General features: G+C 39.4%; 1 protein-coding gene across 1 annotated transcript; it reads right to left on the bottom strand.

Moving 5' to 3' along the window:
* Positions 1–9320: 9320 nt before the first annotated feature.
* LOC140231265 (protein Wnt-7b-like) lies at positions 9321–42704 on the bottom strand. The gene is made up of 3 exons (XM_072311410.1): positions 42434–42704; positions 12608–12876; positions 9321–9782 (listed from the first exon to the last, which is right to left on the bottom strand). The coding sequence occupies exons 1-3, from the start codon at positions 42702–42704 to the stop codon at positions 9321–9323; spliced, it is 1002 nt and encodes a 333-aa protein (XP_072167511.1).
* Between the last annotated feature and the right edge of the window lie 29385 nt (positions 42705–72089).

Raw genomic sequence — 72089 nt, forward strand, 5'->3', positions numbered from 1 at the left:
TATCACACACAAACCTGTAGTACATGAAGTATGCATAGTATGTTTCTCACGCTACTATGTTCACTCGTCTCTGCTTGCTCAGTTTTAAATTGCAGAACAGTTTCTCCAGCTGTGCTTATTTGCCCAACATCCGTGAGATAGTAGCAATTAAAAACGTCACCTAGTAGTGTAGCGACCGAAACGTGAAGCTCAGGTGATCAGTTGGCTGTCACGGGATGCTTTCAGGTGAACATGAGTACAGTGGAAACTCAGTATAACGAGATCCTTGGGACCAAGACAATTTGTTCTTTAGGTCAGATATTTTGTTATATCAGTAGGCCTAGTCATTAAACAATACAAAGCAAAGAGAATGAATTAATTTGGGACAGGAGAAATGAGTTTGTCATATCGGGTATTTTGTTATAGAAGATCTCTGTATATCGAGCTTCCACTGTATAATAGTTCGAGAAACATGCAGACGAAACTCTGTATCCCCCTATTGCGACCGGGGCGGAAAACTCGTGAAATAGCGTGACCAGGGGATACATTGATTGAGATATCTGTCATCGGCACAACACGTGCTGTCTCAATTTCCTCCTCAGCTTCAATTTTTGGATGAATCTCCATGTCAATATCGACGTTGAATTTGGGGGTTGGGGACAATCACTCCTCGGAATGACGGGAAAAATACGGTTTATTTGGTATATAGTCGCTATAGTAATGGCATGGATACGCAGATTGAAAAGACGTTTATTACGTGTTAATCTTGCATCGTATCGTTCTAATGTGTTTATGTGATGCATCTTTGCTTTACAACCTATTATATTACGAGTATACTATTTTTGACATATTTAGAATACGTATTTTTTTTTATTCGCATGATATGTTTGGTGTAATATATTGATGAAAATGAAAATGAATAAAATAATGAAAGTTATAAAAAGCCATAGTTACAGCTTGCGATATCTATACGAGCTATAGGACTTGTTCTTGTTTCAAGAGAACCTCATAATCATGACCCATTGTGGTTAAAATCAATATACGAGAAATAATGATAAAAGGAGGGGGATCAGTCTGAGGACTAGATTTAAAAAAAAATGGCACCCGTAGATGTGGAAATTTTAATAGGTTACTAGTATAACTATTATCTCTTTTCATGATCAGGAGTTCGATGTGTTGCAATTACTTGATTAAATGAAGCGCAAATACATGTTTACTTTCCATGTTGACCTGTGTATTTACTAGTGCACCCCCACTCCTTTATTTTGCTCACAATTGTTCTTGAATACAGTATTAAACATGATAAAGTGATACAGGGGTTGGGGACAAAATGGCAATGGCAGTCATCATACGCGTGTATAGAAATAATTTAATCATCGTTGCTGTTGATGGTCATCAATTAAGAAACTTTAGCTTTCCTATGTCCGTCATCTGTCATCGAAACCGTTGTCATGGAGACGGGCGGAAACTGGCGAGAAACACGCGGAGAAGGAGATGCGGTTGACGGAATGCATGTCGTTGTTATGATAGGATATATCTTCCCAGACGATGAATAATCCTGACAGATGAAATCAAATACACTGGACTGTATCGCTACAAACGGATGCATGAAATCATACCGTCGAAATCCGACGAATCATCATACGCGTGAAACGATTGCCACTATATTTTAAGGGTTTGGTATGGGTGTATTTCTACGCTATAACAGTGTTTCATAATCTGTGGCATGGTTGGTACACCATCACTGAGTTTGCGTGCATGTATGTGTGTGTGAGGGGGGGGGGGAGGGGGAATGGTGGCATATTTCACATTATGTGATGGCGCTTTTTTCCGTTTGTGCCCCCATTTCTGGACCAACTTCCTTACTCATATTCAGTACTCTACCTCCATTGACAATTTCAAAAAGAAACTCAAGACCCAGTTATTTGAAGAACAATATCGATGATTACGTAATTTGTGAATTATTTGTACTTGTAGTCTATTGTATCATTTTTGTTTGTCTTGACGATTTTAAAATGCTTAAAAACATTTTGGACATGGACGTTATATAAATTTTTATATCATCATAATATTATTATCGTTATTATGTTATTCTGACGACTATTTCATATCTACACAATCTTCATGGCTATTCATCTTATTCTTTTTTAAATCGACTTCACACGCGTACAGAAAGCAAACAAACATGAACGTTAACACACCAAGTATTATTTTGACTCACACATCAATACACACCCGAGCATTCACACGCGCCTAAGCAATGTTCCCTAGTTATTATTATTATCATTATTATTAATTAATTAATGAATTAATTTATTTATTTATTTATTTATTCATTTATTTATTTATTTATTTATTTGGCATTTCAGCACAGAACATAAACAGAAAATTACATTATAATTTAATAATATTATTATAAATTATAATATAATTTTATAACATCATAATATCATAATATCATTATAAATTATAATATAATTAAATTTTTTGCGACTTTAGCGATTTTCATTGTGTGATAAGCCAAGTAGTTAATCAATACGTAAATGATCACATATACAAAAGAAAATTACGACTCTATAAGTTTGTTGTCGTTTTTATTGTTTAAAATAATCTTTGTAAAGTGTTATTATCAAGAAATATGGTAACACATAACCCAGTAATGGACCTTTTGGTGTGAAGAAACGTCTTTGACTACTACATGTTACCGTCGATATCCAAAGATGGCGTTTCTTTGACATACAAAATATAATGAACATCGACACATACGTCATTAAAGATCAATATTTAATATGCGTTCTTCAATATTTCATTTCTTAGGAAGACAGACAGCATCGACATAAATTTAGCCCCAAACATTCAGGAGCAATGTTTCAGAAGAAAGATCGAAGAATCATGTGCATCTTCAATAATTCCGTTACGTACTCAAAGTTTTGTTTCTGGTTTTTTTTTTCTGTGTTAGAATTACGCTTCATTTCAAATCAGATCAAAAGAGTCAAAACATTTTGTTGAACACATAATCGAGGCATAATATTCTATAATAAAGTATATAACATACTTTGCGTAGTTTCGTTTTGATACGATCGACAAATAATAGGCTCATAATCATATTATATCCCTGTTAACTACAAAAGAAACATCTCTGGGACATTATTGACACAGAATTCAAAACGTTTGTCAAACCCGCAAATGCGACACAAAAAACAATGCAGAGAAGAAAAAAAATATGATTAGGGAAATAATATGACCATGGACCCTACTTAATAGGGTCCATGATATGACGAAGGATACAAAAATGGCAGAGTTGAATTGTCAGCGTTGTATATTGTGATCTTTGGTCCTTCTTTCTAATATTGGCTACATAACTCATGATGAATGGAAACTTAAACTCTAGTTTCCTCAATAATGATGCCTATTCGCAAAAATAGCAAACAGCAATTGAGTTTGTTTGACAGGAGGGAGTGTGTGTGTGTGTGGGTGTGAGTGTGTGTATGTTGTGTGAGTGAGACAGAGGGATGTAAAAAAAAATGTGAAAAAGATAAAGTTAGAGGTTTAAACAGGAAATTGAACCCTATTCTTCATTCGATATTTCTCGGAAGTTTGAGATATGATTTGAAAATTAAGAACCCCAGTATAAACATCAGCCAAATTAGATTAAAAGTATTAGTTAAGCAAAAAACAAAAACAAAAACATAAAACAACAAAAACAAACAAACAAACAAAAAACATTAATTACTCTAAACAGCTCTGGTAAGAGTCCTGAATGATCTTCTGCTTGCTCTGGATAAGGGTCAGGAAGCTGTCCTCATTATTTTAGACTACTCCGCTGCGTTTGATACACTAGATCATCACAGTCTCCTTCATCGTCTAGAGTCTGATTATGGTATCAAAGGAACTGTTCTCCATTGGATAGAATCTTATCTGGAGGGACGCAATCAGGAGATTCTTGTTAATGGCACTCGCTCCAGACCCTTTTCCCTTCCTTATGGGGTCCCTCAAGGATCAGTTGTAGGACCCCTGATGTATATCCTGTACACCGGTCCTTTGGGAAGACTTATCAACTCTCATCATGGAATGCAACATGCAACCTACGCTGATGACACTCAAATATACCTCATCATGAGCTCATCAGATCATGAGGGGGCGATGCTCAGACTCTCCGCCTGCATCAATGATGTGAAGAGATGGTCATTTGAGCATAAGCTGAAGCTTAATGAGCTCAAAACTGAAATGCTTCATCTGTCATCCAAGTTCCGTAATACAGACCGCCTGCCATCTCTTAATTTTGAATCTGGAAGCATTTCTTCGTCAGAGCGTATTCGAGACCTCGGGGTTATTCTTGACAAGAACCTGACTCTTAATCACCAAATTAAAAGTATATGTCGATCCGCCTCATGGGGTGTATGCAAAATCGGAAAGATAAGGCGATATCTCGATAAGTCATCCACGGAACGATTAGTCCATGCCTTCATCTCATCACATTTGGATTACTGCAATGGTCTCCTTGCTGGTCTCCCGTACTCCAACATTGCACCCCTTCAACGAATACAAAACACTGCAGCCAGACTTGTCACTCGAACTAAAAAATCAGATCATATCAGCCCCATCTTACAGTCCCTTCACTGGCTACAGATCCAAGACAGAATCATCTTCAAAGTTCTCCTTCTCATTTTCAAAATCAACCACAACCTCGCACCACCCTACCTTCAAGATCTTGTTTCTCTCCGCTCTGCATCCACATCCTCCACAACTAGACGTCTTCGTTCCGCCACCACTGCCAATCTTCAGTTATCCTCTGGACCTCGTACCAACACACGTTATGGTGATCGTGCCTTTTCCTCTCTTGCTCCTAAACTATGGAACAATCTTCCCGTCAGCATCCGACAAGCCAATACACTAGATTCATTTAAGTCAAACCTCAAAACATATCTCTTTAGGAAGTGTTATCTGTGTCGGTAGTGTACTAGTATTTGTAATTGTTGTCATATATATGATTGTTGCTGTACTTATATGTGGATTGCTTATTGTTTTCTTCTTCACTCGTTCTCTATCTTTGTTTTTCCCCAGCGCTTAGAAATATGATATTAAGCGCTTTATAAATGTTATGTATTATTATTATTATTATTTAAAGGTATACATGTAAGTTCGTCATCATTCATCATTTCGACCATAATGTTGTTCGATGGTTGCAATGACATTTTCTTACAAATTTTGTAATAACATCTTTTTGTGGGGGGATTCAGTTATTGATTATAATTTTGATAGATATGGCAGTAGCATAATCATAGCTAAATTGCAAAGTTGAGCGCATGCTGGTCTACTTTAGTAATTTTGGTTTCAGTTCGTCATGGGTCATAATGGAACACCAAAGATTCATGACAGGTAGGTTTCACTTTAAAGTTACCCACAGTAGAAGACTCATCACATTGTTTTTATGAGATCATTATTTCCTTATTATTCTTTTCATCTACACTAAACTTCAAATTATCGAGATACCACGAAGGACTTGTCTCGATTTTGAATTTCACGTAAATAGCAACCACTTTTTAAAACTAAACTAAGAAAAAAAAAAACCCAACAACAATAAGTCATCTCAGCGGCAACTGAGTGGAAAAAGGAAGTTTACCTCTATTTTCAAACCTGTTTATTCAGTAAATTTACTTCCTTTTTTTTAAACCTGTTTATTCAGTAAACATTGAGACAGCAATAAGAACTTTATGTCAAGTATCTGAATTGTTACTTCTGTTTATTCAGATCAGGATATGACGAATTGATGAAGAAGGGATGAAATATAATCAAATTTACAAGCTGGTAGAGTAAAAGCAATAAAGTTTGATGAATTACGAAAACTTGCAATCTATTGAACATGATTAATCTCTTTTTTTAATTATTTCAATTATCTATATCGTCCTATTCACTTGCAGCTGTGAATACAGGATTGAATAGAGTACCGAAATGATGATGTCACAGACTTTTGTTCGAGCATCGTCAGCAACTTTTGTGTTCACAGGTGTTGGGGCTATACATGAGGCTAGAACCAATTTCCTTGGCAATGAATGGCTATAACGCCACACTGCAGTGCTCTACAGGGCGTGATTATCGGGTAATTTAAATTTTCATGAAGAGACATACTTCCCACGAAATGAATCACTGGTTTAATTGTTTTGTGATCTCTGGGTTTATAATACCCGTGGTAACTTATGAAGTATGTCGTAAAAATCTGTAAATAGGCACCGAACGATCAACATCTTTGATCAACGTTTGAAAAGAGACAATATGCGTTCTATCGTTTGGGTACACATTGAGGACCTATAAAAAATGTCATTCTTTTACACTGTAGATAGTGTTTGGCTAGATGTCATGACCTGTTAAAATAGATAAAGTACATTGTATAATGTCATACCTGAATGGAATGTACGAACAATACTAGTAACTCTAAATTTGGACTGAAATGAACACTTGTAGCTGAGCATAGTTTGGTAGATTCACTTCATCCCATATTAACAAAATTACAAGATTCCATTGTATTGCATTCCCACCCCCCCCCAAAAAAAAAATCTTATAGCCACTATTTCAGCATGAAACAATATTAATGTCCATGATATAGCTCTGTGTGTGCTGTGCATACGACTCAAGTTTTAAATCGCTGAAGTATCTATCTTTTGGGGGTTTTTTTGACAGCGCCAGTATTTGATTTGTCTGATCCACGCAGAAATGATAATGATGCACATAACTACTCTTTAGCAAAGATAATTTTTGTTAATCTTCATTTCGTTTCAGCCGTTGTCATGATTATATTGACGCATGTCGTTATTCCATGAAAGGGACACGCTGTCGCAGATAATTTCCACTCACGAACAATTCTCTTCCATAGTGTAGAACCGTTGTGAGATGAATTCTAGCTCACATTTCACAGATTTCAGGCACAATGATTGGTCTTTGAATAGTCAAACATTATAAATAAGTACAAATGAATTACCGTGAAATACAACAACAACAAAACTTCCCCAGGTATTTGCATTTTCAGAATGAATTAGACCTGGATAAGACATCAAAAGGATTCAAGAAAGCCTGGCTTTTAATCGGTGTGATCAACAACTGAAAATATTAATTGGAAAGCATCTCCAAATTCTTAAAATGGTTCTTTTTTTTTACTTGCGTGGGTAATTTAAAACGTCAAAGCGAAATTCAAAATTTTATTGTCACCTCGGGAAATGTTTCCTGCAATCTTGCATGGAACCATTTCGTTGATGAGACTGACAAACATAATAATAGAAAGTGATCAAATGAATAAAAGCCATTGTTCCAGTAATAAAACCTACATTGCCACAAAAATAACATAACATTTCGCTCACATGTGATGTGTAGACAGTTGTTCAAATGAATCTATACCGCTACTTTTACTTTTTATACTGCTATAAGTAATCCTGTGAGGAACCCCTTATACTCTAACATGATTATGGAGTAACACTTTTATCATTTTAATATACCTAATTATAGGGTAATATAAAGAGATAGTTGAAAGAAAGCAGTGCTAAGAGATTAGGCAGCGCAAATAGTGTCACAGTATGAACTTCATTAGTTTTTATCCGTGGACCAGTTATTACTAAAGATATTATTATTATGCTTCCAATTCTCACATTTCTAAAAACTTGCAGCGGGCACATACCTACTCAGAGTGTATTTTTCGCTCGGTATTTTTGACTACTTTTGTTCAAAACAATTTCCCTTTCATTTGACGTGTATATCAGCTTACTGGACGCCATCGTCACGAGTGTTTGCATGTGTGTGTGTGTGGGGGGGGGGGGGGAGGTAGGATATGTCCCATCCCGGATCGGAAAGTACGAAAAACAAACAAACAAACAAACAAACAAACAAACAAACAAACAAACAAACAAACAAACATGCATACACACATAAAAACAAACGAGGAACCGAACAGAGTTCGAAATGCTGTCTGGTCCGCTACAGAATATTGTAACATACTAGTATTATTCGTCTTTCGGGATGAACATCGGATCTTGTACACACAAAATAATGTTACCATCGTCATATCAACCACCTTGATGAATTTGATTCTGATTAACTTCTTATTCTAATTTCCATAATTGGACGGAATATCGGCCTCACACTCCCTAAGTAGTTTTTGTGTGATCTGTGCGTGTGCGCGTGTGAATGGGTATATATTGTGTTAATGATGGTTTGAGTGAGTGAATTATGTGCATGTGTTGAGGACTGTGTGCTTGTGCGTACTGTTGTGTCAACTTATATTCTATTTCCATTAACTCTGGTGTGATGTAATGGTTACAGTTCGTTATTCCGAAGGTTCGTTCACGCGAAAACGAAGTAAGGTTCGTAATGCCGAGGGTTCAGTAATGCGCTGTTCATTTTCGGAGTAACGAACCTTTCGGAATGACGCATTATAGTTTCATTTTCGGACTAGCGAATTTTTCGGAACAACGCCTCAAATGTTCCTATAAACCAACCTTATTTCATTTTCGGACAAACAAACACCTGGTTATACAAAATTTGTGTGTTTCGGAAGAACCACTCAAATGCAAGTTCTGTCTTTCTCTCTCTCTCTCTCTCTCTCTCTCTCTCTCTCTCTCGCTTTTAAAGAAGACCGTTGATAGCGTTCAAATGATCTGGAAAATGAGAACTTTATCTTGCAGGTGGAGAGGCAAGCTTGACTGTTCTCTAGATTGTTGTTTTTGTACCAACTGACATTCATAAACCATTCACATGTACGTGACGTGACGTGACGTGGTCTTATCTTGTTCATCCTATCAAAGGATTAATAAATGCTATTAAAAACGCAGATTCTGCGCATATGAGTTTGTTTACATATCATTATTCAGTATCTTCTCCATGAGCGTAACTTGTGCAAGACTCATGCGTTACTGTGCTCTTTCACATTAATATGTTGGGTTTAGACTACAGTAGATAGCAAACACTCGCTTCGTCCTACAAGCACGTGACAACGAAGAGACATAAGGAAAAAAAATGTGCTACCTTTATACGAGAAATAATTATGTACTTAGACCATGACTGTTTAGCTAAAATCATACTGTAAAAACATGTTAGACATTCCCAAAGGCACCGCTTAGAATAAGGCCACATCTTTCAGCATTAAAGGAAGACTGTGAAGCTGTTTAACAGCAAAAGGTGTTGGAATAGGAAGACTTCGTGTGACGTCATAAGTTTGTAAGTTCAAGTCACGTCTGCATTCAGAATTGTGTCGTCCCAACGATCAGGCGGAATGAAGCGTTGAAACAACGAGTTTCTGACGCCATAAGCCAACAATAAATCCATTGTTCCAATTGGCTGAAGCTGGTGCTGTCTCTTCAGTTACATACATGAAGTTCCTCTTTCCGTTCACACGTTTCACATTCCACCTCGCAGCACCACTGAAATCTACATCGACAACTCTCCGTCACGTGCCGAAGCATAGTTTGGTAGCCACGCCCACAACACATGAGCGGACACCCATTCACACCTATACTTGTCTTGTTGCACCTCCTCCCGTGTGTGCCAAGCGAGCCGTGCCTCTTATTGGGCTCGCAGTAGTCCGGCGACAGAGTGAGGTATACCATGTCCGACTTGGACGGGTTTGTATTTCGCTCCTGAATGGGGCGCAGTTTCATGCTCCGCTTTGAGTACATCATATGGAACGCGTGCAAGTAGGATTTCTTCAGAGTGGAGCTAACCTGTCGGAGTTTCGGCATAGAGTTCCAACACACTTTCGAAGTGCAAGATCCAGATACTCCGTGGCATTTGCATTTGATGAACATGTTCCTTTCTATGGCCTGTGTGAGAAGAAGAAAAGAAAAGTGAAAATCACATTATATCGCAAAAATCCAGAGGAACAACCGAACTACACTAAACTTATAGAAGAGTAAATGATATAGACACTAGGGCCCGAATTCATGAAGGTGGTACAAATGAAACCATGGTTTAAACCATGGACAAAAACTATGGAGCGCAAAGTGTCGCATGGAATATTTCGTTACGAAATCAGTCATTTCGCCGATGAAATGATTATTTTGTAATGAAATGAAAACATTTTGTCACTAAATGAACATTTCGTCCACGATATGATAATTTCGTTAACGAAACGATCATTTTGTCGACGAAATGACCAATTTCGTAAAGAAATATTCCGTGCGACACTTGGCGCTCCATGGTTTTTGTCCATGGTTTAAACCATGGTTTCATATGTATCACCTTCGTGAATTCGGGCCTAGGTGTTATCAGTGAGATGGCTAGCAACTTTTTCACTGCTTTTTAACGAGAACCTATGTCACTTTGAAATGAGGGAAATCAAACTTTGTATTGACTTTTATGATGTCATTCAATAGCATACAACATCGTTCCCATTATGCACGACCGGACTGAACTAATGTAGTTCGACAATGTAGGCAAAATGTAATTAACTTAACACAGAAATACTATAAAATTGCAAGCAACGTAGGAGAAAACGACAAAATATCATGAAAACGAAGTTTCATTAAACAAGCTCCCTCTTCCTGGACTGCTATGCTCCTAGAACGCACGGCACTTATCGCAAGTTGAGATCTACTGGAGACGACTTCGAAAGCAAGAGAGAGAGAGAGAGAGAGAGAGAGAGAGAGAGAGAGAGAGAGGAGCGGTTGCTAGGCAGCAAACAACCCAGCTGCCGAACGATGATCCAGAAGGGAGCCATAAAAAATCTGCGCCTGGAAGAGAGAACTCCCGCCAGAGAGCCCTTTCCGTAAATCTCTTCCTATCTGAGAAGGAGCCATCGTCTATACGCGCGAGAATGCGAGCCCGAAGACGGGCAAGCTGGGAACAAGGTCACGAACTTGTAGCACATAAGAAATCGATGTCAATGCGTTTAGCACGCCCAGGGTGACAGAATGACTGCGATGTTGAACTGAAAAGGTATTTGGAGCGTCTTCTTAGCTTAAGGGTTCCCCTTGATTCTGTAATTTCTATGAAGCAAGCAATGGTGAGAACTGTTGGGCAGTTAAGGAAGTATATTGGTATTCGTATGTTGAAAGCAAGCTCATATTCGGAAGTGCACTGCGCGTCTCAGTGCGAATCGTTTATTGAGATGTACTCGCAGTTTACGAGAGTTGGGGGTGCCGTGGAAAAGAAGTCCAACAAAGGTATGATGAATTGCTCATCAACTGTTTGTGAGAAATAAAAAATGAATCTATTCGAGGAGGGAGGTGAAGTTACCCGCGCATTTTTTTTTTTCTTCTTCTGAGCTTGGGCATAATTAGTGGCAAAAATTTTCCCTAGGTGTGTAATCGAATCCCGAGTTTGACGATCTGTGGGATTACAATGTTGTCACGTTCGATTCCCTTCTGTAAATGCACAGTGACCTCACTTGTGCAGCGCGCAGTATATCAACTCTCCTCATGTGCGAATGTGCTACCGACAACGGAAATGTGATTCATGTTCTGTGTATCATAGTTGCGATTGAGACTTGAAAACAAAATGATGTGACAAGAATGTATGGGGTAAGTTGTTCAAATGTGATATTCATACATACTGCATACCGTCTCTCAACGCTATATATAGAACGACATCTTACTTTTGAAAGCAAACTTCGCTTTCGCATCTCGCTCCCCCCATCCCCACCCCTCCCCCTAAAAAAAAGTGAATGGAAAAAATGGAAGTTCTCAGGCCTATAAGCCGTGTGGCCCCGTCTTTATCTTTCCTCCCACTAGTTGCTTTCTTATTTTAGTTTTACTACCACCATCCATCACGTTGTCCGATTTGGAGTCGTTTGAAACGCATTATTGGCGTCATAATATCGTCGTTTAACTTCCCGCGATATCTGTCTTGCGAAAATCTCGTTATTCTCGTGTATATCAAGCTGACGGTCCCTTCATAGGAATGTGGCTTGTTACGGTTGAAAAACTACTGTTGATATTTGGTCGCTTTGCTGAAGGGCTACATATTAAAACAAGTCGTTTATCGTCGGTAACTGACTTAAGCAAAGTCGGATAAGGGCTTCAAACAATGTGGACATTTGTATTTTGAGTAACTCTCCATATCGTGGCATCCTGGGGACATCCTAGCAACGTGATCACGATGCAACGTGATCACGATACAATCTTATCTGTCCGACTTGCTTTTATTGTTTATTGGGCCACTGCCTTTATCATGTGATTCTGGTGAAGACAACCTTGGCCTTAGGAAGCTAAAGATTATTCTTCATCGTCCGAAGAGTCTCGGAACGTCACAAAACGGTCTACTACATTAGAATGGCTTTTACATTGCCTTCAAATACCGTGCTTAATGCAAGTAACGACAACATTTTAAATCTATTCTTGATTATTCATTCGTCTATCTCTTTGTTTCCACGTCCCCCTCTCCCTTCTCATTCTCCGTTTCCTCTCATGTCTACTTCTCTTACGGACGGTTACATGTTCATGTTCTTTTCTTCTTCGTCTTTGCTGACGGTGTCTTCAATTCCTTCTACGTATGCTTCTATTTGTCATCCGATGACATCTATACCTTTTATAAAGTGGTCCTGTGTCCTCCATCTGTATAACTAACATCTTACAAAACAAGAGACAGGAAGACATGTCGTTTTTCTGATCATGCCACCACACCATACATGCCCCTATTCGATACCGACCTTTCGACCGGCTTCATAGTTGTGTAGCGACATCATGTCCGCTGCCGTCTTCTTCTTCTTCGACTCGTCGATGAACATCCTCGTGAAGTGCGTGCCGTAGCGGACGTTATCCGAACACCCGCCCCACTTCCACTCGACGTCGGGGTTGTCCTCGCCGAAGTGCCGGTCGCAGCCGCACTCGAGGATGGTCCCCGTGCCGCAGGCCTTGGTGATCTCGTACATGATGCCGGCGGACACCATCGACTGCAGGAAAGCCATCTCAACGTTTCCTGGAAGAAAAAAAAAAGAAAACGAAGACGGAGAAGAGATTAGAATTATCACCATGAAAATCATTCAGGACTGTCATCGTCGCCGTGCAATAGTCGTAATCATTCACGGTCAGTAGAAGATCACGTCGCGTCGTCGCCAAGAGGTATCCGAAGTGTGGCTGAAAAGCTATACACTAGAATACATTATAGGATCTGTGTGTGTATGTGCATGTATGAGTGCGTGTATATTGCATTATGTGTGTGTGTGTGTGCGAGAGTGAGAGGGACATAAAGACGAGGGGGGGGGGGTGAATGACACAGGTAGGCATACAAACATTGTACAAGTTTGTTTGTTGTTGGGGTTTTTTCTCCCCACAATGCGTAATTGCGGTGTACTATCTGAATTCCGGCGTATGTTATTGGCGTATAGAGTGCTTTAAAGCCGTATCCTGTGGCGCCAACTTGAGCTGACTTCCAATTTTGATACTAGAGCTTGCTGACTTCTTGGGTGAGGCTGTCATGTAGGGCCTGCGTGACGGGAAAGCGGAACATTCTCCCCGGCTGAGATTCGGGTGTCAATACCATCAGGACAAGATTGATTTCCGATCATCTAAAACGATAATCCCCAACTTCACTCAACTCCTATTCCCACAAACAATCTACAAAAAAAAAAACCCAACAACAACAACAACAACAACAACAACAACAACAACAACAACAACAACAACAACAACAACAACAACAACAAAACCCATTGACGAACAGATACAGTGATACACAGGTAGACAAGACAATAACTTTGTATTAGACAGGCGCACTCATTTCAAATATTAGATGGTGCAATTATTGAATGGGGGCACATTTAATACTTTCTTAAGCACCAAAATCTCTAGCATGTCCAAGGTGATTACTGCTCTCTTCATAGGAAAATTCTGAGGTTTTCATTTAATGAGTAAATCGTACTTAATCATCGACTGAAAGGGCAGGCAACAAGTATGCATTTTGCTCTCAGTTGGCTAAAATTATTCAAAATATCGCAAGGATGACTTTTTGCAACAGACGCTAATTGTTTTGAAGCAAACATGAAAGGACCCTTGGCGACACGGTCATCGGTTAGACCAAGGAGGTATGAGAGAACTACTCATACCTCCTTGGTTAGACGATTTCACCTCCCTTTTAATATTTTTGAATAATGAAAAATAAGAAAAGGGGATGTCCATGTAATCAGCAAGGGGGCTCTGCGGAGTGTCGAATCTCAGAGCGTAGCCAGCGGGCGCGGGGGCTAGATGTCAGTGCGGTCGTTTGCCAAACAACTGCGGACAGCCTAGCTCATAAAGCGTGAATTTACGAGCTTCGGGCGGGGTCACGGATGCTGTAGCGAACTTCGAGGAGACATCCATCATACACGCGCGCGCAACAAGTTACAGTTGCTAGCCACATTAAAGGATCGATCGATCTGTAATAGCGTGCGACAACTATCCGCTCTTGATTAGGGTATAAACCTCATTATCAAATGTTGCCTTTTAGAGTATTCGGCGTATAACCAGTATGACAATAAGCTATTGATGCTTAGTCTGATGTTTGTTACCCTTTGCTGCAATCGCAGAACGTGTGTGAGGAGAGAAAAGTCTCGAGAAGTTGATTGGAGGGAAAAAAGGCACAACTTTCGATAACGAAAGAACTCATCTCTTCATTACTTTACAAAAGCAAACTCATCTTTCCAACTGCGACTCTAGTTTCCGACTGGTGACAGTCTAAAGTAAACTACGCATAGGGCCTACGTGACGAAATCTTGGTAAAAGTGATGAAAGTGTCAGTTGTGCGCTTACCATTCGTATGTTTAATGAGCAGTTCTCTGGAATGAACACAGTCATCGTCATTTGACAGCCCCAATAATCGATAATAATGGAAATGTCATATCATCACCTCATGGCCAGCACGCTCAAAATGACATTGACGATGAATGTATATCATCATAGTTATGCCGATGATACTGCAGAATTCAAGGTGGTTATTGTTGTTGTTGTTGTTGTTCTTGTAAAAGTGTCTACAGACCCTATAAAATGGATGAAGATACCAAAGATCAGGAGGGAGCGTGTCTGATCAATACCATACAGGACGATGAAGTATCATTAACCCTCTTTTATTTCTTTCTCTCTATCTTTACGTCTGTCTATACGGTCTCAACAATCTTTCTATCTCTAAACTTTCGGAGCTTCCCCTCTTCCCAAATCGCCCATCCTGCCCTACGTTACTTTATCATCCCAAGGTCCCCTCAATGCCATGTCGACAGGTGTATGCGAGAGGAAACTGACGCCACCCCAAAACCTGTCGCTTCCATTGTCATGGCTATTTGTTATTAGCCAAAGAGACCATAAACAACGAAAACCCAGCTACAATAGAGATTTAAAAAAGACAACCTCGCTCCAGAAGCTTGATGACTTGCATTGCATTTGTTATTCTTTGTATCCTTGAAATTTGTGCTGAATTTGTTTTTGATCGAATGCGGAAATAAACCAAACCAAACCAAACTTCCTTGAATCAGGATGGTGACTTTGAAAACCTGATGATGTTGTGAAATGCTGCGTTATCGTTTGTATTCGATTTACGCATATCTACACCATATTTCTCTTTCCAGACACCTGTCAGACTTCAACACAAACCTTTACAGAATATGCATCACATTTTAGGCCTGTTTATTTGGTGCATCACCTTCAGTAACAACCACGAACAAAAAGAACTTTTTCTTTTTATCGGATGTACATCCACAGCGAGGCACGATGTCTCGTCTCATGCAAAGCCCAAGCAACGCCAGCCCTTGCACGCCACCTACGGTCATCAATCGACACGTCGTCATTCTTGCCTCTGGCTGGCTTTCTCGCCCATCGCCGTTCAACGCCGAATTACACGTACTAGTATTCGTTTCTAATCGTCGGCCTATGTCAGTGCCCTTGAACGTTTGTTCGGTTGGATGGCGGCAAATTCGCTCACAAACCGACAGCCGTGAATACATCTCAAGAAAAACGACAAAAAGACCTGCAAAGGAAATGCATAAACGTATAGTCTGTGATACCACGACTGATTTCACGAATGTTGACAAGTTCTTGGGTGGGTGTTGGGATTATTTCAGTATACCACTGTAAATTTCTTAACCAAATTTCCCTTTTCTCTTTGATAATGTGGTACTCCTCTCTTTCATTCCATCTCATTTCCAGAGAAGCGCCAGTCAAAGGTGATACTCAGTACGTGGTATCACGAGCGCATTTTGTCACTATTCATACATTATATAGGGATTTATCATATCACTGCGCATTATATGACAATTATTGATTAGCAAAGAGAAATCGAAATGTTCTACAGCAAAATCAATAAATATGACAATATTAGCAGAGGAACCAAAATATTTTACAACAGAATCAGTAAGTCACGAGTTGAGATGATTATCATTCTCTGCTGATGAATTTGTGGATTAGGTTGCTGTCGTGATTCTAGTCCATTTTTTCATTAGATTACCTTCCACTTTTACAAGCTATTGCTGAGATTCACATTGCGCTGGTTCCAAGTCGATAACACGTTAAATGCTCCAAAAGTTTGATGCGAAAAGTGAATGAGAGGCAAATTTCGTCTACTACAAATGGAATGACATTGAGGGTAAGAAATGCATATCAACAATGACTTCGATATGTTGAGGTACGATATTTACCGAAGGAAAGGAAGGGAAATCACTCACAATATCAAGGCATTAAATCTTTCGAAATGATATATGTCTAATTCTTCACGACGAAAAAAAGAGTTTTGTCTGGCGTAACGTTTAGTACTTTTTGGAGTTTGTATATCTTAAGATAATGTTTTCCACTATATTATTTCTTTGTGAAAGTCAAACACATTCAGCAACAGAGCTGCAGCGTTTGATATCAGTAAGTAAACCAACAAAATCTTGAACCACAAACTGTATCTACAATGAGAGCGAATTGTCTGCCTCACAGAAAACGCAAGGTTTGGAAAGCCAGACTATAGGTGACATCCAGAAACTCTCCCCCACCCGCTCTGTCTCCCCTCTGAGATGCTAAAGCCGCGCCGTCACCCACCCCGCCCATGCCGCATCACTTTGCACCCGTGAACATCCTTGTTTCATTCTTCTTCCTCCTCCTCCTACTACTACTACAACTGACTGCTATCCTCCATGGATGCTGCGATATTTTCTCAACACTACTGCGGGCAATTACGGCTCGACCCGCTTCAGATTCCGTTCCGGATTGAGTTGCCCATGCGACTGTTTGTTCATACAGCTCTGGGATTTATCCGCGATTGATGGATCCTATTACGACAATCCTTTTCTTGCCTTTGATTTCGTTGTTACTTAAGAGCTGCTGGATGTTTTTGTTCTTGGTTGAATGGCAATACAAGAAACCGTAAAGAATTAAAGTAATGGAGTGCAAATCCAACAGAACCATACTAAGAAAAAAAAAAAGAAGAAATACCATGAAAAGCTTGACAAATACAACAATTACATCAACTATACTGCTACCCTGCTAAACCAACAACTACCACTGATAGTTAAACCGCTTCTGCAACTTCTATAACTGCTATTTGTAACTATGTACACACCACATAGTAAACCCTTCTCCACCTCTAAGTCAACCCATCTACTACTACTACACTAATATTGCTGTTGTTGCTTCTACTACTACTACTACTACTACTGTTCTACTACCATTACCACAATTATGATAGCATCAAATATTCAAGGAAAGTACAGCATTGCTTAGAATCAAAAGCCATTAAGATGTGTCCGTTATCACTGATTGTTTTTTATTTTCAGATGTTTATGGAAGATGCTGCATTGGCATACAAGTTTTCAAGTTTGTAATGGGTGGAAAAATAATTACTGACCCACCTGTGATTTCCAAAGGGAGCTCATGGGTGCAAAAGGGTGCAAACTTTTCCCTGCATCAGTTTGTTCGTTTGTTTTCCTTCTCAAGCCACCCTCCCCCATCAAACAAACACACACTGTATGAGCACCAAACGGGCTAAATAACTTGCTAAAGTAGGACTGGTCTGGTCTCTCCTTGAACTAGAGGGTTGGTGGGGAGGAGAAAAAAGAAAAGGAATGGTATTCTATAACTCCATCTGTCAGCACTGTACCAAATCCACGCTATCCCGCGCGCGAAATATGCTCGGTCGATCCGAGGAGGTCCTGGCAGCGCCTGGCAATACAGCCCGCTCCAAACCAAGCGTCGCATTTCGAAAATCGTCTAGTTGTTGTTGTTGTTTTTTTTTAAGTTTTTTTTTTTTGGGGGGGGGGGGTTGGAGGGGGAGGGGAATCGGCTAAACCCCCTGTCCCAATCTCGGGATCAAGCATTGGCTCCAAAACACGAATCGACGAACCCTGTATATTTGTGCGATGACAGTTTTCGAAATCTGAGTGGATAGCATTCGTTTCCCTCCCACAGCTTTCTTCTCATTTTTTTTTTCTTTTCTTCATAAATTTTCTTATCGCCTGTTGTTTTTGTGCGTTTTAGTTGGACCAAGGAGGTACCTCCTTGGTTGTACTGTACATTACATGCCGTCTACAGTCTTTTCACGTTCAGATTTTACAGAGTTGAGGTCTCTATTTTTTACATCTTCCAACAAGCATTTCGACATTAATGATTAACATATATATTGTTTGATTTTGATTCTGCTGGGCTTAGCTGTGTTCCATGTTGTTTGTCAACGTGTGTAATATTTTTTACTTTAAGCAGTAAAATATCTTGCGTGGTACATTGGCTATTATGAACACACACATTAATATTCAACCTGAATTTTCTTGTAGAAATGAATTAAAGAAAATAAAAGAAGAGATATCTTCAAAATGTCTCAAAAAGTCTCAAAATGGTACAGATCTATCAGTGAAGATTATTTCACAAGATGTAATTGCTAAATTATTATAAAAATATTTACATATTCATTTTTGGTACAACAAAAAAAAAAAATTGGAAAAGATGATGAGGATGATTGTCCTCTTTTCCAACATTATCAAATGTGATTGGTGAAGTATTTCACTGTTTCTTTAAAAAAAAACCGCATGATACTGCACAATTCCATAACTTTCTGTATTTGACTGAGTTTTACGATGACTTTCACTTTAATTTCTGTTTGATATCATTCTTTATATTGATAAATAACTGTGAATTTCCTCTTTAATCTTTCATATTTTGTTTAATTTCTTTTTTCACTATGTTTGGAAGTGTGTCGCTTCTGGTTGAGAACTGCAATTGGTTTTTATTTTAGTTTGTTTTCTTTTCTTTTACAGTTTCCCCATCTTCCTAATGTTACGACTTTTTTTTTTTTGTAGAATTTATCTTATACATTCAAGGAGCGGAAATGGAAATTTTTTTTTGGTCAATAACTTTGCTTTATTTGTTATCCCTGATGCAACAAAATATACTCATTATTTTTATAATTAACATCGTTAAGATTACATGAGTACTTGTGACAAGAAGAATGTCAACAAGTTGACAATGTGATATCATTCATAATAGTTGTTCAGATTATTCTTCGTAGTGATGCATTAAATGCCAGTTGCATCATCATTAGCTCACACAATTATGATTATTGAACATGAGGTTTCTTTGAAAGTTATTACGTCTTAATTAAAACAGAAACGCCGAATATGTGGTCTACTTCAGCGAGTGGGTCAGCGAATGATCGTGTTAGCAGCCGTCCACCGAGAGAGGGCGATGCAACATCTGCCCATGGACCTAACGTCCATGGTCTGCCAATGCCCTGCTTCTGATCTGTGCTGCGTAAACTGAACATCTTTTCATTTTCTCAGTGGATTTCATTCATCATGCTACCCTTGTTTATTTTCGTAGGTCAAAAGGAAATACCTGCACTTACATACAAGTAGGGAATGGCTAACATCATTGTCCGATATTCTACCGACGTTTGACCGAAGCAAGTGTTTACAACTTATTTTTAAGGAGATTCGGGTACGTGCTACCGGGAGAATAAAACCAATGGTTTCCCCGTCAGTTTTCAGAATACAAGTAACACTTTTCATCTGAAGGACCGATGAGGCTAGTTAAGCGTCTGCACTTTGTTTGATAAATGTGATCTAAATAACATCTTTCATGGCGTGACAAATCTGACAAGTTTCGTTATACTTCCTCTCTTCTCTCATAATAGCCCTGACGGAAGAAATGAGAAATGTAATATTTTGTTTGATGGACCATGATGAACGACTATTGGGGCCAAAAACAAAACAAAAATGCCTAACAAACCACAAACCCCCTTTTCCGAGTAATTGTAATTCACAGAGGGTCTTTTTAAAAAAATGAACTTCGAAAATTTATGAAGTTCTAGAGAAATGACGACGTAAACTATTTGTGACTTGTGTGACGCAGGGGTCAAAGGTTGCGAACTCCTAATGGCCAATCGTTCTCTTCGAATTCCTCATCTCGTCTCTGTGTGACGGCTGCTGCTGGAAGGCGTTTCGTGGACTTCATTTCGCGGGGCGCGCGGGCGACGATTCGATTTGCAGTGACCCACGGTGGATGCTGAGAGAAACACAACAGAACTTCTCTCCTCGCTACACGCTACAGGCGCTTCCTGTTCTCGACAGACGCTCTCGAGGAGAAAAAGGAGAGGAGAAAAAAAAGGGTGCTACCATTGACCAGGTCGAGATTGATGTGGACAGGTCACGTCAAAGTACAGAAGCGTCAATCGAGAGATTTTCACGAGAGTTGGAGGTTGACATTACAGGGCAACAAGGTAGCTATAGGGCCTACAAACACGCGGATGCGGAAGAGACGATTCTCTAACGCATAATATAGTTTAAAACCGGAATCATCAGTGATTTCTAAATATTTGTTTATTTATACCGCCACTGTGCAATTATTGTTCTGCCCTTAATTTTCCATTAGCTGCTCACCGCTTTATAAACTACAGATTCAAGTCTGCTGAAGGGCATCTAATGCAACAAATTACTCAGGGTCAATGGCATAACAAAATAATAAAGAAACCTGTCATAAATGCATTATCCCACCATTCATATCGACCGAGGCTAGATTGCGCTATAGGTGGTCGTTTAAAGATTGCATTTCACAGAAAAAAAACAACAAACTAAATTCAAATTTGTCTGATACAGACGTCCCCTAAGAGCAGATGAAATGATATCGGGAATTAACGTCAAGTTATTCACAGCTGAAGTCTATTACAGGACCCTGTTTCAGAAATGTAAAATGCAATACTGTCTAAATGACGCCACATTTATGTATACGGTATACTAGTACGTAATCAGGGAGGTGAGTAGGCCTACGTGCGTAGCGCTCAAACACAAATTTTCCATTAAGTTGGATGTAGCGTCTACACCAGAATCTTGGCTGCACTCGAGTAGTGTTGCTATTCAAATGCCGTATAGTTTCATGTTATGTTGGCACGTAAATAGGTCGAAGACGTATTATTTACAGCAAGACTAAATGTGTTCATGATTCCAGTGTCAAGCGCGGGACGGACACATGTGCTGATAAGGGGGTAAACCAGCGACTTGATCTTCGGCGTCATGTGCTCGATTACAGCTCACACTCTCGCATAATAACCCCCATATCACGCTCGTCTACCACATCTTTGCCTGATATGTAGCTGCATCAAGTGTAAGAGTGGAAGCAGAAATCTTCCACACGTCTTGACGTGGTTTACTTGTTTCAGGTTGAACGCAGATTCATGATTAACATGCCTGGATAGGAGGTCACAGCCGGTATCATAGTGCGGTACTCGAACCCATGTATATACGACAAAAGTTCAAGCATTGCTTATCGCTTTACTCAAACACTTCAAACCCTGTCGCATTGATCATAATCATTCATGTACAGATCGGGAGCAGCAAGAGGAAAAGATTTTAACACAAGGAGTGATAGCAGTGCGTTAAACGCGCACGTGTGATCAACTGCATGGTCGAATCGCTTACGTCGTTATTGCTGCAACCTTTCCTAAGCAACTGATAAAAAAGAGTAATAGTAGAGGGACAGTAGTATTTTTAAATATGTCATTAGTCTAAAACGCTTCGCTGAGGCCAGTCTTTACTGAGACCCCCTTCTTCCTCCCCACACGCAATATTCAGTTCAGAGTTTCTTGTGTGCTTGTGAGAATGGTATCATAGTCTACAAAATGCACATTGCAGAGGGCGTTCGTAAGAATTATCCATCCGATAGTAACTGTGGAATAGATCCGATAGTAAATGTAGAACAGTCATACGAGGCGATATCGACTAGGTCTGTGTATTGAACTGTTTCAATGCTACAGAGTGTTGATAATTCTTACTAACGACCGATTGAATAATGTGCGTTATTTGTTTTATGAAATTGTGACATGGATCCTTCTCATTTGATAATGCAATATTAACAGAATGGAGCCGAGCGCAGACGATAGTTACTCTGGAAATCAACAGGTAATGAAACAACTCGACCAGAAATAGTTTCGGCCGCAAATTAAATTTCTGCCCGAGGCCCTACATAATTATCATCCGTATTTGACACTTCGTGAGTTCATCCTTTATGGTGGACTTTTCAAGTTTTTGCAGATTACGGCAAGCAAAACTGAATGAACAAAGTCACGGTTTGAGCAATGATATCGCTGAGTGGTCATTACTACCGGTCATTAGTAAAAACGTATGCCCGCTGGGCATGATAGGCAAAATGAAAGATTGTTCACGTGATTTCATGCTCTCAGCCAATCATTTGATTAGGACCCATATCATCCTTTTATGATGAGTGCAAAAGATAAACTTCAGAATTCCCCAGCCACCCCCCCCCCCCATCCCCGGTTCCGCGGCCCATGTCTCATCTCATCATGACACGCTGAAAACAGCATCAGTACAGTTCTTCCCCCTCTACAAAAATAATGTTCCTGAATGTTATGGCTACTTGGAACTTTCGCCAGAGGAACATGTTAACATGAAACTTGGATGAAATTAACACACCACTGAACTTATTTAACAGGAATACGAGTACTATAAATTTGATTACGCCAGGGTGTCCTCCGGATATTTGCAGAGTAGTTGGAGTATGTCCCGATATGGCCGTGGGGGAAGCAGTACGTGCTGGCAAAATGAGAGTGGGGGTTCCACTTCTCAAAGCAGCTCTCAAAAATATTGTCACTGATAGGTTTATTTTTACATGTATATCTTTCCGTCTGTCTGCCTGTCTCTCTTTATATAATATGTTTCTCTCTTTATCTCTGTCTATTCACTTGTCCCTCCTAATATCGCAGCAATCGCGAAACAATCTTCACGCTAACGCGGGGTGTTAGGAGTCAAGCGACCCGCGATGGGGGCGGTCTCGACCCATTAAACGGGTCGGCTGTTTGCTGGTCCTACACCTCAACTGATCAGCGTCATGTCGACCTGCACCCCGTTGGGGAACTTGTCAACTCCGCGGAGACCCCAACGAGCTTCTTTATCCTCAAATGTTTACGCCGAAAATTCCGAAAACTATTACTCTCGGCACTGACATTTTCTCTCTCCCTTGCTTACTCACTTATATCGGTCCCTCTTTTGCATTCAAACTCTCCTTATATCTGCCATCTTTGGCTTTTAGTCGGAGAGAATTGCCAGTGAAAGTGTATGTGTATGTGTATGCGTATTGTGTGTGTATGTGTGTGTGTTTTTTTTTTTGTGTGTGTGTGTGTGTGTGTGTGTGTGTGTGTGTGCGTGTGCGTGTGCGTGTGTGTGCATGGAGACAGAGAGAGAGAGAGATAGGTGAGAAGGGGAGGGAAAGAGAGAAGGAGGAGGAAGAGGAGGAAAGAATCCATTGGGAGGAAGAAGTATCAAGGAATCTCGAGTTGTGGTTTTACTCACTGCCAAGTTCTCAACTTTTTTCTTCTCCCTTTCAAGGACCACGCTGTGCAGTATGAGAACTTTTGAGGACGCGGAAGGAGATATGCAACAGGCATTTTAGAGGATAAGTGAGTGGATGGATAGATGGATGCATAGATAGATAAATAGATAGATGAAGAGAGAGAGAGAGAGAATGTGGGGAGAGATACACAAGAAAGTTTAAGATGAATTGTTAGTGAGAGATGCGGAATTAGTTTGGACAAGTTCTACTCTCATCGGGAGAGAAGTTAATGATCCGTATGTTCCCATCTCTATCAATTTGACACCCACATTCTTTTGCCTCAGGGTTTAAGGAATGGGGTGTAATCATGGTTGCATGACACCAGCTCAAGTTCAACAGGGAATCGACCACATACTGGGCATGTTGGTTCACCGTGAGAGAGACCCCCCCCCCCCCCTTCTCTCTATACAGTGTATTTCGAACTACATGTATTTCCTTTACATATTTAAGAAATGAGATATTTGGACTGTGGCATACTGGAGAGTGGTGCTATGGATTCTTGACCGTGAGTTCGATGCCACCTGTCAGGTGCGCTCAACATTGGTCGAGTAACCTACGCTATCTCTCTATAAATTCACAACTTGAGTAAGCAGCAATATACACAGGAGCATTATACTGACAGTGACTGAGGAAGAGGTGGTAACACTGCTGATGATGAGTCAATACCATTAAATATTCTCGTGCGTTTACTAATTACTATTATTATTATTATTATTATTATTATTATTATTATTATTATTATTATTATTACTTTAAGTATAACTATTATCATGTATTATTATTATTATTATTATTATTATTATTATTATTATTATTATTATTATTATTATTATTATTATTATCATTATTATTATTATTATTATTCTCATTATTATTATCAGTAATAGTAACAAAGAAGGAGCAGTAGTATTATGATAAAGTAGTGTACTTGTAGTTATTTTAACACGTATCTGCTGTATTTCTCTTTTTTTTTCTCTTCCTCTCTTTAAACATGCACGTACACATGCATTCATTTCGAACCACTTAGAGGAATAGTCGGATAGGAAAGAGTCAAATCTTACAAGCAGGCCTACAACGATGAAAATTTGATGAGTTTGCATATTCATATCAACTGTTCCAGAACTGTTTTGTAAAAATTAGCGAAACTTAACAATGTCATAACTTTCCATAATCTAACCTGTTTTCATTAACTTTTCACTCTTATGGTTATAAACATTTACTTTTTTTTCTATTGACTATGTGTGGACTTCTCATTTATGTATGTACGTCATCGACTGGATTATGCTCTTCATAAAATGACACTTTTAAACGCAATTTGTATCAAACGTTATATTTCTGAAAAAATAACTATAGTTCAACCTATGTCAAACTTATTATCAAAATGTAATCTTTACATTATGAAGTACGTTGTTTGTTTTTTTTTTACCATGAAAGTTTGAATTGAAACAATACTTTGTGTCCTTAATGGAGAAATAGAAATCCTCTTCATATTATGAGGAAGAAAGTCGGTTATCATATATCAAAATCACACCAGCACATCTAATTTGCGATCTCTGCGACTTCTTCGTGATTGCAAATTGATATATACCCTACATTTTTCTTTATTGTACAGCAGCTTCTAAAGCTTATTCGAAGGATGCTCTTTCTTTTTTTTTTACTCCGTCAGATCCGAGGCTCACTCCAATGGTTCCTTCTCATCTACATTGTCTCTTTGTGGAGGAGACAGGGAAATGGGCGGGCTGCGATCGGCTCTAAATGCGACTGTAATTTAACAAGATTAACAATTCCGCGAGGAGTCTATAATACCCCCTGTTCTTTCACACAAGACATTGCAACTCGACATTGGTGCAAACTAATTGACATTTTCTTCCTCACGGGCACTCATGCAGGCCAATAACCGACTAGATATGAAAAATCGTGATACGGGAATGAAATAACAACACTGCTCTAAAACTGACAGAAGAAGAAGAGGACCCTATAAAGCATATGTTCTTTGTTGATAAAAATGCATTCAAATCTATCTGGCCTTGCTCTGGACTTTCTTGCCACAACACACAGAAAAAAAAAAACAACCCCAACAACAACAATAACAACAATGACATATTTAGGAAAGTATACTGGTGAGTCAAAATGGAGAAATCTATTATCGAGTAAAGAGGATTAATGTCTGTCCCCGTGGCGTGGATTCTTCTTCTCTCCTGTAGCAATGACGGCAGACGAGACTTCGTTTTGTTGATTTACGCGGGGTTAATGATACTGTCTGGATTTTGTTTGATATAGAGGAAAGGATGGAAGGAGCTAGAAGCGAGCCAGGCTCATCTTCCTCACAGTTTATCTCCCTGGAGACCACGCCGAGGACAGCTTGGATGCCTGGAGAAAAGTGAGATGATATGACCCATTTTTCCTCCTGAAACGCTGAATCATGCGGGCAGCCGTCTCGTTTGAATGGCCGTGTGATTCGATTAGCTTGTTGGCGGAAGGAGAATACACGCCCCAAATCAACACTAATTAGGCCTACGTATTAAGAAGAGAAATGAACATTCCCCCGCCCGATTCATTGCGCATGACACGGGCAGAGAAGTCTGCTGTAAGATCTGGGTATCAATGTTAAAGATAAAAAAACAACAACAACAACACAGCAACAAAACAAAACATTGCGACACGAGCTAGAGAAATCTCTTCTTGAGAAGAGATTTTGTATAATGAAGAAATACTTTCACTTTAGATAATTATTCGAAGCAGCCTATTGCGTAGCTTCGGTTGTGAACACAGACCTGCTGGTGGTACTGATTCCTTGTCGACTGTTCAGTTTAGCGAAGGAATTATAACTCCTTGGTTTTTAGACGAAAAGAAGAAATCCATTTAGACGAAATTAGCTTTCCCTTAGAAAGCAATGTAGGTGTAGACCCCGGCACATCTAACAACTGCATTCTTCTTCTTCTTTTTTTAACATCAGGTGAGGCTTGTATTTTCCTCCTTAAAAGAGGAAAGAGAGGTAGTCCTCCTAGAAGTAACAATCGCTAGCAATGGCTTTCCTAGTTCAGTATGGTTTTCTTTGCAATCATCGAAGCAACCTTGTGGCGCTGGCGTGGCTGGCTGGACATTTGATATTGCGACACTTTACTTCAAGCATGAAGATCACTGACTCGTGATGTTGAGAAAACATTGGATATCAATCACAACGGCTCTGCGCAGGTATGCAACAGTTTTCTTGTTGGTTCACGATTGCACAAAGGAGCGAGAAGCTACAACGAAAAGATACCCTATATTCCAGGATCGTTCACCCTTAACCTTTGACCCTCAGCCTCCAAGAAGCACCATTTGATACAAAACTCAGGTGGCTTATTCATTTCATTCCTCATTGGCGCCTCCATCTGGTTCATATTTATTGAAGAGGTTCGACCGTCTTTGATGTTCATACTTTCAAACAATGGTAGGGAAACATCGTATCTTTTTACGACTAATCCCGAAAAAATACCTCAGGTTTGAGTGACGAGACAAGCACGCAGAAATACGTTTGAGGAAATTCACCCTCGGCACGGTCTGAGAATACCATATGTTTACACGATGCTTGTCTGGGTATTGCTTACATTCGTGACACAAAACAGCCAACTTGAATCGAGTTCTGCATTGCAATTCAGTTGCCATACAAACTCGAAACTTTCGCCAAACACAAACTTCGTGAAGTGTTTCAATTATCTACCTTAACAGCCACTTTTCCGGCTTCTCCTTGATGTTGTTGATTTCATGCTCAATTCCTGTTAACACTATTAATTACTCCCATAAATCGTTCATAGCGGAGATTTTTTATTTTATTTTGCAAAATGCTTGCGTAATAAAAATCTTAACTCAAAAGAACGTCGCTTAGAATATCGAGATTAAAGACTGTGGTTTTGTGCTGCAGAAAGAGGAGAAGGAGGTAGAGGAGGAGGTAGAGGAGGAGGGGAAGTAGGAGGAGGAGACGAACAAGATGATGAAGAAGAAGAACAAGAAAAAGGAGTAGGGAAAAGAGGAAGAAGGAAAAGGATATCAGGGAGGATCATGAGAAGAATGAAGAAGACGAGGAGGAGAATGACGAGGAGGAACAAAGGAAACGATGAATACTATATGCAATAAACAACATGTTGAAGGAGCGGATAATTGGGCATAGAGACTAACAACATCTTTTTTTTTCTTTGAGAATGGTTTGCATCATGAACTCTCTCCATCTCAGGTCTGACGCTTATGTTGGCCAGCCGTGCGTCCAACTGACCGCTTGGATATTGTCAACATGCAATCAGGCAATAGTTGTTATTATTGCCCAGCAGGTCAAAATGGCCTCGCTATAGGAAATTGAATAATCGTGATAGCACTGATTGCCGGAACGAGCCTACCATGATGAGGAAGCGTAGAAAACAAGACGATAACGAGGGGAAATATGTTCAGTGTCAATATCCATAGATCCGCAATCGACCTTCTATCGTGTCAGTAAGAAATATTATGAAAAGTTCATGAAGATGACAAACATCTTCTTAATAACGTAAAAACAAAGTAAAGCATGTAAAATAAAGGCGTTGTGAAAACGATTTTTTCTATGATCGTTTCAATTAATGAATTATAAAAAAACAGTGATCTGAAATTCTCAGTCTGTAAACTCAGCGTAAGGTAGAGCATTTCGCAATTGTGAAAGTATGAGTGAAGCATTTTTTTTTTTCGCCACTGTTGCTCACTGTGCTTTCATCAACTTTCTTTTTGAAAAATTGTTGAGTCTCGATCGAGCGGTAAATATGTGGTGAGGATTATAAATTTGTCACATATCGTCTCACGCCGTGTTTGGGGTGACATCATAGCCACACGAATCCTGCTTATGGTGAAAGTTCCCGCCTTCATGTTCAACTTGTCGTTGGTAGACAGAGTGAGTTTGAGCAAATCGAATAGTGGAAGTTTGAAAATGATTATTGGATATGGGATAAGAAAATTTTAGGGACTTTAGAATTTCATACAGTTCACAACAATACAAAAGAAGAATTAGTTCAACTTCGCACCTTTACGTGTGATAAAATTATAGCACCTTTACGAGTGCAACTTTGCACCTTTCAGACTAGTGAGCGCCTTTTAAGGTGCAACTTTGCACCCTTCTGGTATGAAAGGTGCAGAATATTGCACCCGTAAAAGTGCTAAAATAGTGTCACACGTATAATGGTGCGAAGTTGAACCTATTTTTCTTAGGGTGTACAGCCAACCTCTCCTAAGTCGAGCTTATCTAAAGGCAGCGGGGAGAAATCCTTCGGTTTACGTTTAATTTCGACTAACGCAATAGAATTTACACGTGTTTATATCCATCTCGAGGTAGAAGTTTTCTTCGACTTGACCCATTTTCAGACTTTATATGCGTTGTCGCCTTCTCAATGTTGTAATCTTAAAACCCTAGTATTGTTTTTAGTCGATGTCGAATATAGATGATCTGTTATAATTCTTTCATTCTCTGAGACCACTATTGACAAGTTATTACTTGCGGGACTGAGGTTAGATTTCAATGAAACTTCTACTATTCTATTAGTGTGACTTTTACACAGCTTATTTATAAGTCCACACAATTATCGAGTGGGTATTCTCTTTAAAATTGATCTGACTGACGGGAGACGAAGAGAAACAGGTTTACCATGCAGACTGCCATAAATCGTTTATTCTCCACTTGCAGGAGATAAACATCATGAGGTCTCGTGACTTTTAACCCCGAAGTGGCTCCGTCACAAGAAGTGTGCACACCCCACAAAAAACAAAACAAAACACAGATATCGTACTGCCATGGAATAACAGCAACTGATATGCTCTTCTTTACATCAAAGCTGTCATTTTCTTATTTCTGTGCTATATTACGTTCTGACCTGTTTAATGTTTCCCTACTCTCGCGGAATCAAGTTTTGGCAATCAGAAAAGAGCTTTGGCAAAACTCAGTTTTGCTGTGTCTGGCATATTACACAACTTCCTGCGATGCACTATCGTGGGTGGTGTGAGTGTGCGCGTGTGTGTGGGCGCGCGCGTTTGCGTGTGTTTAAATTGTTTGATGAGATAAACTCCGGTATCAGTCCGCAGAGAAATTAGGCAGACATCGCATAGATTTGGAAAGATTTCCGTGACGATGGTTTGAAGGGAGGTGCGAAAAGCATTGGGACTCAACCTTTTACAATATTCTGGATTACTTTAATCATACATCATACCAAACGTCTTTATGAGTACAAATGCCGATTGACAAACACACAAAAAAGCGATAAATGGTCTTTTTTTCATTACAACTACAGCCAGCAAACTGAGTTGTAATGAGCAAATCCGACACAAATGCAAACAATTTAAAACAACCACGTTAATTACATGAAACCGATGAACCCAAGTGAAGGTGACCCATTTCCCCTCGTGGTAAACCTTACAAACACAAAAGTGTCGATCCCGTCCCAAAATTCCGCCTTGTCATGTTTTATCTTGAAACTCCTCTAGATTTAGTCATCTGTTTCACAGAAAGGTGAATGACCAGACAATGGGAAGAGAACCCGGTAGTCGACACGATTCGATTTTCAGCGTCGTGCCAGAGGGGTGCGCGATAGTACTGATCTCTTTTTCTGGCTGTCTGTGTTAATATTCTCGTCAAACCCTCAACTAATGATGATTAAAAAAAAATGATGCTGTAAGAGTGACTTGCGGGTTTTCTGCAATAGATGGATTGTGTGATTACCGCCAGTGCAAGTATTATGAGAGGATATAGCGTGATTGACCACTAGCTTTATGCGTCTGAAGGAAGATCCTAGTTGGTTTACCATCATCTGAGTCTTCCGGGTAGAGCGGCTCCCCAGGGCTAGGATGCAACCTTACCCACTTTGTTTCTCTCATCGTCTCCTCAAGAGCAATTTCTTGGTCACACGTCTCTTAAGCCTTAACCCTGGTGTTGTTGTCTTTGATCTGTCAGACTTAAAGCCTGTCGGTCACAAGCAGGAGCGTGGAAATGCATGACCGCATTTATGGTTGTCCATGTGTTTAGAAGATGCACGGATGTAAAAGAGATGTAGGCCCTACATGTATACCTTTACTATTTATACAAGAGCTCATACACAGACAGACAGACAGATAGACAGACAACACACACGTCATAGATACGTGTATGCACATAATGCATATTATACATTTATGCACGCATGTATATATATATTTTTTTTTTCAATCGAGCTAGTTGGATTTTTTTAATGACATTCTTACAAAGTATGGATTGTTTCTGTTGTATAATACATTTATTCGTATGATTATCATGTAGGCCTATAATAATGTTACTACATGTATACTTTATGACTTGTACATCTTTATTCTGTTCGATAGAAATCAAGTCATTGAACTGAAATGAATTGATAAAAATCTACACTTCATCTGTATTTTGTTTGTGAACAGAACTACCTGGCGACATTATTTTCATAAACATGCACACATTGCTTCATCACCATGTAAGCCTTTTTACATCATACGCCGATTGAAAAAAAAAAATAGATATGCATCATTCTACGAGACAATTCTTCTTCTTTTTTTTTTCTTTTTTTTTTTTGAAAAGAGAAGAAGAAGGAACACAAATAAAAAAAAAAAGAAGCAGACCAAGACATCATTGACGGGAAATGTTCACATCTTGACAGCTGACGAAACCTGGTCCGATTTGCAGCCGAGGGATCACCGGGTGCGCGACTGGCGCTCATGTCATCCTATCACGACTCTCATTATCCAGACCCGAGGAGGTCTGCGATATCAGTTACGTCGCCATGGTTACGCGCTGAGGCATCAGTGGTATAGCCAAAGGGATGCCCAGAAGCTTACCAGCCGAGAGCATTTGCATTCAACACAGTATCAGAATTTGGGCATTGTATAGTTATGTCGCTGCAGGGCGAGCTGATTGATAATTTTGGTTATCAATCACAATTTTCACGTCAACGAGGCCTTGGTAACTCACGGACGTGGGGATTTTAGTTTCGAGTTTTTTCAATGCTCCTCTGTTAGTTTCTTCGTTTGCTGAATGTTTGTCTTTTTGTGTATGTAAATGTAGCCTTCATGTGGATCTTTTTCTACTCTGTATTGAAGGTAGTAGCTCTTATCTGAGAGGCATTCTGGGAGAGAAAAACATAAACAGGTCGCGCTGGAAATGATGGCATTCAATGTGCGGAACATGCATTTCCTTTCAAATCTGTAGTATATGTTATCTGTTGAATTACACTCATTAACTTGGCGACTGAAAGAAGCCGTACATAAGAGAACGGGAAGGATGAAAAGGATACTCTTTCCCGATGCATCAGGTGGATAGCTGCAGCTGAAAATGGCGCATGCTATTCTTGAACATCAAAAGACATTTTTAGCAGAAAAAAAAAATACTGTGGGTGGTGACTCGCGAGACAGGAGTATTCTGTCTTTAACTTGATTCTGTCTAGAACCTCCGATACGTATCCTGTGATTGGGCGCGAGCTCGATTCGGCTTGGCCATGAAATAATATTTTGCCGCCTCATACAGAACTCCTACAAACTGCGCCGCTCTATTTAAGCAAATAAGAGCACATTATCAAGTCGAAAGGGGCCTCCTTGTTCCGGCATTCTCCTCGAACAAATAAGACAATGTACAGGAAGCCAATATTGTTGAGGTCAACCCATCTTTGTCGCTCAGTTTGAACGACTAATTTATCACGCTTCCAAGAGGCCGAAAAGACCCCGCCTATTGTGCCATCAAGAAAGGAAACGAATTCCGTGTCCCAATCTGCGAGCCGCTCCTAAACCGGCTCAGAGTTTCTTAAAGACCTGCTGTATTCCCTTGGTCATAATTCGTATCGACATCGATATTAGATTGCCAAAAGAAATGGCAATGCGGTAATATTGAATATCGTGTACTTAGCAAAGTGGCTAACACACAGTGTCTGCGAACAAGACATAAAATTATTACGCAATTTAACACCACGATCTATATTACAGGATTTCGTCAGACTTAATTTGCACAACTAGCAAAATTGTCGCTACTCGTTACCCTCTTATTAATATGTTTAACATGGAATCTAAATACTCTCATAGTAATATTAGCTGTCGTTGCGTAATCGTAACAACTTAACCGTCATGTGATAAACACAATTACTTTGATAACGACTGTGATTAGCTGTGAAGAAAACTCATGTAACTGAAGGAGTGGACTTTTCAAGAACCATAATGTCGGCATTTAAATCCAGTAGTCCAACAAAGATATACGGTGTGCACACACTGGAGTGTGTATGCGAACTATTAGTGTCAATACTTATCTTGACACCTGGCGTGAAAGGAGAGTAAACTCCGATCATGTTTGGTGTGAATATAGGCAGAGTTTGAAATCAATATTACCTCCCCACTTACTGGTGAATATCGTAGCAGCTATGGAGAATGATTGGCCAGCTTAAGTATAGGAAGCGAAATAATGCTAGTGAAACCTTTGAACTCTCTGTCCAATGTTTAGCTGTTGTTTTTGTTATTTTTCTCCCTCCGGCATCGTTCAACCTTTTCGACATTCCTTGATCAAGAGAGAAAGAAAAGAGAGATGGGGACCAATAGGGACTGTGTGTGTGTATGTGTGTGTGTGTGTGTGTGTGTGCTTGTGTATGTGTTGAGGAGGTGATTTCGAAGCAACACCTCAACATTACAAACCCATATACTTCTGTCTTGCATTCATTAGATTTCTACAGTGTAAAAACACCATTCGCACAGGAATTTCTTTTCATAACTGTCCAGGTGAGTATTCATGAGCGTCTTGTTTATTGATCCATATTCCGCATGACGCATTTTTCACACAGCTGGTCATCAACAAGCAGTCTGTAGAATTTGATAATCGATCGAGAAGCAATGGATTGATTCATCGCGCATTGGAAAGTACAGTGATTAGCCGGGTTCACACGTACAAATTAGCGGGATGACGATCGCGATGCAAATCTCGAGATTTGTATCCCGCTAATTGATGTACGTGTGAACCCGGCTAATAGCTCTCAGACACGGGCGAGAATAGAGCTACATTTTTTCCCCATTTTTTTTTTTTTTGTTTTGTTCATGTGGTGCGATTTGGATTGTTTGTTCTGGCTACAAAAGACAATTATTGTTTGCCACGCAAAGAGTTTTGTTGATGGTGTGAGTGGTCATTACTTGACGCCGCACTTTTCGTAATAGGTGCTTGATACATCTCTTCTAATTGAGTCGTGACCCAAGTTTCACGTTAACACTACAGATCTAGCATGGCCTTGGTCATTGTAAGTTAACTTGCAGCTACGTTTCATCTTTCTTTTTTGGCAAAGTGCAGCGATTAATTGGAAGGCAGCCCGCCCTACTACGGATGCAAAATCTAAAATTCTTTTAAGATGAAAACTCCCTCAAACTCCGTTGTACAACGATTCTTGACGGGTTGTGGTTACATCGGAGTTGCTAGGATGGTTGCCCACCTGTTATATTCCAGTGATTCTAACTTCTTCTGGGTCGTCGTCGAATCTTGACTTACGGTGGAATAAAATGAAGAAGTGGCCGACAACAACAACAACAACAAAAATCCTTTTCGTGCACACTTCGTAAGGCACACTCCTTTGGATGTTAGTGGCCCTTTCAAAATCGCAGCGATTTCATGTCTTGAATCGATGCTCCTCCGCCTATGCGTTTGAGTTGGGGAGCGACCCCCCCCCCCCCCCCCATCTCTGCAAGCATTATACAACGGAATAAACTCTATTGTGAATGTGGAAAATAGACAACGCGAAATCCTCACTTGCCCTTTGGGGGCAAGAAAACCATTCTAGGTTAACTCTTTAAACTACCCAAATCCCTAATTGGTCCCGTTTATTGCTAATAACCGGGAGTAAACCCGTCTATTCCAGACAACAGACTCCGCTTAAGGGCCAATTTGGTGGCCAAATGAGCCGGACCAATCTCCATTAATGTGTTCCCGAAGTAATCTGATAGTAGGACGATCGGTAATTTTCTTTATAATTATGTCAACATTACACAGTTCGTTTCAAACGATACTTGTCATTCGCATAGAAAGAACAGAAACAACGACTGTAAAAAAGTATACCACAAACACCAAATTGCTACTAATCTGTTGCCTTGTTTGACAAGTCGCCGAAATGTACATACACAGTGTGTACCCATTATCTCATGTGGAAGCGGCAATGCACCTGTGGATCTGACTCATACATCACACATCTGCTCTAAGTTATGCAGACATCTGGTAGATCGGTATTTAACGGCAAAAAATAGCTCGATGAAAATGATACACTACAGCGACACTCCACAAAAGATTCCTAAAATGTTACATATCAGATAGTGCCAACAAGCCAAGGGGAAGGGGCACCTCGGGTACAGGGGGTACACGTGAGGGAGGGGCAAATCCTGGAGTGACTGTGTAGATAACATTTTGACCAGCATGCACATAAACCGAACTTTTGTCTTTCTGTTTTTCGGGGGGGGGGGGGGGGGGGAGGGTGTCTTGGTAACCGTCATCGTTGAGTCAAAGGCATGGAGACTTAATGACATCTTGAGGTGTGAAACTAAAGAAGAAGCTGCGTCACGTTGGTGGCATTTTATTAGCTTAATTTCTCCGCTCAACATCCGTTTACGTCTAGCATAGAACATTATTCATGTTTCTCTTAGTCTCAATTTTCGTGTTTCTTACAGTCTACCTCTTTTCTCTCCCCCCCCCCCCTTCCATCCCAGGGACACAATCTATTCCAAGCTTTTCAGCGTTCAGAAGGGGGTTTCCCATTAAAATTCGTAAGCTCTGGCTTATTGCACATGCACTTTATTTTCTGTTTCTTCCCCTTCCATTACCTTTTTTTTTTTTTTTTTGGGGGGGGGGGTTACATTCAGCTTCGTATATCTTTAGATTTCATATAGGTTGTATATTCATTTACTTGAACACTGCTTATTACTACTAAAGTCTTCTCAGTATCTTATTTACATCTATACTATTATGAGTTAATTGTTAGTAGTTATGTTCCAAACGTCAATCTCTTCATTTTGTCGTGAACGTGGAAATGAATGCCATGAAATGAAATAGGTTTGAAGTCTAGACGCTTCAGATGAAACTACGTTTATCATTTCGAACTAAGTCTTCTACAATTTGAATATGACAAGACCGACCCAGCCATATAGAAAGCTGATAATGTATTTCAAACTTCCCCTGACCGACCGATTTTTCCTTTTTTGTTTTAAAGATAACTTTACTACCATGACTACGTTACAATCAAAACGGCTGTTCCGTAAAAAAAAAAAAAAAAAAAAAAAAAAAAAAAAAATCATGAAACTCTTATACCATATAACTTTCTTATTTTGTGCCATTTCAATCAAACTTTCGTTCTTCTGTTTTTTATTTTTTTTTTATCTAAGGCTTATATTTGTGTCAACATGATACGCGAATGAAGACCAGGGCCCCTTTCAAAATATGATTGGTGGGGCGCAAAGACATAGCCTAAATATCTCGGATAACATCGTACGAGCTCACTTCCAATGGTAGCCAATAGCTTGCTCTCATGTGTTTTACACTGTCATGATTTACACTTGCTATCGAAAATTATTCCAACGATATTGTTGCTTGGCATGAATCAACACACACCTTGGTCCCATGAGAATGGGCAAGAAAGATCATATTTGCGATATTCGTCGGGACGGTGTCCCAAATCATGAAGCACTAATTTTCTCCTATAGGGGAGTGATGTGGGGTGGGGTAGAGGATTGAATGAATAACCGCTTTATTGGATGTTACGGTGTGTGGCTTCAATTTGACAACGAGTGCGCTGCAAGGATAAGAAATGCCTGCATTAAATTACCGACCGACGTGCAATACTTCCATTCATTCAGATCTGTACATCTTATCTGAGACGAAATAGGCAGGTGTTAATGAATACCACCTCCCACTCGTTCTCCGCCAGCGAATCCCTCCACGGGATCGCCCTCTTGATGAAAACTTCTTTGACGGTCTGCTCCGCGCGGGGTGATAACGATCGCGCTTGCGAGCATGGTTAGTTTCAGATCGGAGTACCCGCCGGTAGCGTGGCCATTAAATCTATCCTCTTGGGCTTCCTCTCTTTGAAAATATTGCTTGCAATGTGTGAAAATAACGCACTTTGGGCGAGAAAGGGAGAGAAGAGAGAGACAGAGAGCAGAATTACACATATGGTCCTATTTTTCATTGAAAGTAATTAACATAGCAAGAAATATCCTGCGAGTAACATTATAGGACTGACGTGACAACCCCGCCACACCGGCCGGGGAAAATGCGGGGCTGTAAAGCCTGGCATCGCCACCGGCTCGTTTCGGGAGGAGAAATGATTTAAACAGTCCACTTGATCCGTCATGACACTATCAAAATCTCCCTCAGAAAATTTGGAAACATGTCCAGTTGGTACACTTTAATCGCACCATAAATGAGTCGGAATGACAGTTACAGTTTTGAGGGACGCCAACAAGTTGATTAGGAGAGTTTGAGCAACTATATATTTTCCTCTTCTGAATGCTCTGTACGATAAGAAAACGTCGTATTATGGTTTTAATTAGAACCCCAGGGAAGAGATCTCTATCTTGCATGGGTTTTGTTGTCCATATATCTCATATAAACAGACAGATAATATGAAGGAGTGGACGTTATTATAGGTGCATAAACCAACAAATAACCACGAAAAACAAACTTCAAGTTGATATTCTCTCTAATTCGTTCCTCAGGGATCGGAAAGGACAGAATTCGACGGAACTCAGGTGGCTGATATTTGGATAGGCCAGGAATTAGGAAGCTTTGTGCTTCCTTGGGAAATTCGTATCTAACATTCAAACGTCTTTTCTTGCACGTCTAGTATAGGCCTACAAGAGTGGAAAGTAAGATAAAGAGATAGATTGACAGATAGATAGATAGACAGATAGATAGATAGATAGATAGAAAGATATGAAGTAAGAAAGAATGAAGGAAAAAATATTATACAGGAAATATGGAGTGCCTTGATTTGGACGGAATTCGTAAACAACGCGATTACAATTTTTCTTCCATTCGTATCCTCCACAGACCTCTGAAGTGGGATTTGGTCACATTTATATACCTCCAAGAAAGAATTGGTCTGCAGACGTGCACATGAGTCTTAATGTAAAAGCGATGTTAGGAGATGGCCGGTAAGACTAGTCTTGCTTCAACGCTCACATTAGATATAAAGGAACGAGCTTTTCTGAAGCAACATCCATTTTGTATAACTCTTTCTCTATCTATTTATCCATCTATCTGTCTTTCCATCTAATACTCTTTACAGCTTCGTTAAAGTTGTAATGACTGCATGTAATGTTGAAATTTGACATCTCTTCTAAATTTTTTAGAAAATAGCCACGTACGAAAATCAGTCAAAAGTGATGACATTCTGGATTCACAAGTCTCCCATTAACTTATACACACAGTCTTCATTCCGAATGTCCCTTTTTGTCCTGACCAGTCATAATCTCGTGAAGAAAAGACTTTCATACTTAACATTTAAAGTCTTGTGAAGATTTAACATTGAGGAAGTAAGTGATATGCTTGTCATAACTTCTAAATTATTGACCAAAAAAAAAAAAGTTTTGACGCAATGTATGCATTACTCTTAGTATGTCATTCGCATAAAGGTGTTAGATTTCATCATTTCACAACAATCTTTTGTCCGATCACGGTCATGTAGTGATACTTTTTTCTCTCCATTTACCCCACTCATCAAAACTAATCAGAACACAAGGAGTGGTGATTCGCCTTTTCGGTAACGGAGCTTCATCGTCCATTCCGTCATGGACGTTAAACTATTACCAACGAATTTCGAAGAAGAATGTAAAGAATCGGCTTTTGGAAACTGAAGTCTGAAAATTTATCGTTTACAAATCTCTAAAGGACATACTTACACGCATGCGCTTTTTTCTCAACACCACTTGAGATGAGATTAAGGCGTTCGTTTGATTTTTAGATTTTTTTTTTTTTTTTTTTTGGACAGCAATCAAATAACGGCGAGCTCACTATGTAGGGCTCACATTCTCTAAGCTTGTAGCACAAAATTCACACATTATAATCATTTCTCCTTGTCTCACGATAATTTTTAATTGACCTCTCTGCAGCTCGGAAATGCCTTATTTTTTTTTTAAATTCTAGTCAGCTGCTAGTCAGTTTAATTATTTCTTTATTCAAGAAAATGTTTAACATACATGATCAGGTCAATCATCCATTTAGATAATTGCAGGTATACATCGAAGGTTACAAATCACAATTTTAAGAACAATACAGATGACATGCGTGAAATTAATGCGCCGTTATCAACAATCATTATAACAATTATATCAATTCCATAAACCAAAAATATATTGATATAATCATGCAGACTTTGGAACATTTCAAGGGGGATTGAACATTAAGAATCTCCGTGTGAGGTTTTCTTTCGCAAACAGTAATAACTCTGATAATTTTTCTTTGACAAAGCAAGAAAAAAAGAAAGAGAAGCGCATTGCAAGATCTCACTGAGGACCAGAAGAATTATTTTGGGGGGTCATTTGCTTGTATTGTTTGATTTGTTTCGTTGGCATGCGATCTATATGAAGCCGCAAAGGAGTCAGTTCTCCAGTAGTCTTGAAGCGAGGCTACGTCTGGGCATGCAAGTGGCACGAGTATTCCAGTTATGTCCGATTTACGTAGCGACCTCATCGTTAAGACATCCTCTCGGGGCGGAACAGATGGCGAGACGTGTGAAGAGGGGTGAAGGGTCGAAGGGGGGAGGAGATGGCAGCGACCGGGGAGGGGGTGGGGTCACAGAGAGGTGGGCTATTGTGGGACATAAGAAACCAAAGCTAAATGTACCGTAATAAAGAGAAATAGCTCCGATGATATGACCTTCAAATTCCATACTCCATAATATATAGGTCACATCACAAAAGGAAGGATTGAAGTGCGGGTTCTTTTAGAATGCACTCGATAAGTTCTCGTAATCAGTGATTGAAATAGTGGAATATATGACTTTAAGATTGTATAGACATTAAGTAAAAGTAACATATGAAAAATGGCAATCCTTGAATTACACTGCCTAATATCAGGATGATCTTGTGTCGACACTTGATCATACAATGACTATTTTTTATTTTCGACAGTTGCGTTCACATGTAATACTGCGAAGCTCCAATCATTGATGTTGGTGGTATATCATTAGCTGTTTTATATAACTTTGTTTACGCTGTTTTTCTTTTCTCGGAAATGTTGCTCGCAATAAGGGAGAAAAAAGTGCTTAAAGATACGCTTATAGGCCTATATACTCGATGGTCCAAGGCCAATATAGTTTTTAGACAAATCAAGGGGCATGCATGATTTCTTGTTTGTTTGGTAAAGCGAACAAATCAAGACTGTTGAGCTGTCCTCACTCTCTGCCGAAGTAACCAAAACACAAACAGACACACAAACAAATGCATAAAAACAATCAAAATCAAAACAGCCCCGACATCAGTAATCAACAATCATCCATCAGCCATGTCAGCGGCGGGGAAGTACGAGGGAGTCAGAAAAAAAAAAAGTTAGAGATAATTCCCAATGCGTCAATTGATGATCATGATAATCATTTTGATATTATCTTCATTTTTTCGAACGGATTTTTTTTTTTCCTGGTGGAACAGACATTGTCAATGTTTTAACATTTTTGCCATTATTTTCTATTGAAAAGCTCAGTAACAATGATTAGAATATAGATATAAAAAACAAGAGCGACACGCAACGAAAAAAAAAAACAACACACGCATAGACTCAAACAAACATTCATAATATACGTAACATACTAAGAGAGAACAAAATTTGTCATACTTTGCAAATTACGCGCTCTTTTGTCATTCTTTTTTATTTTCCCGTTATAGGCTTTTTCGACAGTTCAGTTCCTTCCTTCGCTCTTTCAAGGCATCAAATTTTGAAGTGAGCCGCACTTCTGACCCTACCTTGCACCTAACGCAAACTAAAGGCTGACTCGGCCGGCACTGGCCGCTGAAAGAATCACTCCATTATCGGCGATCATGTTTGTTTGCCGTAGGCTTTTCTCGCACGATTTCTGGCTCCGATCGCTCCGATCGCAGTTATAGCCGCGAAGCCAAATAAGCACTGGATTAGCATTGGTAGAGAGAGAGAGAGAGAGAGGCCGGGTGGACATTTGGGTGTAATTGTGTATTTTTGGTTCTGTCTATTTTGAAAGGCTTACCAGCACACATAACCAAGCCATTTCGAAATCCACGTTGAACTGACATCATTTAAAATGGTATGCAGAATAAATATTGTCGTCATTGCGAAATCAGAGTTCCTGGATCGCTGGGCGATATTCCCACTTCTAGACGAGGAATAAACTTGAGGCTCTCGGCCGCCATCAAAAGCGTCTTAAACATACAAACTGGATGTGCCCCCTTTGAACACATACAGTACCCCATGCCAATATCATTCATAATATTAAAGTAAACAAAGATATCTAGGGCCTTTTATTCTAACAGTTGAAGCAATACGAGAAAATCGTTTTCATTCTAAAAGTTGTCGTTTGCTCCTTTTATGTTTTTCATGTGTTTGTTTCCATTTCGCCTTTTCTAACGGAAAGTGGAATCACATCGGTTTACTTTAATTAGTTTCAATTTTCTACCCATGTAACCCATAATGTTATGAGCATCGTTAATGATAATTCGGCCTAATATCATTGCTGTGTATACTCCCCAATGCCACTGATATTTATGCTGCAGGAGCTAAACATCCTTCGCGTTCGGCTCATCGAGTCCCATGCACGCGATGACCTCCATATCCCGTTATCGTAACATTTTAATTACTCATGAAGTTTACCAGTGTACAATGATGACCGCCCTATGAAGAATTGCACCATTTCATCGCCAACAGTCCGACTGTCTCTTCGCGTCAATCAGGAGTACACGTGTTGGTTTTGATTCGTCACGCGCCGAGTCACCTGACATGCCTGAACGACAGAATGACCGCACACTTTACGCCCCTCCCCCATTATTTTTTTTCGTCGACAGAGCAAGAGCTACAGTTCAGACCACATACACACGCACAGTAATATGTCAATCAATAGCGAGCCACGCCTTTCATTAACTGCGACACAATGACACACAGGTGATGAAAACCACGCAATCAATTACTCCTGTAACAATGAACACTAATGAGTCACCGTACAAAAACAAAGTTTCATTCACCTCCGTTTCAATACGATTGTAGTCATTACTTTTCTTATTATGCTTTCTGGAACGGCAAATGCTTTTTTTTTTTCTGAAGGTCTTTTTTTCTTTTTCTTTCCTTTCCAAGGAGGACACTTGCAGACGTAACAATATGGCTGTAAAGGTTTGCAGAAAGTTTATCCATAATTGTTTGCATAACAAATGATTTGCGTGTGTGAGAGTAAGGCGAGTGTGTGTGTGTATTGAATAGCAGAGAGAGAGAGAGAGAGAGAGAGAGAAAGAGATAGAGAAAATGAGTTTGTATGTATGTGTGTACTCCAACAACAATTAAGTCTAGGCACAGTTCATTATGTCGTCACGTTGGCATCAACACAAGGTGATTATGGTAGACAATATCATTGTTATTATGTCGCCACACAGTTCGTCTGCACAAGATATGAAGACACTGACAACACACGAAAAGACACAAACACACACACACTCACGTACAAACATGAGGACATGACACATATAAACAAACTTACTTGTTCTAAGCTTGTTCTTCCCGAAGACGGCCGTCACGTTGCTGATTGGACAATTCCAGCGGTGACTTCGAAACTGGTACCTGCACTCGAAGATGCCCGCCATCGCGCCCTGTGTCACGCTGCCGATAAGATCCGGGTGGAGATGGCAGAGTTTGAGCTGTCGCTTTGTGAACCACGTGTGACTTCTGCAGAATTTGGCCGTCTCCGGCGACTGCCATGAGTGGGCCATCCGCCTCTCGATGGACGGGGTGCCCTGGGCGAGGAAGAGCATGCTGCAAAGAATGATGGTAATTATCATGATAACATTGAAGAAAAAAAGTTTTCTCAATTCTAAAAGAAGAACCGCAGTAATGTAAACATCAACAGCAGTGGTATGATGATGATGATTATTGGCAATATTAAGTGCTCCTACTATATGACTACAATAATCCTGATAGTAATGGTGATTGTGATGGTAATATAGTTATGATATTAGTGATAAGAATTAGAACAATGATGACTTGTGATTATCGTTATCATCAATACAATTGCGACTATCATTAGTAAAGCTTTTAAGTATTATAGCCATAATGATAGCAATGATTACATCTATGGTGATTGCCTTTTCCATCTTCAATCCTCTCTTTAGAGGGTACTTTCAAATGTACTAATATCACTTAGTATATCCTGGTAGTCTTTTATAATTGAAGAAAGGCGTGACGTCTTGTTCAAGAACGTTGATACCTCCTGTTTGGAGGACAAGTTCACCATAATACTCCCAGATAGTTATAGCTAGCTAAATAGCTAGCTCAATAGAAAGAGAGATAACAGATAGACAGATAGGTAGTGTCTGACGTAGATGAATAGAGGATTTGGCAAATTAAACACAAACTTGTTGTATGTCACATAATATCATTATGAAAGATGTCCTTTATTATCGAGGTAGAACGGATAAGCAATGTGTGACGCCACTCATTTTGAGTCTACTAAAGTTTTATGATAGTTGAAAATCATACAGTGCGGCCTTTCAGAGTTAATTGTATCAAAGACATTGCATTGAGAATAACGGCGTTCCTACGCACACAATTTCATAACAGGTCACATTCTGCGGGCAGGGACAGGTTAGTAGGTCTGTTGATGCGCAATCCTTTTCATTGTCGGTTTGTATTCTGATTTCATGAACTCGCACACCCATTCATTGCGAGTATTAAGCAAGATGTGAGATATCGTAAGGGGGAATCTATTGATTATCGCTTCGAAATCTTCACAAGCCGAGTCAGTTAATCCTTATTGGCATTTGCCAGTCGAGAAGATTCGTCCTGAGATATTTGCCTAGACCACTTATCTGATGATGGATATCAATATGAATCCCGAGGTAAACTCTTAACATAATCTACAGACAAGATAGAATGAATGCCTGGCAGATTCTGTAGTACGCCGTTCACGGGTTTCGATGCTCTGCACGTATTTCTCTCTCTCTCTCCCTCTCTCTTGGGTGTATGGTGACTTTTCATGTACAGTAGAAGTTGGAAGACCGGCGGATGTTATCATTTTTCGTCGTGTAATCTGTGGACTAATTTTTGTTTTTGCCAGTCTCATGAATAACAATCATCATCAGATCTTCGGTTTGAACCTTAAAGGGGTGGAATCGTTCTGTTACGGTAGTGCACATGTAAGTAATTTGCATAATAGTGGATGACGCATCATCAACGTCGTTTAATTGTTCTTCTTTTGTGCAAATATACATGAACTGCTCAACAACGAAATACAGTGTATAGATAAATGAAAACACACGATTTCCTCGTTAATTGCACATAATTCACTTGGTTACTTTCTTGCAAAGATGATTGTGAAATTAAAAAAAAAGAGAAATATATCATAAAAGGGCTATGGCAGGTAACGATGTACAATAAATATGCTGTAAAATTCGAGCATTGTAATTTGAATACCGCTACGTGAACCGCTGCTAGATTGAATTTTTCTTTGTTATTTTCAACATGTTGGTACTGATTCAACCCCTTAAGAGATATCAATCACAAGTTGACTTATCCCGTGTTGCAAAACAGAGTAACCAGAGGGGGAAAATGTCACTTTTCGAGAGAAAACGGTTAACGTCTCAAGTCTACCCACAGCACGAAAGCAAACATTTGAGAGTGGTTTGTTTCAATTTGCAACGACCCCTACACAACTCGCCTTGAACCCCTGTAAGCTGACGGAGGGAGGGAGGGGGGTGGTGCTTTGTTTTCATTTCGTGACGTAGATGCGGGCCAGGGCATCATGCACGCCAGAAGTAGATCTTTACCTCTTTTACAGAGTCATCTAAACATTCTACCAGCGGAGAGACACAAGCGTACGCGCATGGTAAGTTAAAACCACGGAGTTACCAGCGCCTTGCTTAGCTCTCTGAAATGGCTGTAAGTGTTGAGAATGCATGGCTGTAAGTATTGAGAAGTGGAGATATTCACCATTCACTACAATATTCCTTGTGTTCATATCATCCACAAGCCAATGAATAAAATTCGAGTTATGAAACATCAGAGTAACAGAACAATGGCACTGTAGTCTAGCATGACTCTTAATTGCAACATCAGCAACAAAAGGATAATTTAGCTTTCCTCCCTCTCATAACCTGCAGAACATTTACATTACCCCCTGAAATCTACTTGAGCTAATGATCATAGGATACCATCCCTTTAATTTGCAGATTATCCACATTGCCTCTTGATCTACTTTAGATGATGAGTAGAATACCAGGAAAAAAAGACGGAGGGTCTCTCAAACTTTTGCTATACAATTACAGACATACACGCAGACAATGACCACCACACCACATATCGCAAGTGAAAAAAGCAAAGCAAAGCAAAGCAAAGCAAAGCAAAGCAAAAAAAAAAAAAAAATCTCTGTTTTACGCCATAGGACTCGCAATACCATCAGAAACTAAGTGAAAGTAGCTAGACGGTTGGGTAATTAGGGAGCGATGTAAAGGACGTCATCGAGACGCTGGTGGCGCTCGTTAAAGTGGACACAACAAAAGCGCCAAAGTGGATTCGCTTTTCTACAACGGCTGGTTTAAAGTATCGTCTGCGCTGTATGGTAAAATGTCTCCCCTTGGCGCCGATTTCCACGTAATGGCGTGAATAGCCTATATTCGGCAAGGGCACATTTTTGTTCTTTTTTTTTTTGGGGGGGGGGGGGGAGGAGACATGTCGTCGTGTCATCTGAACTTGATAACGTGGCTTCGAAATCGTTCAAGCGGACCTAAATTGGAAAGAGATGTTCCTGAAATTGGTTGCAGAAATGGGGTTTGGCTCTACTCACATCTGTTTCGATGTCATGGCAGACTGTGACATCTTCATGACGTCATCACTGTGACGTCATCACTGGGCACGTACAGGATACCTGTACTAAGTTTGGTGTGAGTCACCATGTGACATCAGGTTGTTGTTGTTTTTTTTAACTAATATTCTTCTCTAAATTCATGGAAATCAATGGTAGTGACATTACAACTGCACTGCAGGATTTAGAGGGGACACTCTCAAATCACGTGTATACTCTGTATATACTTGCTCTTTACGACATTACGATTTTCTGATCTAATTTCATTCATTTTGAAGCGGCTGTCCTATTGTTATAGTGAAGCCTTGCTTATAATGACGATCTCCTGCATTTTGTCCATGTTCTGAGGTAGTGAGCGCAATGAATTTTGAATAATTGTTCTATAGAGTGTCGACGTGCGATGAATGTGCTAATTGTCATGTGGTTAATTACTGCTTTAAACTAAAATATTCGCAATCAATATCTGTCATTTCATTGCTGTATTTGCGTTCCTAATTGAATTGTTGTGTACATGTTTTTGTGATTTGTAATAGTCATGGTTTATGAGATCCTGAATGATAAAACATAGCAGTCAATGGCAAAATTGCTTGTTTAAAGGATTGTATATTACTACAAAACATTATATAAACATAGAAACGTTACTATCACCTAGTCCAGTTTGAAAAAAAAAAATCTTTCGAAACGTCAAGCTAAGCAGGCATGAAAAGTAGAAGAGGATGAGATGAGATAAAATAAAGTTCAAAAGTTAGAACTTCTCCTCATCCACACACAAAAAATATCAAAACAGCACGAGACAACAACATCAAAAAATATGTCAAAAAAACTTTGGGCATGCTTCCGAGAAACTCGATTAACACCCCATCGCCTGCGGGCAATATTTCCACAGTCGGAGCTATACATCACTTGCCGGTGTAACGCGCGCGTTGCCAGGCAACAGACGTGCTTGTCATCAGGAGCTAATCATCTCGCAGACGTCTGTGGTGGAGTAATGTTTTGTAGCTATCCTCTTCAGACGGGACGAGATGTTGGAGGAAGGGGGAGGCCAATTCAATACATGTGGGCTCCCACGGAAGAAGTATCCATGGGTGGAAGAAGATAGTATTACCTCCAACTATTGCGCTGTGTATGTACCAACATGGTGCCCAGGGTCGACGAGGGTCCGGGGAGAAAATTAAGTTGAATCGTGTTTTGCATGCTGCTGCAAATTGGTGGCATTTTTTTTTGCCTGCAGGCCTCTGCATCGCTAATCATATTTTGCATCTACTCCGGTGGCCGAGCGTTAAAGGTAGCAGGATGCCTTTTCCTACAACTTACAAGGCATGACACATTAGACTCCGAGCTGCTACATGTAGGGACTATGTACTATAGACACTTGCAACGTACTATACGCATCGTTTTCGTGGATGGAACGAATGCTGTTTTCGCTGACTCTGTCATGCTCTTTTCTATAATGAGAAATCATACCAGAAGCCTTCGTCACGTTAGGACCTCAATTTGATTTCTTAACCCCCCCCCTTTTTTTCTTGTATAGGTCTCTGCGTGGCTGCTTCTTTGCCACCAACCACAATGAAGTTAATAGTTGGAGGCGTAACCACAGTTTTGGATGAAATGCTCCACTCTTTGTCCTTACTTTTCTCTCGCGTGACGAGGGAGGGAGTTTTCCCTTTTTACTTTTCTCTTCTGATGGCAGCACAGTCGTCACATTGCACTATTGATGGAGCTGATTGGGTTTTCTTTTTTTGTGTTAGCGAGTGTGCTTGTGTGTGTCTTTTACGGATTCTTCTCTCTCTCTGTCTTTTTCATTCTCATTTAAACATTTTTGAAGGCATGATCTTCAAACGATGCCGACTAATCGTCTGACTAAGAAGTCTGAGCTCTCTTAATGACCGGTTAGTCATCGTTCTTCACGTCTTCCCCCTTTCATGCTTATTGATCAATGTGACTCGATGAACACGGAGGATCGTTTCTTACGACTCCCCGGGGAGCTGGCGGAAAATGAACAGGAAATAGATGCTTCCGTCCAGAGCAATCAAATAACTACACCGCGTGGAGCAAGCTTTTTTACTCCTCCAGAAAATAAATGAAAGATAAATATATATACTGCCGACCGATACATATACATTCCTGCTACTGCTGCCCTCCTTTATTATTCAATTATTGGAAGGGGATTTAGCATGTTTAGAATGTAAAAGGAGGAAATTAATGTGGTCAGCGAGCCACTGCTTTAACAAACGTGTAACAATGATGTCTGTAACCACAGAGCGTAAAAGGAGTGAATACTTGAAACATACCTCCGCCAAACTCTTTTACTATCATAGTCTGATAGCAGCAAGACTTTCTGGCCGTCTGTGAGGACCAACTGACGTACTAGTAATTATCAATTTCAAAATATACAATAGGACACTAAGTTGGCAAAATGTTGACAATACGCATATTGAAGGTGTCAAAGATATCAACTTTAATGAAATCAACATAAACATGAACATGAACATGATTCGATTGTCCTGATATATAATGGAAATGACTGACTGGCAGAACTGATTGCTATTTTAGTGATATTTCCTACTTCAAATATTTGTATCCATTTTATGTCGCATGCGTGCGCGCATACATACACGATGTCCTTATAATTTCTGTGCATTTTTACAAGCTATCATGCAATATAATTTTGATCGATGAAAATAAAGTAATTGTATTGAACTGAAACTGAAATAGATACATTGGCTTAGTTGCATTACCCGTGTTTAACCTGTCGGAACTAAAGGCAGGAAAGGTGACTACGAGTAAAATAGAATTCTCGACAAGACACAAATTCTTGATGGCATTCCACTGACACTAGTTAATCAGTAATGGTTGCATCCGTTAATCCTTTATCATCGAGCAAACTCGGGCCTGCTTGTTTAGCGCCGCTTGATTGCTGTGTTAATTCTCCCAGCAATTCTATCGAGGTAAATACACACAATCCACGCTGATAAATGTCAGACACGCTCGTGTTTGTCCGTAGATCATTACAAACAGAAGGAGCGACAGGTACATTGAAGTTTACTGGATCATAATCTGAAGCCAAGAAACAGGTTTTCAATGCGCGTATACTTGTGAAAAAAAAAATGAAAACGGAATCATCTCGATTTCAATAGTTTCATTTTTGACAAACAGGGTTTGTAAATAAGGCTGGCCCTAAGTTGACTTCGACTCTCATGAATGAATTTTAAACGCTGATCACTGCCCAGTAAGGCATGACTACCAATCAAATCAAGCAGTTGACATAGAAATGTGATATTGCTTGATTAAATCAGACTGGTGTTTATGATATTAATCAACATTATGTGTCTTGCGTTTCTTTTTTTTTCTTTTTTTTTTGGGGGGGGGGGTGATATTATGCATATGTTGCATATGTTTTGCGTGTGTTATGGTATATACATTTACATGTATAAGCCATTAACATACAGCGTAGGTGAGCTAAGGATGATGGGGTCTTAGATCTTTTACACTTTGCTCAAATATTCTAAACAAAAATAAAAAAAGCTGTTCGACATAAGAGCCTGTCGTAGACAGAAGTTCACTACTACGGGTGAAATTTTGTGCCAGCTGAGGTCTCCTTTTCCTCCCACCCCCCCCCCTCCCTCTCTCTGTCTCTCTCCCACTCTTAAATACAAGAAAAAGAAAAACCGTGTCTATACTTCTAAACCACTGAGTATCTCGTCGGTGAAAACGCTCCCAGACAGAAGTGTGTCACAGCTCGAGTCGCCAGGGAAGCGAAGTATCGCAGCCCTGCCCCTGGGGGAGCGGCGGGCAATGACCTCTGAGAGCTGGGGTCTTCCCCTGTGCGTAAACTGATGGTCATCGGATTTCTATACTCGATCCTCCCCCACTGTACCGGTGGGCTAGGTATGTATACCCCCTGGAAAGGGACTGACCATCGTTTCGGGACAGAAATCACGATATCTAGATTACGATTCATATTCCTATTACTGCGGCAAATGAGTTTGACTCTTGATTTGTATGATTCGTGGCATGTTTACGTTTCGTCAGACAGTGAAAGGAGGGTGCATTATCGGGTCACCACTACAGCTGCTTTCTAGAGGTCATTGTTGCTCTACATTCATCTTTATTTCTGCATTCCTTTCATTTATTCACTCTTTGCTGTGTTTGTTAATTTTGTTACTTTTTACCTTTACTTGCTCATTAATCGTTCATTCATTCATATCGCGTTTCCTCTCGTACAAAACCTTAAGGTATCCGAACAACTCAAACACTGACTACGCGAAAGAATGTTGGCACACTAAATGCACTCGATACATGCATGATGGTAGAACTCTTCCACAAAATTGTCACGGATGCTACTGGAGATTCAACTGCGATATAAGAACAACGAGTGCCACAAAAGCGAAGAACGTTTCTTTTTTGGCGAAATTTCTCTGATTTTTTTTTTTTCAAAATGTGTATACATCAAATGATGGCAATTTTAGAACAATTAAGGCATATATTGCATTTATATTGTTTAATCGGAAAACACTTACCGTAGTCACCAATTCAATCCTCGTGCTATACCTAAACAAACAATGAACGTAATTACATCCCGAAACCATTTCTGGTTCTTCGCACAGTTCATTTAAATCGTAATAACAAGGACCCCAGGTCTACATCAGAACTACTACGTACGTGCAACAAGCAAGGCGACAGTAACACCAGTCTAAAGTTCATCCAAGCACTCGAGATCATCCTATAATCATTATTGAGGCAATGACTAAATTAGTCAAGGTTCATTCATGAACAGTAGCAGTGATGAATTCGTTCTTGTATAAGAAATAATACTTAGAAATAAAAATCAAGGTCCCAGTAAGGTAGTAGACATCCCGGTCTTAACGAATCAGCTTCTGATTCATGAGCATCAGTTCGTCCGATTATCTATATAAACTCGACCTCGGAACTAGTGCTATAATAATGATAATCAATGCAATCACAGAACTGTTGGGGGATCGTCGCTGCAGTCAGTTGAGTCAATTGGCTCAACCTCGGAACTAGCCTGACTGCACCCGTCCCCCTCACTCATCTTCGTAATCTTGGCAACCTCGGAACCAGGTTGAATTCGCTGCCTCACTCACAGCTGCCCATCCTCCTATGTGGATGTGGCCATACCTCGGAACTCGGATTTAAGTTCATTGTCATGGCTCATCCGAGTAACTGGGGCAACATAAAGAACCTGCCAGGGGTTCATCACCAACGCTTATCCCAGCAGACTTAATCAAGGCAGCCTCAGCGTCAATCAACGGTCGTTCTTGGCCCGTACTCTGATCAACCCTGGCCAACATCTGACGCATCTCTTCGCTGGCAAAGCAAACGAATACTTTTGGGGATTCGTCGATATCCCCCTCCAGCTTCCCTCCCGTTTCATCCTCTGAATCTCTCCGGGGATTGCTCCTCAATCATCCTCAAAACCGCCACAATGCCATCACATATCCTGAGAGCTACATCACTACATCACTATCTTCCCATCAAGTTTAACCCCATCAACATCAGCCAAAATAATGTTCGATATTATCTTCGTACGCGGTTCTTCGTTATTTATACCTTTAAAATTATTGCCTTCCTCTGAATAACGCTTCAGGAAACATTTCTTTACTTTGACTGCAGACTCAGCACAGAATAAAAAAAAATAGATAAAAACACAAAAACCGGATTTTCTATGTGCAACTCATTATCATTGTGACTATCATTCGTTAGTGAAAATATGCCCCTTTATGAACTATATTGTTTACATTGTTGACCTTTGAGCTACATTAATGTTCTCCTTCATCTCAACCCTTCTTGCGCTCACGTTAAAGCACGGTATGCCAGCGAAAGATTGGCAATGTTGTTGTTTTTTTTCTTTTCTCGTCAAATAAGTTTGAAATAAACTCTAGCTTTAAAGGGATTGTATAATTGTGGTTGAGACTTAACTTTCTCTTCTAACATTTTTTTTTTGTGAAATAAGGAAAAAAATCTTATGAAATATGAAAGAGCATGTAAGTCCAAAAGGATTCAATGTTTATTTGACGAAAATTGGTTTTAAAATGCTGAGATATCCAAAACAGAGCGATCGTAATAAAAGGTGGACCCACCTTTTATTACGATCGCTTTGTTTTACTTTGTTTTTGGATGTCTCAGCAATTCTAAAATCGACTTTCATCAAATAAACTATGAATTCCTCTTAGAATGGTATTCTCTGTACTATTGCATAAGTGGTTTCTTTGTATCTCGCAAAAAGTTTAAAGCCCAATCCTCATCTCCACCAAATACCATCCCTTTAAGTATGGCCTGCTGCGTCATCCATTCAGTAACGTCTACTCAAAATAGGAGTTATTGTCCAGAACGGGTACTCCCTCTACTTTCAACACCAATTTGCTTTCGGAAACTGGTAATGTTAAGAAGAAAGACGTTGTGTGTTCGTCTGCCGAGTCAATTTTACTTCCAGAATCTTAATAATTAATGGTTACAGCAATCGTTCTGGCCGTCATCAACAACAAGAAGAAGTCAACATCCCATGGACCGCTCAGGCGCCACACTAACGACTATTCCTCTGGTACAAATGGTATTTCTGGTCAAAGAGTAGCAACTTTTCTAGAAAATGTCGCGACAAAAAGGACACAGTTAACAATTATTACGACTCTCACAATAATATAATTCAGAGTATCGAAGCCTGAACACGAGTACATCGTACATCTCCTTTACCATCTTGTTTACAGACAATAACATAACACAGCATAACCTCAGCCTTGTTATTTCATTTAATCAATGATCGTTCTTGGCGGCAATCATGTCTCTCATTTCATAGGCTGAAGAAAGATTAATTGCGCGAATCCTTCAGCATTGTATATTTATGTATAATTTCAATAATGTCGAACAGACGGGTAAATCGATTTGGTTTCGGAAGAAGACGGCGGGACTGACGACAGGGCGGTGTGACACAATCGGATTGAGTCCTTCACTGGATTTTACGCAGAAATCAGGAAACATTCAGTCTCAGTTTATGATGCATAGTCTGGAACATTGGTACCGACAAGGGCGGGAAAACCAGTCCCGATAAAAGTCGGGACTCTAATAAGCATGGGGACCGGTCAATGACAAAGGGATAAAGTGACCACACAGAGTCTGGAATCAAATGTATTTTGGGGAAACTTTTACGTTCTAAGCGCTGTAATGACATTAAAGAAGTTTCCTTGCAGACGACGAAATCATGGGTCTGGAACAGCTTGCTTTTTTGACAAGGTCATTGACATTAGGTACACCTCTGCTCCTTACTTTAAGGAGATGTAACCTCACAAGCTCCTTTAGGCAGTGGGAGCATAATTATGTTACCCCATGTCGTATGTGGTCAACAATGGCGCCGAACACATGCCCTAAGTGATACATTTCATTTTCAAGAATGCGCAAAGTCACTTCATGTTCAAGTGATGACCTCAATGAACTAAGTAAAGTCAAACAGATTGAGTGGTGGAGGTTTCATTCAAAACGAACGTGATAAATGAGAGTAATAGGATTTTAAAGATTGTCAGTCGAAACAACGCGAGCAAAGTAGTTGATAAGAATGAACTAATCATAACGTTGCAAGTACTTGCGCACTACGATGCGTATACAAGTGCATCAATAGATCACCCGAATGACTCTATTAAATGGTAAAACCAAGGGAAAATGGTATTCAAATGGGAATTCCGGGCCAGGTTTAGTTTGTCTGAAAAGAAGGAATAAAATGTTACAAGCTCAAGAGTGAAATTTGATCAAAATGGAATAAAAATTAAGAAAGTTATGAAATTATGAAGCTTCAGAAAACAGCAACAGTTCATGAACAATAAGGCTGAGTATGCAAATAGTGAGTTGATGTCGTCATCGCCTCACAACTTACCACATATTTTGTACATAAGATCTTGAAATGTTCACATTTTTTTTGTGTGTGTTCAAAAGCAATATGCCCAGTCAGTCTCACATTCAAACTGATCATTATTTTGAAGCCAATTTAGCTAGGACTAACATATGTTTTACACCTTTATAGCTGAAAATTGGATTATAGCTGAAAATTGCATTTCCGCATTTTTCTTCGTACATGATCGATGAATGTAAATTGTGATGCAATAACATCATCAGCTTACTTATTTGCATATTTATATCATCTGCTCAAGAAATGCTTTGCAAAAATTAGCGATCCTTTAAGATTTCATAAAGTATTTTTAATTTGATCATATTTTCACTACTGTGCTTGTTCGAATTTCTCTTTCTTTTCATACCGAGCTTAAACTGGTCCGAAATTTCCTTATAACGATCCTCCGCTCGAAATGAATTTCCCAAAATGGAAAAATAATTTTGATCGCCTGGTTCAAAAAGCTATGGTTTCAGAATTATTACATACTGCTCTCAGTAGAGTCACGGTGACCGAATGCAAATGTTTGCTTAAAGCTGCTTGCTTGACATGATTAACATATCACTCGTGCACGTAACTTGTGATCAATATAAACCTACAATTGTAAGATATTCGGCAGGTTGCTTCATGATTATATGACCGTGTTTTGTATTTTCTACCAGTTACCCTCCCCCTCTCCTCTCTCTACTTTCTTCTTTTTATCCCTCCGTCCCTCCCCCTCTCTCTGTCTCACACAAACACACACACTCAGGAAAAGAACAAGAATTTGAAGTCATGACCGCTTTGAAGTGGATGCGAAAACAGAGCTGACGATCGTTTGATTATTACGTCGTTGGCATCGTCGTTGGCCATTAGCGAGAGGATGAAAGAGAATTGGCGTCAATTAGCAGGTGCGTCTGGCTCACCCCCCGAGTCAACTGTCAAAGCATAGCGGCAAAGTCCGGCGGAAACAGTGGTGGAGCTCGCTCAGTCGGCGCCATGTCTGTTGTTTGCCCAACAGTTATGGCGTACAACCAAAGAGATTCATACAAATTTAGTCATGTGCAGGGCAGGAAGCGGCACGTAGACATCAACCAAGAGACAGACAGACAGACAGACAAACAGACAAGCGGAATGATGACAGGACTGACAGACGGATGTGTCTACGAGTCACATGAATAAAGAAAATTGCCATATTTTCACAAAATAATACTGATGACAGTAATGATAATGATAACATGAGTAATGATTAAGATAATTGTAATAATGAGAAAAAAGTCAAAATATCACATTAGCACTCCATTGATAACCATAAACATTATTGTTGTCATCACTTAATGTTATAGTTATTATTATTATTATTATTATTATTATTATTATTATTATTATTATTACCATAATCATCATCATTGCTGTTGTTGTTATCATTATCATCATTAGTGGTATAGCAGTAGTAGAAGTAGAAGTATTACGTTATAGTAGTATGCTGGTCTTCTTTATAAAGGGTAACCTGTCCACCGTACTCAAAGAGGATCCTAATTTTCTATTAAAACCTACTACACATAAATTATACACTACTCTATGCTACTGTCAACTCATATTTACTGGTTGCATCTTTGTCAAGAGGGACGAAATTCATACAAACATGTCAAAGGATGCATACACAACTGCCTCATTCCAACACAAGAATATCCAGTCTAGGATACAAGAGTCTCATTCCATGTACCAGTGTTCTCAGGACAGAGAAGCAAGCAAAACCGTGAGATGTGCAGACTGTGAAGAAAGGTTACTCATAGTGGCATGTCATGTTGATTTTCTAATCAAACTTGTCCAATGATTTAAGGGCGAAGTTCATGAGAATAACTATACTTTGATAAGTGTTCTTTTTAACGCTTCACGTTATCAGTGATTTGTTAACACATGCTTCAAGATCAAGTACAGATCGTCGGGTGTACTGTGCACTTATAGGACAGAAATTCCATTCTATCTTGACATATGGGATAATCAGGACACCCTAGCAAATTTGTTCGCACTCAAAAGGATTCACATATCAAAGACAAATTAGTGCTATGCAGTTAAATAATTGTTTGTTTGACAGTTAGAGTAGTTAAGAGTCGTACAAGTATACACCTTCTTTTTTTCTCCTCTGGATACCCCTCCGCTACCCCCTCCCTTCCCTCCCCTACTCAATCATACAGCGAGGGAACGGAAGGACGGAAAGGTAAGGGGTAATTAATAGTTCCTAGAGACAGGTCATGACATGGGAGACGAGGGTCTCCCTCCACCCCTCCTCCGTCCCGCGGGGTTTCCGGGGATCCTCCTCGTGTTGATGCGTATCTCCTCCGCACACCATGTTAACAGCTTGGCCAATCCACGGAGGATCGGAAAGCCGCACAAACCTTTTTCTTCCTCAAACCAATCTTTTATCGTTCAGTCTTAGTCACACTTAAAGACTGAATGCTGTTCACCAGTTCCCATATCTTCGAATGATTTCGAATGCAATATCATTGGGGATTGTCAAAAATATGTTTCGTTCAAACAGAAGGTGGAATTAGGAAGACCATCTTCCTGGTTTAAAGGGGAAATTATCCCAAACATAGGAGTAGATTCAGTGAATGCAGTTATGCACGTAGAAGACCATGGTGAAGTTTGAGGAAATTGGACAATCCGTTCAAACATGACATGAATTGAATTGAATTGAATTGAATTCTTAAAGTTTGGTATAAAGTCCAGCGCTGGATATAAAGGCTACAGTAGTTCGTGATGTCATCGCGACAAATTTACCGTTGCAGGGATGCATGATCCCAAGGAAGCTAATGTTTTGTTTAAGCGTCCTCTGTTCCTGTTTCTCTTTCTTTCCTTGTTCTTTTTTTTTCCTGCTTCTCCTAGTTCTTTAATTTCCTCCCATCTTACTTTTATTGTCATCATCCTCTTCTCCCCAACGTCTCCTTCCTCCTCCTCCTCCTCCTCCTCTTCCTCCTTCTTCGTTCAACTCATCTCATACAGGTCACGCCCTCGACTGAAATATGTGCTACAATTGAGGGGAGCGCCACTTCGGCAATACAGGCTGTCGGATAGCGTGTCTGCACCCGTAAAAATGGCCTCCGTAATGTAATGTTTATCCAAGTACCCTGGACCCAACGCTAACAGCTTTCTTCCCACATAAAACATCATGATCGGATACAAGCTGTAGAATGTGTCTACTCTATCGAGAGCATGCTGGGTCGCGGAGGTCTCGTGGTGCTGTGTAAACAAATGAAATGTAATATATTAATGACATTGGTAAGCTTTTGTCTTTCGCGGGTCACGTTCGTATCGAATCGGTAGGACATGGTTCACTGACGGTAAGCCAGTAAATCTCGGCCGGGAACGGCTCCCGAGCGGGATCGCAACATTCCCACTCTTTCTTCCGATGTGGGAGACCCCGAGCATGAACCGCTCATTTCCAAGGCCGGTATGTTTTCAGGGTGTTTCTTAAATCGCACCACAGAGCTTACCATGTAGCTCATTTGGCTGAGTTTTGCTTTCCATTCCGGCATATTACATTGCCAGATGAAAACAACGCGCGAATGCACGCATTGGCATTTGGTTCTTCACCAGTCGTTCCTGTTTTCAAGTGATAAACTTCCATGGTACAAGGGAATTGATGTTTTCATCCATGATATATAATAACTTAATAGTGATAATTTATAACAATGGAAGAAATTTTAAAGATATTTAGAAATATATCGATGACAAGGCAATAACGGAATAAACCATATTTCAAAGGATATCATTCCCAACATTTTATTCATTTTGTCGCTCATTTAATTATTCATTCTCTGATTATTGATGTCGCATCGTTCTGTATTTTTTTCTTTGATCAGTAATTGTTCACTCGTGTTTGGATTATCTGAACTTAGCTAAGATTTCAAATCTGGTGCAGAAAGTTGTTGAATTACTTGTATGAATGAATCAAAGTATCTATGGCAACTTTGTCACATCATCCGTACAATCATGATAGTATTAATCCGACATTGTTTGATTTAGTTATACGTAGATGCATTGTGGATAGGCGCAAGTAGTAGCAACGTTTTAATGTTGATATCGATGCAAAAAACAAACAAACAAACAAACAATCAGACATTGTCAGATAGTACTGCTTTGACGACGAATCTGGAGATGAACTAGGAGACTATACACGAGATGTAGCAGTTGTTTGCTATCCTGCCTTATCTTTTGAGAAGTATGAGAGAATTATAAATTACCCATAGCAACTGTGTTATTATCATCTATAGTGCTGACAGCAATGGGACACTGCAAAACGTTATACGAAACAAAGTAAAAAAATAACTATATAACTAAATATGTAGCAAAATAGTGTAAGTATCAACTGGACATTTTCATATTTGAAAGTCTTCGTCACAAAACAGGTACAGTCGAAACTCAGTATAACGAGATCCTTGGGACCAAGACAATTTGTTCTTTAGATCAGAAATTGTATTATATCAGTAGTCAATAAAGAATACGAAACAAAGGAAAATGCATTGGGACTAGATAAATCATTTGTAGTTTATTATATCAGGTATTTTGTAGTATCAGATCTCTTTATATGAAGTTTCCACCGTACAAACAAAAGATTCCCAATTCCCCAACAGTGATTCACATCGTTCGAAATCTCTTCAACTCCTAAAACTGTATCATCTACTTGAACTCTTATACTGGAAAGGTTTAATTTATCATTCGCACAGACCTACGTGATTTTACAACCTTGTTGTGCTGTGTCTGTTACGGCAGCCGACATGAGCAGTTACGTGAGAATTTTTCACGTAACTTTCTCTTTTTTGAGGTCCTTTTTTTTTTCGCGCCTTAATTTATGGGCGCATGTGTCCCGAAGTGACCGGCCGGGCCATAGGGAGCATCTTTTCAGTCTTGGTATGCGCAAGTGCAAGACCGAAAAAAAAAAATGAAACAGAAAAAGAAAAAAATGTATATTCACACATTACGAACGTGGTTCCCATATATAACCATCTTCATATGCAAACACAAAGACTCTACAGACACAGAAAACACAAGAAGATTCTTGTATGCTATTACGTTGTTGCTATATACGTAGGTATTACTATTACACCACAGAGATATATACAGACACATACACACATACATGCACACACACACACAGACACACGCACACACACACACACACACACACACTACTACTACTACTACTACTACTACTACTACTACTACTACTACTACTACTACTACTACTACTACTACTACTACTACTACTGCACACACATAAACACGTACACATCATTGCTAGAGTTTTCCACAGCTCATCTTTCAACTGCAATTCCAAACCGAGATAAATGTGACTTTTATAAGTAGAGCTAACTCAGACTTACACAAATTTTGTAATAGTAGAAGTCCCATCAAAATCGGACATTTTCACACGTTTTCATTGAAAAGTTAGAATAATCACAACCAATGTGATGATGTTCGCAATTTCACAGATCCAGATCACACCATCTCCTCATAGTTTTTGCATACGTGGGTAATATTTATTAATTGTTTTAACAAGAACAACATGTCAAACTTCAGACTTCTATTTTCTCATTTTAAGATCAATCATGATGAGGCCTCTACACATTCTGGTTGTTTAATTTAACTCTATATCAACGAATTTTCATTCATCGGATTGCTGTGTGAGTCTCCCATGATATTAGAAATGAAGTTAATCATGATTATAATGGTCTGTAAACAGGAGAGATTAAATTTACTTCAAAGTCAGTATGTAGTTCAAAACAGCATCTAAAAGCAACGTTTTCTTGACATTGCTAGTGCAAGAGAAGAGATACATTGTTAATGCTTAGAATATGAAAATGAATAGAAGTATAGTTCTTTCTTTCTTCTTCTTTTTTTCGAAAGAAAGAGAAAGAGAAAGAGACAGTAATAGAAATACTGTCTGGATTTAAATACTCTTAGTCTTTTCAGAGTTTATCTAAATTGAACTTAAATATTCATTATAATATTATACATTTGTGCGCTTGTGCATTTCACTTGTCAAATAGAGTTTTGGATTTGTGTGTGTGTGTTTGTGTGTTATGTGACTGTATGTTTGTCTGCCTGTGTATGTGTGTTTCATTCGAATAAATAATATCATTATATAAAAAAAGAATGTGTATGTGTGTGTGTATGCATCCGATACATAAAGCGCTTTTAGAGGGAGAAAAAGGCATATTGCACATAAAATAACGGTTTTTTTATGTAACGCCACGACCGCGCTTTATCGTCACACGTCCGCGATACGATGAAGTTATGCAGGTATAATGTTCAATGTGGACCTTTTCAATTTTAGGGAAACTTATATCTCAGATCATTTGGGTAATCTTAAAGTAGGAATGTCATTGTCGGCTTCCTGTGTTCTTCTGCAAAGATCAAATACCCTTGGCGCGTCTGCATGTTCTTTTTCTAAAACCAAGTTTGCTTAGAATTATACCTACCACATACTTTCACACAAGACTTTTAGTATCACACGAGTATACATGGTCGTATCTTACACAAGGTTTTCTTGGACACACTCTCAGAAGTCTTCACAATATATGAGTATATCAAACCAATGTCTGCATCATTTCAACACAAACTGAACACATGTATATTTGTTGATTTGGCGCGCATCGATTTTTCTGTCATCCATAAAAAAATAATGTATCGCGTTTTTTTTTTTTCGTTTTTTTTTTTTTTTTTGGTCATAGATGTCACGGAATACGACAGTTTCTCACGTCGCATTCGAACCACTGCATATTCCTATTGTTTTGGAGAGAATATTTCCTATAAAATTTGTAACAACACTTGCAGTATCCATCAAAAATTGAGAAAAAAAATGGGAGAGGAAAGAATCGTCCACAAAAACAAACAAAAAAAGTTTTTATACATTGAAATATTCCTGACGGGAATATAAAATGCCGTGGTGCCCGGTTTGCGCCTAGAGCTGCACGGCTCTAATACGTCAGTACGCCGCAAGCACCTGTTACGCGCCAGAATTCATGTAGGGCGGGGGAAGGGGAAGGGAGAATTTGATAGGGGGCAATAACCGCCAGGTCATAACACTGCTGGGGCATGATCTCAAGGAACATCACTTCGTTGCAAGTTGCTCATCTTCGTCGAGACGGAGGAAAGCTGGTTCTTTTATACTAACTTGCAAAGCCTTCGAACACTCACATCAGATTCGACTATATAACAAAGGAAATCAAAAACCAAAGAGGTTTTAATGTGGATTGAGTAAAAGCAGTAACATATATAGTAGAATACATCAGTGAAAGTTTGAGGAAAATCGGACAATCGATACAAAAGTTATGAATGTTTAAAATTTTGGTTTTGGAACAGCTGGATGAGGAGACTACACTAGAGGTTATGATGAAATGTGTAACAATAATATAAAGTGAATTCCACAAAAATTCACTTTTCTAGCATAATGAATGAGCACTTGAATAACCGAAAGCAGGGGGAATTATTGCTACCCTTAACATACGTCAGTATCAATGTGATGGAATGTGCAATTTTCACGAAAAATGAATTTTTGTGGAATTCCCTTTATAATTGCTTTATAATATTGTTGTCCACACATGATGTCATAACCTCTAGTCGTCTTTTCATCCAGCGGTTCCAACACCAAAACTTTAAAACTTCATAACTTTTGCATCGATTGTCCGATTTTCCTCAAAATTTCACTTTGGCATCATCATCATGTCGGCTTAACACTTTAAGTGTATCGGATTTCGTCATCTGATGTGACAGTGGGAATTTAGTAATATTTATACAACACACTCTTTCCTTCTCGGAGAATGTTTTCATATTTTGTAAACCATGGCTATAGGTCTACCGCCCAAGGGTGGTTGGAATTATAACAACTGTTCTGCCGTAAGTCAGTTTTGTTTTTTGTTTTTATTTTCAGCTGGGTGTTGATTTTAAGCTAATCAAATTTGACGATGTAACACTAAAGGGGATCTTTGCTTTCTTGCTTCAAATGTAGAAATTTAACTATTTGACTAAAAAGTTGCTTTTTGAAATACTGAGGGAAAATGATTGATTATCTCGCCATCACTTTACCTCGTTCCTGAAAGAAAGCCCTGTATTTCTTTCCATTTTTTCACCCTCTTTGTTTAAATGCCTTGTTCGTTTCCCCGTCATTTTCCCTATAAAAACCCACACAATCCAAAATTTATCAATGGGAATAGGGATAAGTATCTATAATCCTGCCTAACGCTGTGAACATATTTTAAGTCGGTTATGGCAAAATGCTACTAGAGTCTCGATAAGAATATTGTTCTGGGCATCCACTTGCAATAAAACCATTCTTGAAGAAATTCCTTCGGCACGGATGGAGTTCCAGAAGGCTAAATTACTTGTGAAGATTAATGAACGAGATAATGAGGGGCCATCTCATTTTCCCTGTGGAATTGTCCCGCCCTTTCGAAAGGTAATCTTTTCGTCGAGGATGTAAATGAACAAAAAACAAAGCATAAAAAAAAGAAAACAAACATGTGAACATATGTTTCAGACGTAAAGATTTCATTTGGACAGGCTATTAAGTCTGGAATCATTGTGGTTAATTTCAAAATGGGTGGTACTGTATATCTTCTTTCTTGTTTAACTATCGGACTCTGCTAACCCAGAGCGATTACTGTATAATGCCATGTCTCTCGGGAATATACCTTGGATCAGTCCAAAGCAGAAAACATAGGTAAATCCCTGAGTGGATTTTACATGAATGGAGGGAACGCTTCGTCCCTGTTCGTAGATGACAGCTCCGTCAGCTGCTCCGGGGCTGACGTCATAATGATAAAGTATTTCATCCGTCCATGGATAGGTCCATGATCCGTCGGACAGAGCGAACTCTCTTTTTTTAATGGCAGGCATGTGCTGGGCAAGTGAAAGATGCGGAGCGTGCTGTGCGCGGACACATCTGAAGGGTTCTTCCTCCAAAGCATTATGTGGAACAACAAATTTTAGCTTAATCGGCGATGAATCAAGAGTGGATCCAAAACGACTGCTAATTGGCATGATAGCCGATTTGTGTTTACCATTTCAGATTCAAATCCCGCCAAAGCCCATAATTTGGCAATTCTGCATGCAGTATTTCGAAAGAAGAAAAACGGTTGGAGAAGTCCGGCCTGAATGCTTTCTTAAAAACTACAGAGAATTAAGATAATGCTATTGACAAACTCTAAGCAAGATTTGAAAAGACCTAGTACGCTTAAAACCACCGACACGGGTGTCGGTATATGGTACTGGTTAGTGACCCTCCCTAGTGATGCAATTATTGAGCCGATCATCAGAATTTGGTCATTTTGGGTCTTGCACTTGTAAAAATCTTTTATTCGAACATGTCGTGTTTTCTATGATGTCTCTTTATAATAATGTATCCTGACAATATTTTTTTTTGCTGCTGCTGCTGCTGCAAGCGCATGCATTTACAAACACACACACACACACACACACACACTCACATTAGCGTTACGTACTTGTGGGAGTACCCCGCACGCACACACAAACACGCACAAATCGACATTAAAGGAGACCTCCGGATGATTTTAAGATTTTTACATTTGAACAACTATAAATTAGTTATAATGAGGACAGAGTTTCAGAATTTGTGATGATTGGGATGAAGAATAAGAATATTTTCAAAATTTAGAACAAATTGCAATGAACAAGGATGATGACATGGCAGAGTCCCCACAAGAATGCATGAGTTGGGGCTGAAGGAAGTAGAACAAAAGAAGAAGGCATGCATAGATTATACACAGGTGAACTCGCAAGTAAGCGGTATTGTAAAGGAAATACACTGCTACATTTCTGAAATATGTGAACCTTCTATGTCATCATCCTTGTTCAGTGTAATTTGTTTAAAATTTTTCAAAGTATCGTTTCTCTGCTCAAGAACCACAATAAATTCCAGAGATCTATACATGGAGTTGTCGATTTATGTACTACATGATGTGAAATTATGAAAATCGTCTGGAATGTCCCTTTAAAAGAAGCATAAGATAACTGTAAGTTCTGTAAGTTAACTGCTGAGAGGTATACACCATACATGCATCTGCGAAATACAGAGTGGCGGAATATTAGCCGAGTTTATGTCTCCAGTCATCTTCAGGCCGTACTCAATCGGCTATAGATATACCAATCCTGCACGCCGGATGATTACAGGCAAGATAAACCATTTCGCCGCGAAAACACAATACTCTCTCCCAAGCAAGAATGCTTCTTGTATAAAGCTAAAAGGAATACTGCCGCCACGACAATAGACTCAAGACCTTGCCGTTTTACACTCAAGCATCAGCTTAATAAAATGGTTTGATTCGGCTTTCTCTATTCTCTCGGTAGTTTTTCTCAGGCTCTTATTATCGAATCTTCCTTTTCACCTTCTTTTAACGTAGTCAAGCTTTATTTTCTCGTCTTGCAATTGATACCCTCCTCACAAGGATGTCCGAGGTAATTGGCAAAACACACAGAAAATGACCAACTGAATGGAGCGGCCACTTGTATGATAAGAGGGCTATACAGAAAGTCCAACAGTTTGGGGTCAGCCGAGCTTGCTGGAAATGCAAGTGGTCTGGAATTCCAGCTTGTCTAGAACTCCCTGAAATGAGCGAGCCGGAAACTAGTCAAGGCACCAAAGGGAAACATTCTACGGACCCTATTCCATGGACAGCGACGACTCAGCGCGTCAACTCATGAATTTGCTGCTTAAGACCACACCTTAGCTTAGTACGCCACATGCACGTCACTGGCGCCATATCCACGCATGATTGTAACCTATCTGAAGTCGTTGTGGAGAGCCATGTAATTATCAGTAAAAGTAATGTCAGCTAAGTCTATCTCGGGCATAATAGTGTGAAGCGGGACTATCGTTTTCTGCCGTCTTTCTATCCTCATCCGTGCTTTAAAAGAATGGTCAACAGTCTTCATGGGATGACTAATTCATTCAAGTTAACTACAAGTTAACTACAAAATAACATAAAGTAAATGTAATCTCAATTCTTCCACGTGAGCTCTCCCTGTAAACTGCGACCTTTCAGAAATGACGAGTCTATTATGGACATTATGTAAATAATTAATACTCCCCAAGAATGTAAAAAAAAAAACCACGATTAATGTTTGTTCTTCTTAAGGTTCTTTCGTTTTGATGTCAGTCAGCGACTATACACGCTGATAAACTTTCAACAGGCTTCAAAATGCAAGCCATATTAAAGAATATGCTTTATGGCGATTTGGTGGGGTTGCTTAGAGTTTATAAAACATATATTAACGCATGTATTGGTATGTGTGTGTGTGTGTGTGTATCTGTCTGTCTGTGTGTGTGCGTCCATTTGTTTGTATGTGTCAATCTTTACACTTTTTTGATGTCCTCTGAAGAAGTTATCTCTTAAAGGTGTGTTTGATTAGTCTTGATTTGATTCGATTCGGTTTAAACTGACTTGACTTGGACTGGGTCCACACAGTACTACACCAGGGTCCCAGTATAGTCCGGGACCACACAGTGTTCAGTTCTCCATTCTGTTGTCGGAGAAACATTCGTGCATGAACACAATGTACACATTCTTAAAGCTTTCCACTACGATAATCCAACCCAAGCCCAGAGTTAAAAACAGGCTCCTGTTCGTCCCAGACAGTGTTATAGATGCACACCAGAAGGAAATGTTTACTTGTCTGTACTCAGTGGAAGTCATGTAACAGATTATGATCTTCCTCGTTAAGAATACTTCCACTCGTAAAGAAGCGCTCTCGAGCTCTGTATATAGCTGCATATTGCCTTACGGCTGTGGACGCTAATTCCATCGATGGCCGACGAGTCATCTTTTGACGGCTCAACTCAACTGTCCCGGTTCATTCAGCCTGCTGTTGCTAATATTGATGCCGTGACGAACTTATCACACAACCATCTCGTGTCCTTTTCACGATACAATTTCCGAACAGATACTTTATTGGGACAAGAAACACATCAGGGGGACGAGAAAAAAATAGAAGAAGCTCGAATCTGGGTTAAGCACACAAGTTTGAATCACGACTGGCAGTAGTTCTCAAAAACTCGGTCCTCCTCCTCTATTCCCCCCCCCCCCCAAGAAAAAGAAAAAGAAAAATCCTATTCCATCTTGCTCTATATCCTTATCCGGACATACGGCTAAGTGTGTTGATTGATGGTACTGTCAGGAAACCCGCTATATCAAGCCACAAACTCTGCCACACAGTTTTGACATACAGTGCCATGGCATGCAAACAACACAATGTCCGTGGAATTTAGTTCCATCTCTAGACTTGTCCAAAGAACGCAAGAAGCCCAGAGCTAATTTGTCTGGCAAAAGTATGACGTCTTAATTGAGATAGAAAAAAAAAAGTATAAGACATTTCAATCAAGTGGTAAGTTTGATTTCCAGAGAGGTGGCCAGCACACAAGCAAGAGCCTGGAGAAATAATTAATTTCACCCTGGAGTTCACATGTCCTATAATTACGTATACCAAGTACTATTCTGCACCCCTCTTCCCTCCTTACCTCCACCCTGAATAACCCTATCTGGTGCCATGGACTATTTAGACAGAATGTACAACGCGATGAGGTTTTCTGTGCCAATCGGCATCGAAGCACACAAAGGGTTAAGGCTGTATATAAGTAATTTATAAGTTTTATGACTGGTTCACAATATACAAGCCTTGCTTTTTTTTTTGCCAGTATGCGCTCTTATGTTTATCGATATCATTTATCTATTGCAAAGGCAAATGTTTTTGTTTATGATGTAATACCTGATTTATCTTGTGTTATGTTTTTATTGGAAAAAGAAGAATGAAAATAAATGAATTGAATTGAATTGAACTGAATATTATGAGGCTATATGAGTGACCTCGCTCGTTCATGAATATGTTAAATGTATAGCAACCGCCCTCATCACTATTGTCTTTATCATATTTCCTTTTCTTCTTTTCGTCTTTGCCGTTGGCCTGTTTTGCATCACAATTTACACTTTCTTCTTCTCTTTCTTCTCTCTCTCGTACTACTTACTTTCATCTTTATTGGATTTTCACAGTCACTGGAGTTCAGACATTAATCCCCATGAGGGAGAGAGGATTGAGGTAACATCAAAATGGTGTTACCATCATCCATGATGGTGTTACCGCGAACATCTCTTCCTCATTTTATATCGATGCTGTTTTGAATATTGTACTGATATTGTAGTAATTACATTAACTTTTATCAGTTTGTCATATATGCAACAATAACTTTCGTGGCGTAACATCATAATGATCATAGTAAATGTCATCATTATTATCATGATTGTCATCAGAGTCAGACTAATCTTATAACTTTATTAATTTGTTGATTTTTTTTTCTCTACAGCGGTGCTCCATTGTGTCGAACAGCAACAGTTACTCGGTTGTATAACACATCTTTCTTTTTCCGTGGCTAGAGTAGTTAATTGGAATGAAACTAATGAAACTCCCCTGGTTATCTGCTAACAAATCACTTGAAAAACACACCAGCAATCATGAACTTATGCCCCCTCTCCCTCCCACACATACACACACAAACATACACACACAAAAATGTAGTTTGATAAGAGCATGATAATAATATATTATGGTGAGTTGTGTGCTTCTGGCCGCACGCACGTACATCGGGCATCTTTTATTGCAATGGCGAGGGTCTACTGAAGATCAAACATGGCTGGAATATTTACTTAATCCAATTTGATTGATCCCAGGCTCAAGTCGAGCTTAAAATGTCCTTTCTTTGAGAGGAGGAATATCATGAAATAGTCGGGATGCGACTTGGGAGTCAACTGGGATGTCTCTCTACCACTGGCATAGCTGGGATAGTGGGCCGAACCCTACCGAATAATATGCGCTCAGCACAATGACGTAGTGAAAGAGCAGGAGGACAGTAATGTATGACATTAAGTTGAAAAAGAAAAGAATACATTATATCTTATGCCCCCTCTCCCTCCCACACATACACACACAAACATACACACACACACGCATAAGTTCATGATTGCTGGTGTGTTTTTCAAGTGATTTGTTAGCAGATAAAGCCATACGATGTGAGAATTCATGGTGAGAAACGATTAATTTGTGTGTGTGTGTGTGTGTATGTGTGTGTGTGTGCGCGTGTGTGTGTGTGTTTGTGTGTTGTGGTTGTTTGTATGTGTGCGGGCGCGTGTTTTTGTATGTGTGCGATGGTGTTGGTATAAGCATATGTGTGTATTATGGTGTATATATATATCTGTGTGATGGTGTGTGCGAGTATGTGTATTGATTTAAAAACCCTGAACAATGCAACAGTTTAATATTAGTAAGAGAAAATCTTGCCAGAAAAGAAGAATGTTCCTGTCACGCTGTCATGTTCTATCTATTCGTAACCATATCTATGGTTATTGGGAATTGCAAATTACTGAATATTTCCAAAGCTTTACTTCTGTATTGCACTAGTTTCATTAACGATGGCTGGACCAGCAATGATATCTCGAAAGAAACACAAACTATTGATTTAGCCCAAATTCATAACCATTATCGACACTCATAGATGATCTACCTATTTTGTAACAGTTGGTAGAATAATCACACATAATAACGATTAAGGTAATACTAAATCTTAATCTAACTGGCGTATTGGCAAACCGAAATGCAAAATAATAATGATAATGATAATAATAATAATAATAATAATAATAATAATAATAATAATAACAATAACAATAATGATAATAATAATAATAACAACAACAACAATAATTAGGGGTGTTTTATTATTATTTCAATTATATGTTTCTTCATAATAATAATAGTAATATTAATATTATCATTATTATTATTATTACGATTATTATTATTGTTGTTATCATTATTATTATCATTATCATCATCATTATCATCATCATCATCATCATCATCATCATCATCATCATCATCATCATGATTATTATCCTTACTATAGATACAGGAATGTTATTATGTATGTTTTCATGATGTCCATGTCAGTATGCCCGTGGCAAAACGTTGAAAAGGGATATGGGAAAGCAGATCATCTATGCAATTGTTAGGTTTCTAGAATTCACTGAACAGTTTGTAAGGTCTTCACCGCCATGGGCTTTCCTGTGTCAATTGTTTCTCAAGGCACACAAAGGGTTAAAACTCGTTTCGCTTATATATTTCATACTACCATTCCTTGGTTATGGACGGCGCAATGTTATAATTATGCCAACCAGGCGTATAGAGAATGTTGAGAGATACTGACGGTATAATATCATGAGAGATACTGACGGTATAATATCATGAGAGATACTAACGGTATAATATCATGAGAGATACTAACGGTATAATATCATGAGAGATACTGACGGTATAATATCATGAGAGATACTAACGGTATAATATCATGAGAGATACTAACGGTATAATATCGTGAGAGATACTGACGGTATAATATCATGAGAGATACTAACGGTATAATATCATGAGAGATACTAACGGTATAATATCGTGAGAGATGCTGACGGTATAATATCAGGAGAGATACTGACGGTATAATATCATGAGAGATAATAACGGTATAATATCGTGAGAGATGCTGACGGTATAATATCATGAGAGATACTGACGGTATAATATCATGAGAGATACTGACGTTATAATAATCATGAGAGATACTGACGGTATAATATTATGAGAGATACTGACGGTATAATATTATGAGAGATACTGACGGTATATAAGAGATACTGACGGTATATAAGAGATACTGGCGGTATATATGCAGTATTCTGCACATGCATACCGGAGAAAACGTGCGAGCGAGCATTGACTGCTTGAAGCAGACAGACACTGATTCAAATGATTTTCCCCCTTCTTCCTCCCCTTCCTTTCTGGGCCAACCCCCGGCTCTCGAGCTCCGATGAGAGATGACCTCACTAATTGCTCGGACGTGGACCCCAAAAAATCAATTCCTCGTTTTGAACGGTGGGAATTCTGGAATCCTTTCCTCAAGCGGGTTGCACATGATCTTGAATAATAATATAATCAACCAACGCTCCCCCAACTATTCCCCCACCCCTTCCTCATCCTCTCCAACAATCATTTGCTTCCCCCAAATTCCCAAACGTGTCCCCCCCCCCCTTTCCTTCGCGGATATCATAACAATATTTTTTCCACCTTCCGAGAATGTCTCCACGTTTTTCACAATGTGCACGTGGATGCTTTATTGGGGGAAACGGACTGGCTGCTTGGGTGTATTTGACGCTACCATATGTGGACTATGTCCGCTATTTTGTGATGACTAAATTTAGTCATGAAAAGAACAAAATGGCGCCATCGTAAAAGTTTTTGCCTTCGCAATTTACTCACTCCTATGCGAAGTGCACAGCCTCTAATTGGACATGTTTATTACATTCTACCCGATGTCTCCGTTTACCATTTTTTAGTGGATTAATAATTTTTATCGCTTTATTTACTTCTTTTTGTCATTTTGACAAATTATGCATTTTTTGTCCTATGCTACACATTCTTTCGCACATACATTTTGTATTATACTTTATAACTTCTTACTTCTTTACTACTTTGCTTGTATACTTTGTATTATGTATTGCTTTTTGTTCGATGGAAATAAAGTAATCGAATTAAAATCAGCTCGTACTCACTTAACATCTTAAATTTGATCATTTTTTTACTACGTTTAATCAGTCAGAGTTCCATCGAATTGCTGCTCATCGAAGAATTATATAGGATGGCAATTGTGAAAATGCTAAAGACACGCTGATGAGTAATTTACAGACCAGTGTAGCATCTGTTTCAATATGGGATTAGATAATGATTCATCTACATTATCAAAAGCCAGAATCAATTAAACAGAGGGCGTGAATCTAAGTTACATTATCATCAATCCACTGCAGTACAGATCACAATAAGGTATGCATTCGGCGTTTACCAAGCCACGTAGATATATCGAAAATTCCGTACGGTCTAGTATTTCAAGGGCACTAGACACAACATTGCATATCTATATCTATCTGTGACTCCCGAGGGAATGGAATCGGCGTTTTACCTTGACATCATTATCATACAAACGCATTTTTGCATCTCGCATGAATGATGATATTAATGGTTTATCCAGCCGTTAATTGGCTTCATTATTTCGACACAGAAGTATATTTTACACATGCTTGATTGTCAGGTATAGCTGACACGAGAATTCTGGACGACGAGAAATAAAGGAGGGGAAGTTTTTATTTCGATAATTATCATTAATCATTACCTAGTCATTATCTGCCTAAAAAGCCTTGTCACTGCTTCCAAGTCGGATTAAACGAATTCCAGAGCGATTTGTATCCTAGATAACTCGATAGACTCTACCTATGTAGTACATAGTCACTCCTCGTTGGTCAAAATAATGCCCGTGAAACGCACCGAACTATTGATGCCGATATTGGTGGTGTGTTTGAATTTGACCGTGTATTGTATACAAATTCTCGGCCTTGCTTGCCGTCTCGTTCCTATAAGTATAATCAGTTTGATCTGGCTGTATGGAAGATGGCCTGGGTGGACCGTCACTCTGGTTTGGCTGGTCACCCTAATCAGGCACGCATGGGTCCCGTAAATCTGAGCTGCTCTGAAATGTATACATGTTTCTCAATTTTCCCCTAAATTAAAATGTCATGAACGCCGAAGTTTATAAATACGTGTATAGTTAGTAGCACATAAGCATCCGAGAAGATTTCGGGGGTGTTTTTCTCCCCCTCCGTGAATCCACAGTCGTATTTTACACGATGCAGAGTTTGGCTGGGGAAGGAGGGAAAGGAGTGTGTGTATGTGTGTGTGGGTGTGTGTGAGTTATAGCGTTTGACACGTTGGAGTAAGCCAAGATTTACGTGTTGAAAGCTTCTTGTTTAGAGCAGGTCGCGGTGGAATTTAGACGGGCGAACTTGGGTAGCACTAAAACACGTTATCTCTTTCAATAAACTTGAGGGTTGGCAGTGCATTTCTATGAAATAATGTCTCATGTCCACATTTCAGGAGGAAATGTGGAGTGCAACTTTCAAATTCAGAATCGCCGGCATAATTTCTTTGCGACATAGAAATAAAAAAAAATTATGAGGATTTTGTTGTTTTCCCCTTTCTAACTCTAACACACACACACAAACACACACACACACACACAAAATGATAGTATGCCCTTAGAAATAATCTGTGTTTTGTTGGGAAGCTCTCGAACTTTGCGGCTGTACTCGTATTTTTTCTTTTTGACATCATAGCTCACAACTTGTTGCATTTGTTATCATAATTATGATCCTGGTTGGATGATAATAGAGGGCAAGTATAACAAGGTAAATGCCTACTTAAGACAACTTGAGTAAAGAATATATAGTGACCCGTGATAAATGTTAATGACACTCCAAATTTAAGGAAACATATATGATAATGTGCCTGACGGAAAGA

The sequence above is a fragment of the Diadema setosum genome, chromosome 7 (genome assembly GCF_964275005.1).
Source record: "Diadema setosum chromosome 7, eeDiaSeto1, whole genome shotgun sequence".
Lineage (NCBI taxonomy): Eukaryota > Metazoa > Echinodermata > Echinoidea > Diadematoida > Diadematidae > Diadema > Diadema setosum.

Excerpts from the sequence above, each read along its gene's own strand:
- LOC140231265 (XM_072311410.1), bottom strand. The coding sequence starts at position 42,704 with ATGCTCTTCCTCGCCCAGGGCACCCCGTCCATCGAGAGGCGGATGGCC. Across the intron at positions 12,877-42,433 it reads GAAGAACAAGCTTAGAACAA|GAAACGTTGAGATGGCTTTC; the intron begins GTAAGTTTGTTT and ends TTTTTCTTCCAG. Across the intron at positions 9,783-12,607 it reads ACTATGAAGCCGGTCGAAAG|GCCATAGAAAGGAACATGTT; the intron begins GTCGGTATCGAA and ends CTTCTCACACAG.